Source organism: Tinamus guttatus, unplaced genomic scaffold (genome assembly GCF_059628265.1).
Source record: "Tinamus guttatus ecotype Peru unplaced genomic scaffold, ASM5962826v1 Tinamus_guttatus_pri_ptg000474l, whole genome shotgun sequence".
Taxonomy (NCBI): domain Eukaryota; kingdom Metazoa; phylum Chordata; class Aves; order Tinamiformes; family Tinamidae; genus Tinamus; species Tinamus guttatus.
The window spans coordinates 996,031-1,065,524 of record NW_028289008.1 but is presented as its reverse complement, the minus strand read 5'-3'; the positions used below and the strand labels follow the sequence as shown (position 1 = coordinate 1,065,524).

The following is a 69,494-nucleotide window of genomic DNA, read 5'->3' as shown; positions in this document are numbered from 1 at the left end:
AGCTCTCCTGCTCAGACTTCTACCTCAGGGAAGCTGGTGTTATTGTGGTTAGCGTTTGTTTAGCCTTTGGGTGTTTCATTTTCATTGTGTTGTCCTACGTGCAGATCTTCAGAGCTGTATTGAAGATCCCCTCTGAGCAGGGCCGGCACAAAGCCTTTTCCATGTGCCTCCCACACCTGGCCGTGGTGTCTCTGTTTGTCATTACTGTATTGTTTGCCTACCTGAAGCCCCCCTCCATCTCCTCCCCAACTCTAGATCTGACACTGGCCGTTCTATATTCGATATTGCCTCCAACAATGAACCCTGTCATCTATAGCATGAGGAACAAGGAGCTCAAGGAGGCACTGCAGAAAATTGTTCAGTCTGTACAATATCCCAACCAGTAACTTTTCCATGTGTATCCACTTATCATTCCCATATACTTGGCATACAGGCTGGGTCCTTCCTTCCTTCCTTCCTTCCTTCCTTCCTTCCTTCCTTCCTTCCTTCCTTCCTTCCTTCCTTCCTTCCTTCCTTCCTTCCTTCCTTCCTTCCTTCCTTCCTTCCTTCCTTCCTTCCTTCCTTCCTTCCTTCCTTCCTTCCTTCCTTCCTTCCTTCCTTCCTTCCTTCCTTCCTTCCTTCCTTCCTTCCTTCCTTCCTTCCTTCCTTCCTCCCTCCCTCCCTCCCTCCCTCCCTCCCTCCCTCCCTCCCTCCCTCCCTCCCTCCTTCCCTCCCTCCCTCCCTCCCTCCCTCCCTTTTCTCTCTTACACTCTTGATAAAATAAATAATATCAAAAATTCAGTTCATGCCATTTCTCTTCAGGTATCTCTCTTCCGATTCTGATCCAGAGACCATGTTGATGCAGGAAGCCAGGTTTCCCCCTACATCAGCAGGGAGGGGAGATCCTCAGAGCCTGCCCACCTGAAGTTTCTCAGATGCCCCAAGTCCCATGAGGACAGTTTGTTTTTGGCATTCCCCTTGGCACTTTGGATTCCCCTTGGCACTACCACAGCAGGTGTTTAATCGCTACAGCCATCGCATGGGGGCTTCAGCCCTCCTGGGGACATGTCCAGCCGCAGCAGCAGCACATTCTATTTCCAGAGATGCTCTCCATCCTTCCAAACTGTCTTGCTGTGCTTGGATGCATGTAGAGGGCTGAAGTGCTCTCCCAACACGGTGCTGGTAGGGTTGTGCTTCATGTGCATTCCCGGAGCACAGGCAGAAGCAGGCATGGGGCACCCTTATGCCAGACCTGGCCTCCAGAATGGCATTTCTCTCATAAAAGGAGATCCCCTCTGTTTTGTGCCTGAAGTCTGGTCTTTCTTCAAAGGTTGAGTCAAGAATGTGCCCAAGGGATTGCAGCACAAAAGGGACTGCTGCTCCCTGCCAAGCATGAAACCCTGCCATTCCTAGCATAGAGCTGGCATCAAAGCAGTACCTGGAGCCTGGCTGGCTGCAGAGGCATTGCCTGGCCCGTGGTCTGACTGTGCAGCTGAGGGAAGGGCTCTTCACTGCTACTGCCATGCACCTTGCCCTGCCCCTGATCCCAGCACTGCTGCTGCTGTGCCCATGTCAAATCCAAATGGAAAAAGCACAAAGCTTTTTTTCCATTTGCCTGCCAAACATGGCCAGTTGTCTCCTTGTTTATCAGCACTGCAATATTTGCCTACCTGACGCCCCCAGATCTCTTCCCCAGTTCTGGATCTGGTGCTGGCTGGTGCTCCCTATTCAGTGAACCCCCTCACCTGCAGCATGAAGAACAAGGCTCTCAAGGAGACACTGACAAAACTTCTGCACAGGTTAAATAGCAATGAGCTGCCCATCTCTCTTCGCAAATGATTTCTAATGTTTCTCAGGCAACCCTTTTGTTTCATGTGTTTTGCGAACATGATTGCGAACAAACATTTGTATTTATCCCCCTTCTCCAAAGGCACAAGCTCAGTCTGTCTGATCTAGAGGCCAACTGTCAATCTGCCCTCACTGTGTCACAGCTGGTCTCCTGAGTCACATCTTTGTAATAAAAGGGTTTTTCTCTGCACTGTGCCTGAAGGCTGAGCTCTTCTTCCCAAGTTGGAGCCAAGAAGGTGCTCAGGGAACTGCACCCATAAAGGCCCACTGCCCGTGCCTGGGTTGTACCTGGGCCAAGGGGCATCAGCTTGTACAGTGATGGGAATGAGGGCTGGATTCAGCTGCCACTTGTGGGTGCCCAGTGCCCTGGAGAGGACGAGTGCTCAGGAATTATCTCCCAGAGACTGTCCCAAATAAATAGTAACAGACTGGTGACAGAGGTCCATTCTTCCAGAAGGAATATGGAGCCACCTGGAGAGCAAAAGAGGTCTCCAGGGATAGCACATGCCTGGAACAGAGTTTGTGTTGAAATTCAAAATTACATGGAGTTATCTGCATTGAAGGGCCAAACCGAGCACTACCCCAAATCAGGGCTTTCAAGAGTGGCAGCGGGCTGGGTCTAATGACACCTTCAAACACATCCTGAGCAATGTGAAATGCCCTGGGATTGCTCCAGGCACCCTCCACAGCAACAGATGCTGGGGAGAGTGTGGTCAGCTGTAGTGATGCTGGTCCAGCAGGTCTGTCCTGACCATCATGGCCAGTGCGAAGTCACCCTTCGTCCCCACAGCCGCTCACCCTGCAGAGCAGCACTGCCAGCCCAGTGCCCTTTGGGGTACCCAGAGGAGGGGTGCAGGGATGGCCAGGCTAGCAAGGACACAGTGACCTGAGGAAAGATTCTCTGGGGAGCTGGGATATCTGCAGAGAAGAGCAAAGGAGCAGTGGTGTGCCTGAGGGGGCAAAAAATGCAAAACTCTGTTCCTATGGGTTTCAGTTTCGGGCAGATTGCTTTGTCACTGGAGACGCCTGAGGAGCCCCAGGACTAGGACTCGTGTGTCGTCCTAGGGAGAGGGGCTGCCCAGAGGGGCTGCAGGCAGCCAGGGTTAGGGACCCCCTGGTCATGGGATGAGTTGTCTCCATTTCCTTGTGCCATTGCTGCCCCCAGCCCACAGGCTGTGATGGGGAGACTGACACCCCTCTCTGCCCCGAGCGGCTGCTCAGCCTACAGACGGGCTGGGGCTGCAGGGTGAGTGCCCCAAGTGCCCTTTGCAGCACTGGCTGCTCCCCCAGCTCTGCAGTGTTGCATGGCCAGTTCCATCTTCCTGCAGGTCTCTGTATCCCAATGGAGAGGAGAAGATGACAGCAGTCCTCTCCCACCCACTGTGGCAGTGCCAGCCCCACCTCAGACTGATCCTCAATGGCAGAATGGAAGAGGAAGATGGAGCTTTTCAGTGTGCAGGATGGAGGTTTCCAAACCGAGGGATGATGCAAGGAGAGACCTTTGAACCTTGCCCCTTTGCTCTCCCAGCTGGGCTCATTCTGCCCTGCCCTAGGTGCTCTCATCCCTGTGCCAGCTCTACTGCAGCAGAATCTGAGGGGAAGAATTCATTGAATTGCAGAAGAGCTTTGATGCAAAGGAACCTCAGGAGGTCTCCAGTCCAACCTCCCACATAAAGCAGGGCTGGCTGGAGGCTTCCAGTCCCCTCCGGTCTTGTCCAGAGGACCAGACGACACCTCTTTTTGGGGGAGATCCTTGCCCTGCCAGTCTGGCCAGCACCATTGGTTCCTGGCTCCACTTCCTGCTCTTGCTGATCCCAACAGCCTACTCGTTGCAACAGGAACCCCATCACACATGGTGCATAAACACGCCAATGCTTTTGTGGTAGAGATAAAACTGTTGTTACAATTCTGCATCATAAAATCAGACGCAGGTGCCTGGCTCACTTTTTCCTCCAGCTCAGACTTTCTCTGCAGTGTTACCTGGGTTGGGGTCACAAATCTGAGGCTCTCCTCACACTTTTAAATTGTCTGGCATGCAAGGATTGCTGCAACAGACATGTGGTCACTTTTACAATGACGTGGTATCCATATGCGTGTTCTCAGTTGTACTTCCCACACTCTCCATGCCATAGCATGGAGGCGGGTACAAAGTAGAGATGGGGAGTCAGATCAGCAGGATGGGGACAAGGTCATGTCAGGACTCAAGAGGTGCAAGACCCGGCACAGCCGTGTCCACAGCATCACTCAGGACAGGCCCCGGGACAAGGGCAAGAGCTCCCAGGCACAGGAATGAGACCCTGAGATGAGGCTGGTCACTCTTGGTCTCCCTTGCTCTGGTGCCCAGCAGATCTCCTCCTATCTGCCTGCAGCCCCTCCATGCCCACGCTACTGCCCAGCACAACACAAGAGTCCCAGCCCTACAGTCCTCCAGCAGCCCCTACTGTACTGGGGACAGATCCGCCTGCTCCAAGCTGGGGCACAGAGAAATCTGGTTTTCCTTCATATTTTCTCTCTCTCTGGAGGCTCCCTTGCTCCTTCCCTGGGACCTCCCTGCTCCCCAGAGAGCTCTTCCCCAAGTCAGTGTGTCCGTGCTGGCCTGACCATTCCTGCACCCTGCGCTGAGGTCCCCATAGGGTCGCAGGCTGCTGTGCTGCTCTGCAGAGTGAGTGGATGTGAGACATGGTCCATGTTGGTCAGAGAGAGAGGCAGACCCAACTGGACTGGGATCACCACCACTAAAACTGCTGGCACATGTCTGTGCTCATGGACGGTGCTCAGAGTGACCACAGGGTGTTTGCAATGGCAGGAGACATGTTTGGGGGGGGCAGGGACACTACCCCCTGCCTGTGGTGGTTCACTGAGGATGCAGGAATGACTCTCCAGTGCCCGTTCCCTGGGCTTCCTGGGTCCCCACAGCCTCTCCGGGGATTGCAGAGGCATGATTTCCCCATGTGCACCTGGATTTGGTGCTCTGCCTTCTAGTCACTGCACTGTGCATCGTTCCTCATTCTGTGAAGCTCCACTCCCTGCCCACCCCCAGGCACACACTGTCCATGCAGATCCCCTGAAGTGTCTCCTCCCCATTCCCCTCCAGAAGCATCTGTCATCAGCACTGTCCCCTGTGGGAACAGCCCTAGGCAGGAAATGCAGAGATTAATCCCCATCTTCACTGGTCACTGAAAGATGAACCCTGAATCCACGCTAACAGATCACCTAGGAATGCTGAGCTCATCCCCTGGATCCCGTGGAGTTTGCAATCAGAAGAGCAGGCCCTTCTGTGGTTGCACCCCCTTGGGCATATGTTTGACTCCAGCTTCTGAAGACAGGGCAGATACAGGCACATCGCAGGGCAGATCCCCTTTTATTGTGGAAATGTTATTCTGAAGGCCAGCTCTGGCATAAGGCTGCCCAATGACTGGTCCCACTCATACTAACAGGACACTTGCACATAGGAATACAGCCCTGTGAGCACCAGGCTATGGGAGCTCCTGGGACATACCCACAGAACAGAGCATGGAAGGACAGCGTGGAAGAGAAGAGAAAAGCTTTAAAAAGAGAAGCCCTGCTGCTCTGTTGGGACATGTCTCCAGGAAAACTGCAACCCCTGCGGGAAGGCTGCAGTGAGTAAATGTCTGCTGCGGCACTATGGGGGTGATATATTGACAAGCAGCGGGTCTGTGCCCACAAGGTGCCTCAGCCTCCTCCCCTCCACAGCCCCTCCATTACAGTGCTGGAGCTCTGTGGAGGGAAGGCATGAGGCCATGGTGACGCCTGGCTGTCACCCTCCTAGGAGAGGGCTGTGAGATGATACCCTGGCTTTGACCAGGGAAGCTGAGCTCTTCTAATGGACACTGGACCCATGGTGTCACACACCTGCTATCATCTGAGCCTGACTGTGCCCCTGAGCTGCCTTCGTGTCAGGGCAGGAAGAGACTGCAAAGGGAAACTCTGCATTGCACTGGGTACATCTGATGGAGCTCAGAGCAGTGGGCTTTGAGGTTCCTCCTTTGTTGGTGAAGGGGAAGGCCTGGCTTGAAGAGAACTTCAACATGGCCTCCAATCTTTGGTCCAAATGAGAGATCCCTGAGGATAAAAGGCACAAGACAAGAAATATTCTTTGCACAAAGATGCACCATAGAAAAATAAGTAAGAAGGAAAAACCCTGAATATGAAGATTAGATGGTGCTGGCATTGCATCCACTTCCTCAGATTCTTCAGAGCATCTTTGAGATCCTTGCTCCATATGCTAGAGATAAGAGGGTTCGCTTCTGGAGGCACCGAAGAGTGTAGAACAGCCACCAACAGATCCAGAGCTGGGGAGGAGATGGAAGGGACGTCAGATAGACAAATGCCCCAGTGCTAGGAAAAAGGAGACCACAGCCAGTTGCAGGAGGCACATGGAAAAGGCTTTGTGCCGACCCTGCTCAGAGGAGATCCTCAACACAGCTGTGAAGATCTGCGCATAGGACACCACAATGAAAAGGAAACAGCCAAAGGCTACAGAAAGAGTAGCTGCAAATAAATCAACTTCCCTGATGTAGGAATCAGAGCAGGAGAACTTGAGGAGCTGGGGAACTTCACAGTTCATGACATTGCCTTGGCAGAGTCGTGGGGAAAATGTGTTCCCAGTGTTCAGGACAGAATAGAGAAAGCCAGTGGCCCAGGCAGCTGCTGCCATTTTGACACAAGCTCTGCTGTCCATGAGGGTCCCATAGTGCAGGGGTGTGCAGATGACTACAAAGTGTTTGTAGGCCATGACTGTGAGGAAGGAATACTCTGCTGAATATAAGAAAAAAAGACCTGCGCAGCATCTCCAAAGAAGGAAACTGCTCTTGCATTCCAGAGGGAATTGGCAGAAGGGAACACAGCATCACAGAATCACAGATTGGTTGAGGTTGGAAGGGACCTTTAGAGATCATCTAGTCCAATCCCTCCCCTTTCAAGCAGGGACACTTACAGAACATGACACAGGATTGCATTCATGTGGATTTGGAAGATCTTCTTAGAAGGAGACTCCACAACCTCTTGAGGCAGCCTCTTCCAATGCCCTGTGATCCTAACAGTAAAGAAGTTCTTCCTGATATGCGGATGAAACTTCCTGTGTTTCAGGTTTCAGTTTGTTACCATTACCCCTTGTCCTTTCTCTGGCTACCACCGAGAAGAGTTTGGCCCCATCCTCTTTACATCCTCCTCACATCCTCCTCTCAGGTTTTCGTATATGTTGATAAGATCCCCTTTCAGTCTTCTCTTCTCCAGACTAAACAGGTCCAGCTCCCTTAGTCTTTCCTTATAAGATAGATACTCTAGTCCCTTAATCATCTTTGTCACTCTGTGCTGGTCCTTCTCTATGCGTTCCACTTCCCTCTTGTCCTGGGGAGCCCAGAACTGCACACAATACTCCAGGTGTGGTCTCACCAGAGCTGAATAGAGGGGAAGGATAACAAACAGAGTGGGAGGATCACATGGCTCTTCCATGGATCCTCCATCAAGTGGATGGAGGAAATGGCCTCAAGTTAAGCCAGGGGAGGTTCAGGTTAAGACATGAGGAAAAATTTCTACATGGAAAGAGAGTGGTGAAGTGTTGGAACAGGCTGCCAATGAAGTGGGGGAGTCATCATGTCTGTCAGTGTTCAAGAAATGTGTGGATGAGGCATTTAGGGACTGTCTAGTAGGCCGGATGGTGATGGGCTTACAGATAGACTCGGATCCTGAAGGTCTTTTCCAACCATAATGATTCTGTGATTCTATGTCTCTGTAATTTCAAGGAGATCATGGCCTGTGACCACACACAAATCTCCTATTTCTCCTCTTTATTTTCCATGCTGTATGCATTAATGTTCAGGCATTTTTAGGAGATTCAAAATATTAGTAATAAAAAATCCTTTACTTCAACCACTGCAATGTGTGCATTGCCACTATTATGTTTACCTCTTATCCCCATCCAAAGCCCTGTCCATTTCTTTATTTATTTATTTTTTCATTTTCATACTTCTTCTGCTTATAATTTTTACATTTTCTGCAGTTTCTATGTGCTGCCCTTTTCACCCAGGAGCTCCTGGCCTGGCAGCAGCACTGGGAGCAGCCGCCTTCGCGGCCCTAGGGGCTCTGCACGCTCCCGCTGTGGAGCTCGTGGTGCCATTCAGGGAGCTCGTGGGGCTTCAGTGCCCTGGACGCTGGCTCCAGGCTGCCGTTTCTGCGGCCGCGGGGCAGCTCCTCCTGCCTCCCCTCCAGGACGCCCGGCTGCAGCTGCCTCCAGCCCTGGGCCTGGCCGTGCCGAGTGCCAGCCCGGGGCAGGCGCTGCCAGCAGTGACTGTGTGACCCGTGACACCAAGGCCAACCAGTGCCAGCAGGGCCAGGACACACAGTCAGGTCACCTTTATCACCACACAGGTGACACGTCAGCACTCAGCCAGGACTTGTTGCCATGGACCCTCCTGGCCCCAACTCTCCAGCTTGTGAGATTTCACTTCTGGTCTTGGGATCCTGGTTATTACCATACAACTCCACCCAAAAAATGGTCCACACTAGTTGGAGGATATAGTTTAATTCAAGAGATTAAAACTTGCTGTTTGTGGTCATCATGAACAATTTTCTTCTTCTTCTTGGCTGCCTTGCCAGGGCTGAGGAGAGAGAAAGGAAGAGGCTGTGTGATGCACAGGGACAAAGGCAGAGAAATAGCGCACAGTAGCTCAGGACATGTATGCTTGGATGTGCTTCTGATGGCATCTCCCTGCTCATCGTCATGTAACACAGGCCCCTGTGTCCAAACAAGGTCCCCTTGCAGCACATCAGCCTGTGGCTGAGCCTGCTGGGGGGTGATCCTGGCTCTGGGATCCCCCTTTGGGGAGCAGTTGGAAAAGGTGCAGGCAAACCCTGGAGGGGCCCCTTTGTGCTCAGCTGTTCCAGACTTGTCAGTCCCAAAGCTGCAGCCTGTGCTGAGTGATGAAAGGGAAGTCTCATCCTAGGCCAGCATGACTTGTTCAAGGTGAAAACAGGATGCAGCAGCACTGACAACTCTCATTCTGAGACCCCTCCTGCTTCTGTCCTTTCCCAGCTCCTCCACCCTGGTCCCATTTGCACTCTCCAGCAGAGCACTTGGCATTTGCTTGGGGCTGGAAAGAGGTGCTTAGTGTCTGCGTGGAACGCAGATCCATCCCATGTTGTGAGAACTCTCAGGGTGCTCTGTCCAACCCAGTGCCTTTGGGATTGGGAGTCTGACCCCTTGTAGGACCTCTGCTACTCAGCGGTCTCAGGCTTTTCCTGGCGCTGGCACATACGTACCCTTTCGGTTCAGTCCCCTGTTGCTGGGCCTCAGTTTTCACCTCCTGCATTATGCCAGACAAGGAATATGTCACAGAAAAACCCTCATCTTCTCCCAGGTAGCATTCAAACACTTTCTGAAGAACAGGCGGTTCTTTAGGCAGCTTCTCAACTGTTGTCTGCATCTGCAAGACAATTCCCAAAGGATTAGTGCTCTGCTTCCAAGTCCACTCAGCTTCTCTCAGCATGCACTAGTAACAGATGCATTAAAAAAGTAGAAGACAAGTGGTGTCTTTGAAAACAAGCCGCTGGCAAAGAGAGTGAGGGCTCAAAGGAACACATTGGAGGGGTCTTGTACAGCCACTGCCCACTGGCTGATGCTTTTGTGTAATTCAGACTGGCACAAGAAGCACCTCATACATCAGGAGCACCTACCTCTTCTGCCTCCTGAGGCCCTTCCTTGTCCGGCTTCGCAGCTGGTGGTCGGGTGGCAATCGTTCTTCTCCAACCTTGTGCTGCCACCCGAGTGCAGGGCCTCGGGATACGCGGGAGCACACTGCAAATACACAACGTGAGGAGTTGCATGAGCACAGGGGGAGCTGGAAAACCAGCCCTTGCTCACACGCTGGGCATCTGCTTCTGCAGCAGAAGGCAGTTCTGCAGAAGCTCGAGGTTTGCCTGGATGAGGTGGAATCAATGGACAGAGAAATCCACCAACACCAAAATACCCAGGGGTGCACCACATGCCCAGAGGAAAGCTCCAGGTGCCCACTTTGAGGCTTCCTCTCCATGCAGCATGGAGAGCAGCAGGGTCATTTACAAGCACACGTTCCAAGACACACCGTTAGGCTCTGTCCTGCCAAGTGCTTTAGCCACTGCTAAGGCAAAGAAAGAGCTCCTCAGTGTTTAATCCCATCTCACTACAGTCTCTCTGGTCTCTGGGAAGAGCCCCCATGGTGGGGCAAGCCCAATACACACCTCTCCTCCTTCAGAGGCCTTGCAAGAACACAGAATGTTTCTCAGCCTCACTACATAGCCTTAGTCCCCCAGCCCTATGAACACTCCCCCACATCCACTGACCCAAACCACTCACCTGCCAGCAGGCTTCTTCTCCACTTTCTCCTCCTTTCCTTCTCCCGCATTTTGAGGCACTATTTGGAGGGGTGGCTGGGGCTCCCGTGAGACGCGGTGCAGGGCAGGAAGCTTTTCTGCAAGCAGGAGACAGGAAAACACTTCAGAGCAGAATCACAGTCACCACTGGGACAGGAGTGTCATGCAGATCTGCTCTGGTCTGGAACGGAATTGCAAGACCTCAATGGGAGACCTTTAAAGCCAGGTCTCCTAGGCTGTCTGCGACCTGTCCTTCACATTGGCTGCTGTCCAATTCTTTGCCTTTTCTCTCTGCAACATCATTTCCTGACATGAGGCATTGCTTCTGCTCTATCAAGTCCCCGCTATGATAAGGAGACTTTTCATAGCTCACAGTGTTGTGTTAGTGTCTTAAGAGAGCCTCTTTAGGGCAATAACTTCTTCACAAAAGGGAAATGCTTGCCGGGATCCCTCTACAGGTCTCACAGGCCTGCGTTGCCTCTGGTCACACAGTCAACCGAAAGGCAGTGCTTAGGGAACGTGTAGCAGAAACTCACAAGGAAAGGGCAGAGCTACTTGTTTTGGAAATCCAGTAAAGTCTTGGCACCCATTACCACCCTCCTGACCTTCCTGAGCAGTTTACTTGGGTTCCATGAGATAGGTCAGGATATAGGGCACTCTTCCCATTACCATTCTGTTCCAGGCAGAATGGGTGATTGACAATAATTGTCCTCAACTCTGTCTCTCTCCTTCCCAATCTCCTCAAATGGAAGAGCGGTTTGACTGCTGGTACACTGGTCATGGACTCCAGTGGGAAAGCTTAACTCAGAGGGACCAACTGCATGCGGGAGTGCTGGGCTGGCTTGAGCTCTTTCTCCCTCAGGCCCTCACTTGACATTTGCCATCAGGGATGAGAAGCAGCACATCTCATGTCTCAAGGCATCCAACATATCACAGTGGAGCCTTGGCTCCAACACCCAACACCAAGGAGGAGAGGAGGATAAGACACAACTCCCAACCAGGATTTAAATGCTCCATTACCTTTCTCAACTGAAGTTCCCCTTTCCTTTTCCAAAGCTGGCTTTGCCACATCCACGATGAGAACTCTCACCCTTCGATGTCGAAGAGGTGGACCTCTGCCAGTGGGAGGTCTCCCAGGTGGAGGTCTCACCAGTGGGTGGTTGTTGGAAGCCTCCAGACCCAGCCTGCAAACAGCAAAAGGACAGTGTTCTGAAGGAAGGACTCCACATTTCCTCTGTAGCATATGCTTACTCTGGGGACCAGGACACACATTGGAGCCACTCTAAAGGTCATTCTTTTCCAGAGCAGAATATGCAGAATAGGACCGATCCTGCAGGACTGTCTTAGGAAGTGGAGTGACACAGCACAGAACTCCAGCATGTGAGTTTCCTCCCTAGGCTGCTCCATGGCTTCCAATCCCCACCCTAGGAGAAAACTTTTCCAAAGCTTTCCCAGCCATATGACCCAGGCTGCCTCTGGAGATCAGCTCCCAGCAGCTCTCCATGCTGCTGTCCAGGCAGGACAGACTGGCCTCCTTTCCTTTCTTCCCACTTTCTACCACCATTTCAAATTCCAGTCTTGCCCTGCATGTCCCTGGCTGTTGCTCCTACACATGCATCGCTGCACATGGAAAAAACAGCCTCCAGCCTCCAGGTCGCTAAGGGAACAAACCCTCCACAAGCCGGGAGCCAGCACAGAGCTCTCCAGAAGCCCCTGCACGGAGCTCTGCAGAGCCTGAACAAAGCCAGAAAAGCCTGGAGTTTGCTGGTTTCCAACCACTGGAAGGAGTTACTCCCAAATCACCTCCGGAGCGCCTTCACAAGCCCTGGCAATGCAACACTACCAAACACGTGCTGAGAGGATGCTCACAAGGTCAACCAGCAAGCAAACATACTCACTTTGGAAAGTGCATGTCAGAGCCAGCTCTTTGAGTGCCTGACAGCACTGAGTCTTTTCTCGCTGACATCTGCAAAGGAGAGGGACACATGTGAGATGCTGCCAAGAAAAGCCTCTTGTTCCCCACAAGGGCCACCAACGCTTCCACTCTTCATACAAGCTACTGCCTTTCAGAAGTTCTGAAACAGTCTTTGCTGTTCTGCACAGCAGCTCCTCCTTTTCACAGAAGAGGAGCTGCAGGGGAACACAGGAGAATGGGTAGTAACACTGCCAGGCTTCAGCAAGGGCAAGGATCAAGAGCCTCCCTGGGCAGGACGGCAATTCTTTCCTAAGGGACAAGCCCCTGCAGGAGAGCACAAGTGAAGGCATTCCCCCAAAACGTAAGGAATGGGCAAGGCAGTCCTGCTAGGGAGGGAGAAGAAGGACAGGGACAGAAGGTTTGTTATTCCCTGAAGTGAACACCATTCCCCACATTCTCCTCTGACCGCGCTCTTGACACTGCCTGTCAGCAGTGCTGCCTGTCAGTTGTGCCCCTCAGTGAATCCTGGCAAGACTGAACCTCCCTTTTCTGTTATGATCAGTCATGTAAATGATCACAGAGATGAATGGAAAATCTCTGTCTTTAGACAAGGAAGAAGCAGCAGTGATATTTCCACCAGAATCAGGCCCCAAGAGATACTTTAGATGCTTAGATGAAGAATGCGGCAGCAGCAGATGCAATGCAAAAGTAGAGCACAAGGGCTGTCTTTGAAAGCCAGCTCGTGGCAGAGGCAGTGAGAGCTCAAGGGAACACATTGGAGGGGTCTTGAACAGCCGCTACCCATTGGCTGATGCTGTTGCATAATTCAGGCTGGCACAAGAAGCACCTCATACATCAGGAGCACCTACCTCTTCTGCCTCCTGAGGCCCTTCATTCCCCGGCTCTGCAGCTGGTGGTCGGGTTTCAAATGTTGATCTTTTTCCCCCTTGCGATGACACCTGTGTGCAGGGCCTCGGGATATGTGGGAGCACACTGCAAATACACAACACAAGGAGTTGCATGAGCACAGGGGGAGCTGGATCTCCAGACCTTTCTCACATGCTGGGCACCTGCTTCTGCAGCAGAAGGCAGCTCTGCAAGAGAGGCTCCAGGCTTGCCTGGTTGTGGTAGAATTAATGGAGAGAGCAATCCCCCCTCACTAAAATGCCCAAGGGTGCACCACATGCCCAGAGGAAAGACTCACGTGCCCACTTTGAGGCTTCCTCTCCATGCAGCATGGAGAGCAGCAGGGTCATTTACAAGGACACGCTCCCATATACACCATTAGCCTCTGTCCTGCCAAGTGCTTTAGCCACTGCTAAGGCAAAGAAAGAGCTCCTCAGTGTTTAATCCTGCCTCACTACAGACTCACTGGCCTCTGGGAAGAGCCCCCATGGTGGAGCAAGCCCAATACACACCTCTCCCCTGTCTTGAAGAACACAGATTTTACCTCAACTTCACAAAAGGGTCTTAGGCCCCAGCCCTATGGACACTCCATCACTTCCATTCACCCCAGACACTCACCTTCCAGGATGCTTCTTCCCCTCCTCTTTCTCCTCCTTTCCTTCTCCCACATTCCCAGGCTCTACTTTGAGGGCTGCTTGGGGCTCTCGTAAGAGGCAGCGCATGGCAGGAAGTTTTTCTGTAAGCAGGAGGAAAAAAAAAAAAAACACTTCAGAACTGAACCACAGCCACTATTGGGACAGAAGTGACATATAGATCTGCTCCCTGCTTGCTCTGAAAATCCAGTGAAGTCTTGGCACCCATTACCACCCTCCTGACCAATCTGAGCAGATTCCATGAGATACGTTAGGAGATAGGGCACTCTTCCCATTACCATTCTGCTCCAGGCAAAATGGATGATTCCCAGTAATTGTCCTCAACTCTGTCTCTCTCCTTCCTGACCTCCTCAAATGGAAGAGCAGTTTGACTGCTGATACAGTGGTACATGCTGTCCAGTGGGAAAGCTTAATTCAGAGGGACCAGCTGCATCTGGATGTGCTGGGCTGCCCTGAGCTCTTCCTCCCTCTGGAGTCGTTTGACATTTCCCATCAGGGCTGAGAGGCAGCACATCTAGTGCCTCATGGCATCTCATACATCCCATTGGAACTTTGGCTCCAACACCCAAAAACAAGGAGAAGGAGAAGGCACAGCCCTGCACCAAGTTTCAACTGCTCCATTACCTTTCTCAACAGTCTTTCCCCTTTCCTCTTCCAAAGCAGGATTTGCTTCCTCCACGGTGAGAGCTCTCACCCTTCGATGTTTCAGGACGGGACCTCTCCCAGTGGGAGGTCTCCCAGGCGGAGGTCTCACCAGCGGCTGGCTGGGAAAAGTCTCCAGCTCCTGCCTGCAAACAGCAAAAGGACAGTGTTCTGAAGCAAGGACTCCACATTTGCTTTGCAGCACATGCTAACTATGGGGGCAGACACACACGTCAGAGCCATTCTCAAGACCATCCTTTTACAGAGCAGAATATGCAGAACTGGCCAAATCCTGCAGGACACTCTGCAGACCATCACTCACTTTGGAAAGACCATCACAGAGCCTGAATGGGTCAGTGAAACAGCTCTTGTATTTTCCGAGATGACTGTACCCTTCATCTTCGGCATCTGCAAAGGAGAGGGACGCATGTGAGATGCTGCCAAGAAAAGGGTCTTGTTGCTCACAAGGGCAGTCAATGTGCTTCCACTGGTGACAGCAGACCCTGCATTCAACAGAATTGTAGCTGAGGGCCCGGGATTGAGACCCACTGCAAAATAAAAAAATAAATAAGCAAGAAAACAAACGAAAAAAAACACAAAGAAAGGGCAGAAGAAAGCTCACTGGTCTAGAGAATGGCCTGATAGGGCACCAAGGACTAGGGCAGAAAAAAAAGACAAAATGAGGAGCTGGTCTGGGCTACAGGCTGCTTACAGTGGGGTAAGCCCTGCCAGCTGCTCTGGCCCTAGCACCACTGAAGAGGATGTGCTCAGGCAACCTCAGGAATGCTGGCAGCTCATCCACAAGCTGCAGTTTCCTGGTGTCACAGCAGAAGGACAGGGAATTACAGCAAACCGCTCCTTCCAACAGCACCAAGGGCAATCAAAGGTACCATGACCCCCTGACACACAGGAGGGATGGAAAACACTGACATCTTCTATCCTCAGAGAGAGAGGGCTGAGATCACCAGAGAGTTGGCAGAGATGTCTGATACCCCCAGCAGTGCAGGGAAGGGCAGGAGGGGTCACTGTGCAGGAACCTGCCATTCCTCTAGTTCAGGAGTGACCCCAGGCCCAGACACGTTGTGGCAGCCCAGGAGAAATCCATTCACTTGGGTTTGGTTAGGGATGCCAAAAAGCAAGAGGTAGCACTGCAGAAAAGCAGAACTTACCCCAAGAAGAGCTGTTATCACCTTGTCAGACTCATTCATCCTTTCAAGAAGGCTTCTGTAAAACTTCATTTTCACAACTTTGTCTTCAATGACTAGGATGCCAATGTCCCTCAGAACAAGGGCAATATTAGTCCCAGTCTGAAGACAGGAAGAGAGCTGGTTCATGGTCTCTCGTATGCACCTCAGCACTACGTTGGAAGGAAAGCTGGTGTAATATGCTATGCGATCGTACTGCAGGCGCACACATCCGGTACGACCTAGGGAGCAACAAAAGAGCAAGAGTAACACAGTCACCAGTGGAGCTCTTCAGCAGGCAAAAAAGAAAAAAAAAAAAAAAAAAAAGAGTGAGTGTGTCTGCAGCTGGAAGGTCTTCCAGCAAGACAGTACTACAGAACTGTCAACTTTAACCCTCTGGAAATCCATAAAGAAGGCTGACGCATCCCTCCTGCGAGAGAAATTCCTAGTAAACCACAGCCTCATGGGCCAAGAGTTCAGCAACGTTTCCTTCCTTCACAAACTACAGAAAGGTTTCTGGCTAACTCGCATGACCGTGAGGCAGGACGGCAGCACAAGGAGAGGAAAAAGGGAGTCAGTTCCCAGGAGAAGGCACTGCTGAACCTTCATTCATGTTCCCTAGTAAAGAATATTAAGTGATCATCATTTTTACCTCACTCCTTCTGGCCACCCCCAGGCCCTCAGAATTGCTGAATAGGCAGCCCTGCTTTGGGTGCCCGAGGTCCATCCCCAAGGGATGCCAGACTGATGTTATAGCACTATAGCCCCAACAAGGTAGAGTCACTGGAAAGGAAAGGCCCACTGGAAACACAGCCCAGAGCTCCTGCTGCCCACGGCCATCACCCCCGTCACACTGCAGCTGCACTGCTGCCAGCACTGCCCAGCAATCACCGCACAGCTGGCCTCCGAGGGGTTTTCCTGCACAATAGTGATCCCATCACTGTTTCACTCTGCCAGAGAACACTATGAGTGTCTTCAATCCACTTTGAAGCAGAAGTGGCTTGGAAGAGCCAGCAGCAGTGCTGATCTTTGCCCTTGCAAGGCCTGCTGAGGCAGCAATAAGGAACAGGAGTTTTAACTACATTGGATTAGAAGCAGCAGCTCCAAAATACTTGATTGGAGACAGCTGTAAAAGCAAGTCCAAGATGGAGACAGAGAGGACCCTGCAGTTCTGCATTATAATGTCATAACAATACAAATGAAAATAAATAAATAAATAAATAAGACCTGAAGCTCTTCTTAGCACCCAATGGAGGAACTACAGATTTCAAACAGCCTATACAGAACAGCAGTTATCCACATCCCACTGATGTTGCAAGGCAGAGCAAAAGTTTCAACCTGTCTGCTTACCAGCATCATCATCCTCCTCTTGGTCGAGACCATGACGCTCTGCAAGCTCCTCAGCCATGCAAAACACAGGTCTGTAGGCTGTCACACGAGCAGTCTTGCCACGTTTTCCAATGACAGAGACTTTTTCTCTGACAGCCCTGAAGACCCCAAGTGGACAAATTTTCACATCCTGCAAACAGAAGAGAAGAGAAGAATTCTAAGCAGGTGAAGGGAACAAAGAGACCCAGGTCTTGTGAGAACATGTCCATGGTGTGATGGGCTCTGCTCACTCCTGGCATACAAAGGAACAAGATGGAGCCCTCTGGAAAGCTTTGGAGAGGTCCTTTGGAAGAACATTCCAGAAGGTCTCCTCTCCATCCTCCCCCCACTCTCAAAAGTATATGTAGAACCTCCAACCACTCCCAAGAACAAAATTGGACTGGAGATTTGCCGTCTCTCTTTAGGGAGACATTATCCATGGCACTGTTGCTGTTTAGAGCATCGTTCTCCACAGGATTTTCTTTTGGTTTCGATGAGAGGCAGAACGATTGCATCCAATGGCACAGAGATGCCAGGACTGCTGGAACCATCAGAGCTGGAGGGGAGGGACAGACGGGCAGACCCACCGTGTTCTGCACCAGCTTCTCCACGACATATTCAGCAGCACCGTCCCAGATGAGCACAGCCGCTGGAAAAGCAAGGGAAAGGGCTGCCTGTCAGGCTCCAGGTTGGGCAGCTCACAGCCATCCAGCACACACCTCAGCAAGGAGATGTCAGGAGCAGGCACCAACAAACAGCATCCCCTCCCCAAAATGACCCTCCTGCTGCGAGGGGCCGCAGCGCTGAGGTGGGCACTGCCTTCAGGCTGGAACCTGTGCCCTGAGCCCGGCAGCGCTCGGCACCTGGCACAGGCGTGAGGACGCGGCGATGCTGCCCGGGACAGCCACGCTGTCTCCAGCTCACAGCCTGCACTGCCAGCCTGGAGGCACGGGCAGCGCGGAGGGAAGGAGCAGAGGCAGCGCCCGGGGTGCCGCACAGAGATCCCTGTGGAGCTGCGGAGCAGCGCGAGGATTCTTCTGCAGCGCATGCGGGGCCAGCAGCCTCTGCAGAGCCCAGCAGGAGCTGCGGGAGCCCTCGGCCTTCCTCACCCAGCTCTCCTTGCCTGGCACAAGCAGTTCTTGCAGGGGGAGCCTCTCCCTAGGGAGGTGGTGGTGGATTTTCACCCAGCGAGGGGATGGAGATGCCCATGGCAGTGTGGGGACTCAGGGCATTCGCGAGGGACTCCCCTGCATGGGCAGTTTCCCCAGACGGGATCCCTACACACACATGGCCACCGGAGCTGCTCCAGTTCCTTCCCCCACCAGGAGCTCGGGTGGATGATCCCCACTGTGAGGCCAGCAGGGACCCTTAGGAAAAGGACATCTGCCCAGGGGCCCTGGGACAGCAGGGGCAGCGTCAGGGCTGGATCCAGGAGTCCTGGCGGTCACACTGACACCACAGCTAGAGGGGACCATCAGCCTGGGCTCTGCCTGCTGCCCCCAGCCCCTCCAATCCCCCCGGCCCAGGGTTTCCACAGCCAAGGTCACAGTTCATCATCTCTGTGACAGCTCCTGGAAAAGATCTCCTGAAGGCCTCACCTTCTGGGGGTACTTTTGGCACCGCCTCGCCACGTTGTTTCCTGTGGCCACCCTTCCAGAGCGCCATCCTTCTCCTCCTCGCTCTGGGTCGCCCTGCAGAGGGAGGTGATGAGGACAGAGCTCCTCTCCTCCTCTTCCTCCGCACACGTCGCTCAGCACTAGGCTGCCCACGCTGCCCCTTGCCGGCTCCCGCTCGGAACCAGCAGCTCTTTGGAGCAGAGCAGAGCCAAGAGCAGCCCCAGCGCCTGCGCTCTCCCAGCTCCGCCGCGACGTGTGGGGAGAGGCCGGGCCGCGCGGGACAGGGCAGCTGTGGCTGTGACACGGGACGTCCCCTGTGACCGCAGCCCGTGTCACAGAGGGGACCGGGCCCCTCGCCCCCAGGGCCTGGCCAGGCCTGGCCCTGCAGCGGGCAGGGGCTGCGAGGGGCGCTGGGGCTGCCCCTGCCCCACGCAGGCTCTGTCGCAGGGATATCCCCCCGACGGGGTCCGGCCGGGCTGCACACTGAGCCCGTGCTCATCCGGCCACGGCCCCGCGTGGGGAACCTGCCTGCCAGGGAGGGCAGCGGCACCGCAGCGCGCTCGCCCCATGGCCACACAGCGCGGGCGGCTGCTGCCCCGGGGCAGGGAGCGCTGCCCACTGAGACCACAAAACCTCCAGCAGCTCCTGCAGCCACCCAAATGTTCTCCTGGTGCTCCAACCAGCCGGTCCTTCCCTTGCCAGCTCCTGCAGAGCTGCAGGCCCCAGATAGATCACTGAACACAGGAGCCTCACTGGCCTCGTCACACCACAAACACCACAACCAGCAGAACAAGTGGAGCACAGGGGCCCTGAAGCCACATGTGTGGTGACCCTCGCACAGGGAGGGAGCAGCTGCAGGGACTTAGCAGATCAACACAAGCTCTCAAACTTTTAAAAAGATCCGCAAGACCCATCTGTATGAAACAAGAGTCACTCAAAGGCGATCTGCAGACCTCTGCTTTGAACACACTCAGATCTAGGGTGGGGATGCCGAAGGTGGCAGGAAATGAAAGAGGGAAAAGCAGCTCATACCCACACTTAAATAACCTACTGCTGAAGCAGGGCTCAGGAATGAGGTTTTCAAAACTTCTCAGCTGCACATTTACCCACTAATTAACTAGTAAGGATCGAAGTATTACATCAGCTAAGGCAAAGAGGAATTCTTGTGAAAACGTCAACTTCGGGAACAGAGAGTAAACACGATTTTGTTGTTGTTTCATTTGTTTGCTTTCCTCTCTTTTCCTCTTTTCATTTCCAAGAGAACAGCAGACACTGCAAGGATCCTGTTGCCGTTTAAGCGGCGCGGCGACCTGGTTCAGGAACGGCACGGCGACCACCCCCAGGCCGCTCGGGCCATCAGCTCGCTGACACCAATGTGGTGGACGGCAAATGGCGTTTATTGATGGGTAGCAAGGTGGTATATAGCTAAGGTTTACAACGTCACATCCGTCTGCTTACATCATAAACTAACACTATTGGCTATTAGGGGCCCTATCTTTCCGTACAGCGCGATATCTTCCGGCCGCCGGACCCTAACTATCTGCAACATTTCCCCCCTCCCTATGCATAACAAAACTAGCTAAAATATGACTATCTTATTCTTACTTATTCTTATCTTATTCTAATTACTTATTCTCATTATTATCTTATTCTTATTACTATCTTATTCTTATCTTATTGTGATCACATTATTATTATCTTACTCTTACTTATTGTCATTATTACCTTATCCTTATTACTTACTCTTATTATTACTCTATTCTTATAGCTTATAACAATCTTAAAACTGTATATCATAACTTGACATAAAAACATAAGGCACAAAGAAGAAGGCACATAGAAGGTAGGGGATGACAGGTAATACCGAGGTGTAGGAACAGGGTGTACCTTGGGATAACTTGGGTATAATACTGAGTGGATATATTCTTAAAGCCATTGTCGGCGTTCCACTAACATGATGTTAACCTTCTCTAGGCGACTCTTGACAAACGGCATGAGCTTATTCAATATACAGGGTCCAAAGATTAGCGTCATCATGATCATTGCTATCAGCCCTATCAAGGTGGATATCAGGGTGGTTAACCACAGCGAACCGGTGAACAAATTTTCGTGCCAGCTGTGTCTGGAACAGGGTTCAATGGGTGCTGGTTGGCAAGGCATGGCACTGAAAATTGGTGACCCTGTAGTTATTTTTGTACTAATTACTTGAGAATGTTCCATCTGTTCAAGCCCATTTAAAGGGCTGGTGTGACTCTACTTGTCCTATAGTGACAAGCTCCAAAATTAAGATAACACGAAGGCATCGCGGCCCCCTCTTGCCGAGGCTGTTTTGTTGTTTTCTGGATTCGGTCAGCGTGGAACTCACAGGCTTCGGTGGGATGCCTGTCACCGGGGCGTCCGATGATCGGTCCTGTGAACAGAAACTCACAATTTTCATTAGTTTTCTTTTGAAGGTCTGGTTTAATAGACTTAAGCAGGGACCACTTGACTCTGCCATCTTTTCTGACAGCGGCATACCCTCGCCCTGTTAGAACTAGTTTCCACCCTTGTTCCCATTCACTCAGCTCATTTCTAATTATAACCAATGGACCTTCTTCTAGTGCTCGAGTGCTCGAGAGCTCTTTGCTTTATTGAGGACCATGGTGATGGTTTGGCAACAACTCTAGAGGCTGTGTGAACAGCTTCCCTGGCTGCACGCGTAGTTGTCACAACTTCATGGGCCCGCATGCCATGGGCCTGCGCCTGGGGGGTGATCATTGTTGAGCCTGTACCCATTAACCGCTGCAGGCTGGAGCCGTGTAATGGATGATCTGCCCCAGTTACTTGGGCTAAACACTTTGTACAGTTGTCTTCCCATTCTTGTTTGAAAACGATCATCCCTGTTCCATCAAAGATTAGCCTACAAGTTTGTTTTATATCGAACGGGAGCATATCGTCCCTCCCGAAGATACCATCTATGAGGGTTGAGACCATGGCAGAATTAATCCCTTTATCTGCAATTGCTTTAACAATCGCTTGCACATCCTTAGGATTTATCGGCGAGTGGACCCTCTGTCCCCTGTCCGTCACCCGGACCGGGAACGCTAGTGCGGCTGATAGGGCCCAGTCGGCGCATGTGATCTTTATTTTCCTCCAGTCCGTGGGAGGGGTTTCACCACTTCATGGTTTTTCTTTAATTCGAATGGGAATATTTTGGCTCTTAGTTCTGTTTACCTTCTTTTTCTCCTTCCTTAAGTTTGAATCAGTTGTGAGCCGCTCGTGCTGACTAGTGCCTGATCCGGAACCGGAACTCGACTGACTGGTCACTTCCGGGCTCCGGCCCCTTTTCGTTGGGCTCCGGCCCCGCCTACTTCCGTCCCACCTACTTCCGTTGTGGGCGGGCTGTTCCCCCCTCTTGTCTCGCCCCGCCTTCCCCCCGCGGAGGCGCCTTTTGTGAAATGGCCGCTCTGATCGGTCCTGAGCGCCTCGCTCGGGCCTCCCTCACCTGTCCGGTCACCCCCATTGGTTCTCGGCCCCTCGCTCGGGCCTCCCTCACCTGTCCGGTCACCCCCATTGGTTCTGGGCCCCTCGCTCGGGCCTCCCTCACCTGTCCGGTCACCCCCATTGGTTCTCGGCCCCTCGCTCGGGCCTCCCTCACCTGTCCGGTCACCCCCATTGGTTCTGGGCCCCTCGCTCGGGCCTCCCTCACCTGTCCGGTCACCCCCATTGGTTCTCGGCCCCTCACTCGTGTGTCCCTCACCTGTCCGGTCACCCCCATTGGTTCTCGGCCCCTCGCTCGGGCTTCCCTTACCTGTCCGGTCACCCCCATTGGTTCTCAGCCCCTCACTCGCGCCGGGGGCACCCTCGCCCGGCCCTTCCCCTTGCGGCTCGGCGCCATGTTGAGGGGCATAGGGTGGTGGCCTGGCCCAGACGTCCCCAAGCTCTGACTTCTTTTCAATGTTCCTAGCTTCCTCGGCTAGCTCGCCCCAAACAGATTTCGGCTGTTTCTGCTCCTCTGTAAGCGGGACGGGGTTCGGGGATGGAGGGGATGTGTCGCTCTCTTGCAGATCTTTAGGGTCAGCAGAATCACCATCATCTGGGGGGTGCAAAGTCTGTGCGATTGCCCCGACTCCCATTTTCGGGGTGGCCAGCAAACAGTCCCTTACCGCTACCCAGGTCTCCTGCTCTTTTATAGCTTTCTGCAAGGCTTGTACAGCTTTTCCCCAACCCTTAAGGTTTTTCCCACAACCCGAAGGCATCGTCTCCTCGGCTAACGCCTTAGTACATTTGTCCCACACTTTAGGGACACACTTCAGGGACTTCAGAATATCCACCGGCTGGTCTATAACCTTAATTTTCAAAAGCCTCGCAACAGCGAGAGTAAAATCTTTTGGCTTACAATCAATCCCGGACTATTTATGTAATTGCAATACGACCTTGACGAGGGCTTCCATCCTCCTTGTTCGTCCGGGAGCGTCCTCCCCACCGGGCTGGTCCACTCGCTCCGGCCGCCGTTCACCCGTCCAGCCGATGATTCCCGGGTTTCGGCACCACTTGTTGCCGTTCAAGCGGCGCGGCGACCTGGGTCAGGAACGGCACGGCGACCACCCCCAAGCCACTCGGGCCATTAGCTCGCTGACACCAATGTGGTGGATGGCAAATAGCGTTTATTGATGGCTAACAAGGTGTTATATAGCTAAGGTTTACAACGTCACATCCATCTGCTTACATCATAAACTAAACGCTATTGGCTATTAGGGGCCCTATCTTTCCGTACAGCACGATATCTTCCGGCTGCCGGACCCTAACTATCTGCAACAGCCTCCCTTGCCCCTAGGGGCTGGAATCTTAGGGCTACACACACACCTCTGCAATGGGGATGAGTTCTGTGCTTGACCTCACTTGGAAACACGACACAAAACTTAAACAATGATACAGGAATATATATTTAAACAATAACAATAAAAAAATTATAATAAACACTAACAACAACAACAATAAAAACAATATCAATAACACTAACAACAATATCAACAATAAGAAATATTACTATAAAAGTCTCCAAAGAAAAATCCAAATAAGATGTTATGGCTGGAGTCCTCGTTCCCAGCGCTTCCCGGCAGCAGCCCGGGTGAAGGGGAGCTTGGCCTGCAAGGGAAAAGGAGGCGTGAGCAGGGCCGAGGAGCGGCTCGGGGGCTCCCGTGGAGCACAGGCTCTTTGGCGGCTGCGCGGGCTCTTTGGCAGCAGCGCTGCCGTCATTGGTGCCCTGGCAGAGGCTTGGCGTGGCCAGCGCAGCCCAGAGGCCGGCAGAGGGGCTGAGGCAGCAGGTGCCCAGGCCTTGGGCGCTCCTGCGCCCTGTGCAGCTCTGCCCCGGCGCCGCGGCCCGCCAGAGCGCCCGCACACCTGGGCCAGGCTCCCGCGCGGCTGCTCCCCAAAGGCAGCGCGGAGCAGCGCCAAGGGGCCGGGCACAGCCCCAGCTCTGCCCGTGCAGCCGGCAGCAGGGGCCATACCTGGGGGCTGCAGCCAGAGCTGTCCCACTCCATGGGCTCCTCCTGGCTGCAGCCGACCAGGCCGCTGCTCCCCACAACCTGGAAGAGAGCAGGAGACCTTAGTGGGGATGGTGCGTGGGGAAGAGCAAGGAGAAGTGTGTCCAGTTACTGTCGGGGCTGTACCTGGCTGCTGCCATAACTTTGCCACTCCATTGGCTCAGGATGGTCCCCTGAAGGCCCCCCATTCACACGTGGAGCCTGCAATACAGAGAGAGGGCAGGTCACGGAGCAGGAGGTCCCTGGCCCCAGCACCCCTCTTCCTGCAGCAGGAAGCAGGAAAGTGGGAAGGGGCTGGGACCTGCCCCAGCTCTGCCTGTGCAGACAGCAGCAAGGGCAATACCTGAAGACCACAGAAGGAGCCTTCCCACTCCATGGGCTCCTCATTGTTGCAGCCATCGAGGCCTTGGATGTCGGGAGTCTGGAAGAGAGCAGGAGAGCTTGTGGGGACGGTCATGGTGGCAGCGCTGGCTCTGTGTGCAGACCCTCGTGTCCCCTGCGTGCGTGGGGCAGGCAGTGCACAGAGCCAGGGCGCCAGGCTCAGGCAGCAGCCCCCGAGGCCTTGGCCGCTCCTGGCCCTGGCGCAGCTCTGCCCCAGCACCCAGGCCTGCCAGAGCTCCCTGCCACCTCTGCCACCAGCCCTGCGGCTGCTCTCGCAGAGCCAAGCGCCAGCCGTCCCCGCGCAGCCTCTCCCTGTGCGCACAGTACCTGCACTGAGCTCTCCCACTCCATGTCCTCAACTTCAGCATTAGCCATTTTTTTCACTCTCCTGACTCTGCAACAGAATGGAATTGTTTACATTTGCAGCCATGAGCACCAAGTGTCGCACAGTGGCTTTGGGGCCTCCCCTGGGAGGCATCGCGCAGGCTGCCCTGCAGCCCCGCAGCTCCCCTGCATCTCATGGGCACCACGGGTGGCCCCTGGTGCTGCGCGGCCCTGCTGCTCACCTGGCCTTGCTGCTGCGTGGCCAGCACTGGGGCCACTGTGAGACGCAGCCCTGGGAAGCATCCGTGTTCCCGTGGTGATAACTGCCCCTCTGGGATGTTCCACTGCTCCGTGGGGGGAGGAGGGCAGCGGCAGGGCCAGGGGGGTCGCCATGAGGAAGGGTCTGCATGTGCTGGACTCCCCCTGGCACTGCTGATCCTGGTGGCAGAGAGCAGTGCGTGGCCTTGGGCTTGCTGGGTGCCAAGGAGGGCTCCTCACGCAGCCCCATGGTGCTGCTGGCGGCTGCCTGCCCAGAGGCCGGGCTGCACTTGGGGCTCTGCCTCCACCCCCGCAAGGAGCCTTGAACACCTTGATCTTTCTTCCCTGCTCCCCTGCTGCCCTTACAGCCTGATGGAGTCAAGAAAGTTTTGTTTTCCATGGTAGAGACATGTTCCTTGGTAGCGCAATGAGCGCAAAGGGCAGTTGTGCCCTGGGGCCAGGTGTGCATGTCCTCAGCAGAGCCCTTGTGAGTTGGTGGTGTCCTGGGAGCCCCTGGTGCTGCTGGGCTCCTTCTCTTGTCCTGCCGTGCACCTTGCAGGCGCCATGTGCTGTGGCTGAGAGCAGCCTTGGTGCGGCTCCTGCACTGCTGCCCCTGCCACGGCTTCCTAGGGCTGCAGAGGGCAGAGCAGGCACAAATGTGCCCTCAGCAGCAGCAGGGACCTGCAGGTGATGCAGCTCTGCCCAGCACTGGGCTACAATGCTCACTTGCTAAGGGAAAGAATTCCCAACTTTCAGGGTAGGACATGAAAGCCGAGGGCTGGTGGCATGAGGAATTGCCGGCAGGCATTTGTCTGCTGCCCTGGGAATGCTGGAGGGGAAGTGCGAAGCAGAGCAGTGTTCCCTGCAGGGAGGCACGAGCAGAGGGCTGGGCAGCGAGCTCAGCCCCGTGGCTGTGAGGGCAAGTGCTGGGAGCCCCCTTGCCTGTGCGCGTGACGCCTGCAGAACCCAGGTGTGCGCAGTGCCCCCGGTGGCAGGGAAGGAGCTGGGAAGCCCTTGCCCCACGCAGGCTGCTTGCAGAGAAGCTGCGGCTCGTCTGCCTCGCACCTGGACCACCAGGGCTGTCTTGGACAGTCCCCTCTCGGGGAAGGTGCTTTGCAGCTGCTTGAAGGGAGAGGCTGCCTGGAATCCTGCAGACCCCTGGAGGGGAAGGGGTCTCACCTGCTCCATGGCCTCCATTTGGAGTGATTTTTTTAACACTGCAGTACAAGGTCTGGTTGCGGGTGGTTGGGGTGAATGGAGGGGCTCCTGCATGCCTTTGGGTGTGCTCCGCGCATCCTGCTCAGAGCTTTGTCGCATGGCTAGGAACAGGTGAGCTGAATGTTCCCCTACTGTTTCTTCAAATTCTCTGCATGCTCTGAAAGTCTGGACGTTCCTGGCAGGATGATAGGTGGGAGCTTTGTTCTTGATTTACTCAGCTTGGATTCTCCCAGAGGACTTTTCCTTCCTTGTGACCTTTCATGGTCCTGCCTCACATTGCTCCCCTCCCTGGGGCTCGGTTCTTTTGCCACCCGCCTTGCACAATTCTCTGCTGAAGCTGCTGCAGTCAGAGGCCGGCCAGGCTGCTCTCCTGGCTGCTGCACTAGCCCCCTTTGTGCAGTGCTTTCTGCTGACCTGTTTTGAAACGCTCTTGCCTTGGAAGAGTGGATGTCGCTGTTCCAAATCCTTCTGCAGGATTTCCAGAGCATCACTGACAAAGGTCTCAGGATGCATGTTTAGATGTGAGTTGAGCTTGCTAAAGGAGCTGAGTTGCCAGCCCTCAGGTAAAGGCAAGGTGGACGGAGCAGGAGATATCCCCAGTGCTGGAGGAGCTGCTGATGTCTGAGCAGGCAGGGATACAGGCATGGAAAAGCAGGGCTTTAAAGGAAGCTGCTCATTCCCATGGTTGCCCATAACCCTCCTAGGAAAGATCAGCAAGTGTCCTTCAGATGAGTGGACAGTATGTGGCTGGAGAACTGTGTGGATTGCAGAGCTCAGAGGGTTGTGCTAATGGGTCTTGAGTCTAGTTGGAGGCCTGTGGCTAGTGGTGTCCCCCAAGGGGTCAGTGCTGGGTTTGGTGCTATTCACCTATTTGCTCAGTGCCTTGCAGGAGGCCCCCTCAGCAAGTTTGCACATGAGACAAAGCTGGGCGCAGTGAGCGACACTCCAGAGAGCTGCGCTGCCTTTGAGAGGGAGCTGCAGAGGCAGGAGAGTTGGGCAGAGAGGAACATCCCGAGACTGAAGAAAGGCAAGTGCAGGGTCCTGCAGTGGGGGAGGAATAACCTTGAGGCTCCAGTTCAGATGAGGGGTGGAGCTACTGGAAAGCAGTTCTGTGCAGAGGGGTTTGGGAGGTCTGCTTGAAAACAGCTCAAGCAGGAGGCAGCAATGTGCCCTTGTGTCAAGGATGGCCAGAGGGATGCTGGCCTGCAAGAAGAGGAGTGTTGGCAGCAGGTGGAGGGGGCTGATCGTGCCCCTCTCCTCAGCTCTGCTCAGGCCACACCTGGACTCTTGTGTGCAGAAGTATTGTGGGCTGCCCAGGACAAGAGGGATGTGGAACTTGCAGAGAGCGACCAGCTTAGTGCCACAAAGATGATGAAGGAACTGGAGCATCTATCTTATGAGGAAAGAGTAAGCGAGCTGGGCCTGTTTATCCTGGGGAAGACAAGAGTGAGAGGGGAACTTATCAACAGGTACAAACAGCTGAGGGGCGGATGTAAAAGGACAGGGCCAAACTCTTCCCGATGGGGCCTAGCAATAGCCCAAGGGCTAAAGGGTGCAAATTGCAACACACTTTCAATGGGTACAAATTGCAACACACTTTCAATGGGTACAAATTGCAACACAGTTTCAGTGTACATATGAGGAAGAGCTTTTTGACAGTTAGGGTGACAGAGCACTGTAAGCGGGTGTCCAGCGAGGTTGTGCAGGCTCCTTCTTTGGAGCTCTTCCAAACCCTCCTGGGTGTGATGGTGTGCAACGCACTGTAGGGGTCCCTGCTTGTGCAGGGGGGGTTGGACTGATGATCTCAAGAGGTCCCTTCCAAAGTCAAGCCCTGTGTGACTGTGTGAGCCGGGAGGGCTCCGCAGGCAGCCAGGACAGCAGATATGTTGGAAGGGCACAGGTGGGGTTTTTGTCAGGCTGTAAGGCTTCTTCTCCCGTGGCACCGAATTGTTGCCATCAGCAGCTGGCAGATGGCCCTGCAGACGGCAGAGGCACAGAGCAGCCTCCCTCGTGGTCCCCAGCACGGGGCCTTTCCTGGCAGCAGCCCATTTCTGCACCAGCTGCCTCCAGGGACACTGCCTCCTGTGACGCAGTCCCTGAGTGTGTCCAGCCCTGCAGGGCCCTGTGTCCCCCAGGGGCTCACGGAGTTCGGCTCTGCATCTCCAGGCCCCGTGTCCCTGGGGCGGGACATCTTCCCTTTGCCTGTGGCTTGGGCACTGCGGGGACACGTTGTGTGCGGCACCACGAGAGTTGAGAGCTGCCCCGCGGTGGGGCTGGGGCTTCTTCCCCTTTGCGCATCCCCAGGGCCACGTGTGAATGGAAGTCCCAGAGGGACCTTTTTGCTGTTGCTACCCTGCCTCTGGTGTGTGAAATCCTGGGGCTTCACACACGCCTGCAGTGGGGATGATTTTTGTGCCCGAGCTTGCTTGGAAACAACATGCAACACTTAAACAATGATACAGGAATGTATATTTAAACAACAGCAACATTAATAAAATATCATAACAAAAACAACAAAAATAATAACAGTAAAGATATCAATAGCAATAAGCATAATAATGTCGACAGAAATATCAACACTATCAAAAATGATAAATACTACTATTACCATCTGTTAAGAAATATCCACCTAAGAGGTTAGGGCCGGAGTCCTCGGGCCTGATGCTTCTCCCCTCATCTACCCAGTCAGTCACTGCAGCTCCCCATGGCACCATGACAGGTTGCTTAAGCATTATTTTCGCTGGGGAATCGCTGCTGCCTACTCTTGCTGTCCTTGGTGTCCTGCACACTCAGAGCTGCCATGCAGGATGAACAAGTTGTGCCGTGGCCTCTGCAGGGGTGGAGGTGAGGCTGAGTGGGCTGTGGCTGCCGCCTCCTCCTTGTTGCCCCTGTGGAGGCAGCTTAGGCCCTGCTGCCAGAAGTCCCACGCTGGCCTCAGCAGCTGCCAGGTCTCAGGCATGGGTGGGCTGTGGAAGGGCTGGGGTGAGGATGGCAGGGCCAAGCACAGGCCTCTTGCTGGGCACACAGACACTGTGCTCTGCGAGCAGAGCAGCTGCAGACTGGGCTTGCACACATTGGTTTTCACAGCAGCAGTAGAACTGTGCTGGGGTGAGTGAGTGCGAGGAAGAGAGGAGCAAGGCTCCTGCTGCTGCTCCGAGTTTCTTGAGCATGGACACCCTGCGGGCATCTTGACTGATCTTATGCTGTCAATCTGCATGAGCTGTGTGTGAGCAGCTTGCTGCTGAAAAGGTGGGAGGTCTGTGGGGTTATTCAGGCTGTTAGTGGTTGAGAGGTCGCTGTGTGCAGCAGCTTGTCTTGTGTGGAGAGCCCGAGAGCTCCACTTGCTTTGGGGGTGCGCAGGTGCAGCTGGCAGTTGCTGCAAAGGCATGGGCCCCCTTTGGAAGGAATGGGCAGAGGAATGGCTCAGCATGGGCTCTTTTCCTTGTGGCAGGTGGTGTGAGGAGCCAGGTGCAAATGCTTGCTGAGCGGGAGGTGTGTGAGCGTTTTCCTGTGCTTGGGGTGCCTGAAGAGAGGGCAGTTTGTACCAAAGCTGCTCTCCTGCTTTCCCCTGCCCATGGTGGTCCTGCAGGGCAGGTGCTTCTGGTGCTTTGCTTCCAAGGCCCAGTTTATCCATTCGTTCCATGCTGCTGGAAGGAGTGAATATCATGCCCCACTCAGGGTTCCTTCAGGATCTGAGGCTGCCATCTTGGGCTGCCTCTCAAAACAAGAGCCATGCAGTGATGCACCAAATGCAGGGCATCTTCTTTGGGGGAAACTGAAGAAAGGGCTAAAGCAGTGAAGCAGGACTGGGGTGAGCGTGTGCGTGAGGGCTGGTCCCGGCAGGTGGTCATTGGCCGCAATGAGCCAGGCTGTTGGGCACTCAGCTGCTCCCCGTGTGCCGCGCGACTCCCGCTGGGCCTGGCACTGCTGCCTTCCAGCTCATCTGCCAACAACCTCCTTGTCTTCTTCCTTGCTTGTCCTGCTTTGCCAGGCACCATCCACTCATTCGCAACTCCATGATGGAGCAAGAAATCCCACAGCCTGGCTTTGAATGGATACACATTGCTGGAAAAGAACCATTGTTCCTTTGCGGGCCTGGCGTTGGAGGCTCCCTTCCTTTCCAGAGATCAATGCCTGCTCTCCTGAGGATGAGCTTGTCCTCTCCTGGCACTGCTTGAGTGCAGGCATTTAGAAGGGGAGTGCCTGAGTGTGGAGCAGAGCTGCGGTCCCTGCTGCCTGTGGGGAATGCTCTTTGGCTCTGTGATGTCCTACACTCCTTTTCTCTGCCACAGTTTTCTCCCAGAAAACAACCCTTGGAGGAAATAAAAGAAGAAAAAGGGTAGGAAAACACAGAATGCAAACAAATAAAAAGATAAATAATTGGAATGAAAACAAAGAGTAAAAAATGATAAAAATAAAGAAGAGGAAAAGAAAAAAAAGGAAAGGTAAAGAAGAAACAAAGGTAAAGAAAAGAAAAAAGAAGCAGAGTAGAAAAAGAGAAAAAGAAGAAGTGAAAAAGAATGAAAAAAGAAAAAGGGTGGAAAATGGTCTGTGGCATCCCAAGGGCCATGTGTGAAGGGAAATCCTAGAGGGAAACTTTGCTGGCCCCCACTTGCCCCTAAGGTCTGAAATCTTAGGGCAACACACACACACATCTGCAATGGGGATGATTTTTGTGCCTGACCTCACTTGGAAACAACACAACACAAAAAAAGAATGATACAGGAATATATATTAAAACAACAACAATAATAACAATATTATAAACAATAACAAGAAAAATAACAACAATATAATAAACAATAACAACAATAAAACCAACAACAATATTAACAACAATAAAAGCTAATATAAAAGTGTATACAAAAAAATCCAAATTAGAAGTTACTGCTGGCGTCCGTTCGCCCAGTGCTTCCAGGCAGCAGCCAGGGTGAAGGGGAGCTTGGCCTGCAAGGGAAAAGGAGGCGTGAGCAGGGCCGAGGAGCGGCTCGGGGGCTCCCGTGGAGCAGAGGCTCTTTGGCGGCTGCGCGGGCTCTTTGGCAGCAGCGCTGCCGTCATTGGTGCCCTGGCAGAGGCTTGGCGTGGCCAGCGCAGCCCAGAGGCCGGCAGAGGGGCTGAGGCAGCAGGTGCCCAGGCCTTGGGCGCTCCTGCGCCCTGTGCAGCTCTGCCCCGGCGCCACGGCCCGCCAGAGCGCCCGCACACCTGGGCCAGGCTCCCGCGCGGCTGCTCCCCAAAGGCAGCGCGGAGCAGCGCCAAGGGGCCGGGCACAGCCCCAGCTCTGCCCGTGCAGCCGGCAGCAGGGGCCAGACCTGGGGGCTGCAGCCGGAGCTCTCCCACTCCATGGGCTCCTCTTGGCTGCAGCCGACCAGGCTGCTGCTCCCCATCATCTGGAAGAGAGGAAGAGACCTTGGTGGGGACGGTGCGTGGGGAAGAGAAAGGACAAGCACATTCAGGGGTTGTGGGGAGCTGCACCTGGCTGCTACCAGAAGTTTGCCACTCCATGGGCTCAGGATGGTCCCCTGAAGGCCCCCCATTCATGCATGGAGCCTGCAATAGACAGGGAGGGCAGGTCACAGAGAGGGAGGTCCCTGGCCCCAGTGCCCCTCTTCCTGCAGCAGGAAGCAGGAAAATGGGAAGGGGCTGGGACCAGCCCCAGCTCTGCCTGTGAAAACAGCTGCAAGGGCAATACCTGAAGGCCACAGAAGGAGCTTTGCCACTCCATGGGCTCCTCATTGTTGCAGCCATCCAGGCCTTGGATGTAGGGAGTCTGGAAGAGAGCAGGAGAGCTTATGGGGACAGTCATGGTGGCAGCGCTGGCTCTGTGTGCAGACCCTCATGTCCCCTGCATGTGCGAGGCAGGCAGTGCACAGAGCCAGGGCACCAGGCAGCAGCCCCCGAGGCCTTGGCCGCTCCTGGCCCTGGCGCAGCTCTGCCCCAGCACCCAGGCCTGCCAGAGCTCCCTGCCACCTCTGCCACCAGCCCTGCGGCTGCTCTCGCAGAACCAAGCGCCAGCCGTCCCCGTGCAGCCTCTGCCTGCACGCACAGTACCTGTCCGCTGCAGCCATAGCTCTCCCAATCCATTTCCTCCACTCCAAAATTATCCATTTTTCTTTAGTCTCCAGTGACTGCAAGAGAAAAGGAGTCATTGGCATTTGCAGCGCTGAGAGCAGGGGTCTCTGTGTGAGCAGGTGTGAGCGCCAAGTGTCGCACGGTGGCTTTGGGGCCTCCCCTGGGAGGCATCGCACAGGCTGCCCTGCAGCCCCGCAGCTCCCCTGCATCTCATGGGCACCACGGGTGGCCCCTGGTGCTGCGCGGCCCTGCTGCTCACCTGGCCTTGCTGCTGCGTGGCCAGCACTGGGGCCACTGTGAGGCGCAGCCCTGGGAAGCTTCCGTGTTCCCGTGGCGATAACTGCCCCTCTGGGATGTTCCACTGCTGCGTGGGGGGAGGAGGGCAGCGGCAGGGCCAGGGGGGCCGCCGTGAGGAAGGGTCTGCGTGTGCTGGACTCCCCCTGGCACTGCTGAGCCTGGCGAAAGAGAGCAGTGCGTGGCCTTGGGCTTGCTGGGTGCCAAGGAGGGCTCCTCACGCAGCCCCATGGCGCTGCTGGCGACTGCCTGCCCAGAGGCCGGGCTGCACTTGGGGCTCTGCTTCCACCCCTGCAAGCAGCCTTGAACGCCTTGCTCTTTCTTCCCTGCTCCCCTCCTGCCCTTGCAGCCTGATGGACTCAAGAAAGTTTTATTTTCCATAGTCAAAACGTGTTCCTCGGTAGCGCAATGAGCGGGAAGGGCAGTTGTGCCTCAGGGCCAGATGTGCGTGTCCTCAGCAGAGCCCTTGTGAGTTGGTGGAGGCCTGGGAGCCCCTGGTGCGCTGCTGGGCTCCTTCTCTTGTCCTGCCACGCACCTTGCAGGCGCCATGTGCTGTGGCTGAGAGCAGCCTTGGTGCGGCTCCTGCACTGCTGCCCCTGCCACGGCTTCCTAGGGCTGCAGAGGGCAGAGCAGGCACAAATGTGCCCTCAGCAGCAGCAGCAGGGACCTGCAGCTGCTGCAGCTCTGCCCAGCACTGGGCTACAATGCTCACTTGCTAAGGGAAAGAATTGCCGACTTTCAGGGTAGGACATGAAAGCCGAGGGCTGGTGGCGTGAGGAATTGCCGGCAGGCATTTGTCTGCTGCCCTGGGAATGCTGGAGGGGAAGTGTGAAGCAGAGCAGTGTTCCCTGCAGTGAGGTGCGAGCAGAGGGCTGGGCAGCGAGCTCAGCCCCGTGGCTGTGAGGGCCAGTGCTGGGAGCCCCCTTGCCTGCGCGCATGACGCCTGCAGAGCCCAGGCGTGCGCAGTGCCCCCGGCGGCAGGAAAGGCTCTGGGAAGCCCTTGCCCCACACAGGCCCCTTGCAGAGAAGCTGCGGCTCATTCGCCTCCCGATCTGGGCACAAGGGCCCTTGCGAGCAACGTCTATATCCTCTGTGTAGGTGCTGCCCTCGCTCCGCACTGGCATTGCTCTGACTTGTCCATCAGCAGCTTTACACATGGGGGTTTCTGTTACATCTCTCGCTGGGAAAGGGGCTGTGGAGGTGCCGTGCAGAGGAGCTGGAGGAGGTGAAGTGATTGGAGCAATTCGCTTTACACAGCTTTTGGCTGCCTCACCTTTTTCCTGCTCTGCTCGCATGACACCTCTGCCTGTTTTGGTGGTCTTGTTGGCTCCTTCTCCAATGCTCATTTGGAGAGGAGGAACAAAAAGTCCTTGTTCCTGGAGCTCCCTGCATTGTCATGCTTTGTGAGAGACCACTGCCCAGAATGGGGATTTGGAATAGCATAAGAGAAAATCTTCCCTCAGCATTCCCAGAGGGTGCTTGGGGATGACTTTGCCCCCATTCCCAAATCCCGCACCCTGCATCAGCTCAGCATGGACCCAAACACTCGTTTCCAGGCCACAAGGGCTGTCCGGCCAGCGCAGCCTTTCCCGATCCTGCAGCTCCTGCCTTGCTGGGAGAAAACAAGGGAAGCCCCAGCCCTCTGCAGCGCCAAGTGTCCCTGTGAACCCTGAGCTTTAGCTCCTTGTTGTGGCCCACGTGTCTTGTCGAGCTCTCTCCTGAGCACGGCCAGGTGCTGCCTGTCCTGGCTGCAGTGGCGCAGGTTGCAGACGCCCCATGGCGAGATGAGGGCAGCAAGGAGGTGGCGCTCGTGGCGCTCCCGCACAGGCTGCCTTGCCAGGAGGAGCGCTGGCCCCGCGGGAGCTGCTCCCCTGCGCGCGCGGCCCTGCCCAGCGCCGGGGGCCTTGGCTCCCAGCAGAGCATCGCTGGCCCTGCTGGAAGGAGCCCGTCCCCTGGCCGCCTTGCTGCCTGCTGCACGCAGGGCTCCGCTGCACACTTCTCCAGGGCCGCACGCCAGGCTGCCCTTGGCTCTGCAAGCTCCTGCCCGGGCACAGAGCTGCGCTGGGACCTGCTCTCCCACCTCCTGGACACCACCTTGCTGTCTGATCCTGCTGGAGCGGGAGGATGAACACGGTCTCTGAAGGTCCTTTCCAGTCTGAGCCATCCTGGAATGTGTAAAGCTAGAAAATACCCCTCATGCAGGCAACATGGAGGTTCAGTGTTTCAGACCCAAACCGACACCTGAGCTCCTGTGTTGGTATTTGTCCAGTGTAAGATGGTTATTGCAATCTATCTTATGACCTTGGAGTTTGCAATTGCTTTGTTCTTTTATTTATTTATTTACTTATTTTTCTTGGCAACATCTGGCTATGTTGTATGCTCTACCCCTTTGAAAACTCCTTATAGTCCTTGAAAATGGAAACATTAATTTCTAGGGGTTCTCTGTAACATGACAAGTTCTACATATTTTTTTTCCTTGCACTGACCAAGAAAGCCTGAAGTGTTTTGACTCTTTCCTTTAGGAGGCCAAGGCAGGATGCCCCACACTGTCTCCTGAGGAGCTCTCAAATCTACCTGAACTCTCTCCTTATGTCCACTGTGCAGCCCTTGAGTAGCCAGTGCCCAGGAAGCAGCTTGATATTCCTGACAGAACAGGACATGTCTGCATGTCCCGGATGGAACCTGCCTCAGCGGGTGGGTTCACATGCCACGCTTGCCACCACGTGCTCTGCTGGTCACTCACTCCTCAGGCGATGTTCTGCAGGTGTCCTTACTACTCCTCTAACTGCATCAGAGGGGAAAGGAAACAACCAAATCCTACCAAGCAATTAACCTGAGCAAACTGTGTCTCCTGGAAGTCAGGACGTTGAACAGCATCAGCTCAGCAATAATGCAGCAGTGCAATGATGGGAGGGTATGGTGAGAGAGGACACTCTGGCACTTAGCAAAGGCCGGGAATGTTGTTCTGTTCTACAATGAAGCACATGTTCGTGTGCAGTGTCCAGGGGATCTCGCTCCACAGATGCCCTGCAGACACGCGCCGTGCTCAGTAGCACAGAGGAGAGGGGAAGCGCTGCGAGTGCCCTCTCCTTCCCTGATGAGCTCTGGAAAGGAGCGTCCCCAGCCCATGCCTGAAAACAGGTTGTGGTTGAACCTCTGCATCCTCTGCTTTGCTGACTAGGCATAAGGTCTTCTGCTGTGCTGGAGAAGCAGATGATGCCTGCAGTGATGATGTGGAAAGTCACAAGAGCACCAGGATCTGCCGTGGTGTCTGGTCTTTGTCCCTCGAGGTGCTGAGGGACAGAGCAGCCTCCATCGTGGTCCCCAGCACGGGGCCCTTCCTGGCAGCAGCCCATTTCTGCACCAGCTGCGTCCAGGGACACTGCCCCCTGTGACGTGGTCCCTGAGTGTGTTCCAGCCCTGCAGGGCCCTGTGTCCCCCAGGGGCTCGGGGAGTTCGGCCCTGCATCTCCAGGCCCCATGTCCCTGCGGTGCGACAGCTTCCCTTTGCCTGTGGTTTGGGCACTATGGGGACACGTTGTGTGCGGCACCCGGGGAGTTGAGAGCTGCCCCGTGGTGGGGCTGGGGCTCCTTCCCCTTTGGGCATCCCGTGGGACATGTGTGCAGGTCAGGTGAAGGAAGGTTCTGCACTTAGGGATTACTATCAGGTTGATTTTTAATTGTCCTTTGTATAAGTATTTATTCTGACACATTTTCATGATGCCCTGAGGCCTTCCCACATCTCGTACACAGAATTACTAACATCAGACGACAGGGAAGCACTGCTTGTACATGGTAAATGCTAGGACATTTCTTCCTGAGTTTGCAGGGGTGTCTCATCCTTGCAAGGAGTTTCCTTAGCACAGGGTGCCACGTTAAGGGGAAGTGAGGGGTTCTCACGGTCCATCCTCAGGAGTTGTTCAGGTGTCATTCGCAATTCCTGCTCAAATGATCAGTGCCAGGCCCTGTCATTTATAGCATTAGGAGGAAGAAGACATGGCTGTGATATGGTCATCCTCATAAGGTGATTCTTCCAGAATCTTCAAGCAATTTGCGTAATATTCTCCGCTCCTTGAACCGCGAGTGAGTTGAGTTGTGCACTGTCAGTGGGTGCCTCTGCATCGCTTCCCAGTTGCCTATTTGAGCAGTCCTTGAAAAGTACATACAATTTCCAACACATGTTTTTGTGACATCAGCATCTGTTTGTGCTTTTTACACCTCCATTCCATACATATTGTTGGAGGGAGGAAGTGGAGTAGGGCAAGTGAATTACCCTAGGCCTGAGGAAACAAGTATGTTGTTGACAGAGATTTTGTGTGCAATGTGTGGGTGTTGGGGGTAGCTTTTTAGTAGGGTGATGCTGGTAGGGGAAATGTGTGAGTATCTGTGGTGCCTGTGCTGGGAAGGGATGATAGGAAGCAGGGGCAATGTTTGTGTCTTCACTAAGCATGCAATGGTTAGTGGTTTTAGCTGTGAGGCCTGTGTTTTGTGGGAGGTGAATGAGCAGAGTGACGCGGCTAGTAGCAAGGTGTGAGGAGGCCGGTATAATTGTTGGGAGAGAATGAAGCAGAGCAAGCTGGTGCTGTGAGGCTGCCCTCCTCATAGAGAGGGAAGGTTTTGCTCTGAAGCCATGCTGAACGGGACACGGTTGTGCAGAATGACACTGTAGGTAGCAAGGAATAAGCAGATATGGAATAAGAGTCAGAAGAAGAAAGAGAAGACAAAGAAAGAAGAAAAGAAAGAAGGAAAGAAAAATGGAAAGAATGAAAGCAGAAAGAAAGAAAAAAGGAAAGAAGGAAAGAGAGAGAAAGAGAAAGAGAAAGAGAAAGAGAAAGAGAAAGAGAAAGAGAAAGAGAGAAAGAAAGGGCGAGAGAGAAAAAAGGAGAAAGAATGAGAGTGAGAGACCGAGAAAGAGAGCGAGAAAGAAAAAAGAAAGAATAAAAAAGAAAAGGAAAAAAGCAAATAGAGAAAGGCAAAGAAAAAAGAAAAAGGGAAAAAATGAAGAAAAAGGTGAAGAGGAGGAAGAAGAGAAAGAGAAAAATACTTAAAAAAGAAAAGGAAAAGGAAAAGAGAAAAAGTAGAATAAGGAAAAAGAAAAAGAAAATAGATGGCAAAGGGACTGGGGCATCCCCAGGGCCACATGTGAGGGGAAGTCCTAGAGGGACCATTTCCTGGCCCTCGCTTGCCCCTAGGGTCTGAAATCTGAGTGCCACAAACATACATCTTCAGTGGGGATGATTTTAGTGCTGGAGATCGCTTGGAAACAACACGCAACACTTAAGGAATGATACAGGAATATATATTTAAACAACAACAAAAATAACAATATAATAAACACTAACAAGAAAAATTACAGCAATATAATCAACAATAACAACAATAAAAACAACAACAATATTAACAACAATAGGTGCTACTATAAAAGTATATAAAGAAAAATCCAAAGCAGAAGTCATTGCTGGCATCCATGAACCCAGCGCTTCCCAGCAGCAGTCAGGGTGAAGGGGAGCTTGGCCTGCAAGGGAAAAGGAGGCGTGAGCAGGGCCGAGGAGCGGCTCGGGGGCTCCCGTGGAGCAGAGGCTCTTTGGCGGCTGCGCGGGCTCTTTGGCAGCAGCGCTGCCGTCATTGGTGCCCTGGCAGAGGCTTGGCGTGGCCAGCGCAGCCCAGAGGCCGGCAGAGGGGCTGAGGCAGCAGGTGCCCAGGCCTTGGGCGCTCCTGCGCCCTGTGCAGCTCTGCCCCGGCGCCGCGGCCCGCCAGAGCGCCCGCACACCTGGGCCAGGCTCCCGCGCGGCTGCTCCCCAAAGGCAGCGCGGAGCAGCGCCAAGGGGCCGGGCACAGCCCCAGCTCTGCCCGTGCAGCCGGCAGCAGGGGCCATACCTGGGGGCTGCAGCCGGAGCTCTCCCAGTCCATGGGCTCCTCCGTGCTGCAGCCAACCAGGCCACTGCTCCCCATGGTCTGGAAGAGAGCAGGAGACCTTGGTGGGGATGTTGTGTGGAGAAGATGAAGGATAAGGGCATCCAGCAGCTGCAGGGTCTGTACCTGGCTGCTGCCATAGCTCAGCCATTCCATTGGCTCAGGTTCATTTCCTGCAGTCCGATCAGTGCACGGAATCTGCAAGATTGAAGTAGGTGTTTGCAGGGGAGGTGCCACAGGCAGGAAGTCCTAGTCCCAGGGTCCCTCCTCCAGCCATGGGAAGCAGGAAATAGGGAAGCGGCCAGATCCAGCCCCAGCTCTCCTCATGAGGCTGGCAGCAGCAATACCTGGAGAATACAGTCGGAGCTCTCCCATTCCATGGGCTCTTCCTCCTGGCTGCAGCCATGCAGGCTGTGGGTGCTGGGAGCCTGGAATAGAGCAGGAGAGTGTGGGAGAACGGTCACGGTGGCAGCGCTGGCTCTGAGCACGGTGCCTCGTGTCCCCTGCGTGCGCGGGGCAGGCGGTGCACAGAGCCAGGGCGCCAGGCTCAGGCAGCAGCCCCCGAGGCCTTGGCCGCTCCTGGCCCTGGCGCAGCTCTGCCCCAGCACCCAGGCCTGCCAGAGCTCCCTGCCACCTCTGCCACCAGCCCTGCGGCTGCTCTCGCAGAGCCAAACGCCAGCCGTCCCCGCACAGCCTCTGCCTGCGCACACACTACCTGCACTGAGCTCTCCCACTCCATATCTTCAACTTCACTTTTTTCCATCTTTCTCACTGTTCTGAGTCTGCAACGGAATGGAATTGTTTACATTTGCAGCCATGAGCACCGAGTCGCGCGGTGGCTTTGGGGCCTCCCCTGGGAGGCATCGTGCAGGCTGCCCTGCAGCCCCGCAGCTCCCCTGCATCTCATGGGCACCACGGGTGGCCCCTGGTGCTGCGCGGCCCTGCTGCTCACCTGGCCTTGCTGCTGCATGGCCAGCACTGGGGCTACTGTGAGGCGCAGCCCTGGGAAGCATCCGTGTTCCCATGGCGATAACTGCCCCTCTGGGATGTTCCACTGCTCCGTGGGGGAGGAGGGCAGCGGCAGGGCCAGGGGGGCTGCCATGAGGAAGGGTCTGCGTGTGCTGGACTCCCCCTGGCACTGCTGAGCCTGGCGACAGAGAGCAGTGCGTGGCCTTGGGCTTGCTGGGTGCCAAGGAGGGCTCCTCATGCAGCCCCATGGTGCTGCTGGCCGCTGCCTGCCCAGAGGTCGGGCTCCACTTGGGGCTCTGCTTCCACCCCCACCAGGAGCCCTGAACACCTTGATCTTTCTTCCCTGCTCCACTCCTGCCCATACAGCGCGGTGGACTGGAGGAAGTTCTGTTTTCCATGGTGGAGACGTGTTCCTTGCTAGTGCAATGAGCGCGAAGGGCGGTTGTGCCCTGGGTCCAGGCGTGCGTGTCCTCAGCAGAGCCCTTGTGAGTTGTTGGTGGCCTGGGAGCCCCTGGTGCTGCTGGGCTCCTTCTCTTGTCCTGCCGCGCACCTTGCAGGCGCCATGTGCTGTGGCTGAGAGCAGCCTTGGTGCGGCTCCTGCACTGCTGCCCCTGCCACGGCTTCCTAGGGCTGCAGAGGACAGAGCAGGCACATATGTGCCCTCAGCAGCAGCAGCAAGCATCTGTAGCTGCTCTGCCCATCACTGCAATGGCACTTGCTAAACGAGGTGAGTTCCTGACACTCGGGTAGGAACGGTAAAGCCAGGAGCAGATGGAGCAGGAGATCCCCCTCGCGCAGGGGAAAACCCTCCAAAAGCAAGCAGCACAATGACTGCACCAAAGTGCACACACAGACCCTTCCTCACGGCGGCCCCCCTGGCCCCTGCCGCTGCCCTCCTCCCCCCACGCAGCAGTAGAACATCCCAGAGGGGCAGTTATCACCACGGGAACACGGATGCTTCCAAGGGCTGCGCCTCACAGTGGCCCCAGTGCTGGCCACGCAGCAGCAAGGCCAGGTGAGCAGCAGGGCCGCGCAGCACCAGGGGCCACCTGTGGTGCCCATGAGATGCAGGGGAGCTGTGGGGCTGCAGGGCAGCCTGCGTGATGCCTCCCAGGGGAGGCCCCAAAGCCACTGCGCGACACTTTCTTTCAGGAGACTGAAAGAAAATGAATAAATATGAAGTTGAGGACATGGAGTGGGAGAGCTCAGTGCAGGTACTGTGCGCGCAGGCAGAGGCTGCGCGGGGACGGCTGGCGTTTGGCTCTGCGAGAGCAGCAGCAGGGCTGGTGGCAGAGGTGACAGGGAGCTCTGGCAGGCCTGGGTGCTGGGGCAGAGCTGCGCCAAGGCCAGGAGCAGCCAAGGCCTCGGGGGCTGCTGCCTGAGCCTGGCGCCCTGGCTCTGTGCACCGCCTGCCCCGCGCACGCAGGGGACACGAGGCACCGTGCTCAGAGCCAGCGCTGCCACCATGACCGTCCCCACAAGCTTTCTGCTCTCTTCCAGACTGCAAGCACCCAAAGCCTGGGCAGCTGCATAGATGAGGAGCCTATGGAGTGGGAAAGCTCCAGCTCTGCCCTTCAGGTATTGAACCCTGCAGCCGGATGCAACGGGAGATTTGGGGCTGAGCCTGGACACTTCCCCCTTCCTGCTTGTCACTGCATAAGGAGGGATCCTGGGTCCAGACACTTCCAGCTCTGGGACTTGCCCTGCAAAAGCCTCCTTCTCTCTTACAGCCTCCGCATATGGATGGAGGGCCTGCAGGGAATGAACCTGAGCCCATGGAATGGCTCAGCTATGGCAGCAGGCAGGTACAGACCCTGCAGCCCCTGGATGTGCTTGTCCTCCCTCTTCCCCACACAACATCGCCACCAAGCTCTCCTGCTCTCTTCCAGATGATGGGGAGCAGCGGCCTGGTCGGCTGCAGCACGGAGGAGCCCATGGACTGGGAGAGCTCCGGCTGCAGCCCCCAGGTATGGCCCCTGCTGCCGGCTGCACGGGCAGAGCTGGGGCTGTGCCCGGCCCCTTGGCGCTGCTCCGCGCTGCCTTTGGGGAGCAGCCGCGCGGGAGCCTGGCCCAGGTGTGCGGGCGCTCTGGCGGGCCGCGGCGCCGGGGCAGAGCTGCACAGGGCGCAGGAGCGCCCAAGGCCTGGGCACCTGCTGCCTCAGCCCCTCTGCCGGCCTCTGGGCTGCGCTGGCCACGCCAAGCCTCTGCCAGGGCACCAATGACGGCAGCGCTGCTGCCAAAGAGCCCGCGCAGCCGCCAAAGAGCCTCTGCTCCACGGGAGCCCCCGAGCCGCTCCTCGGCCCTGCTCACGCCTCCTTTTCCCTTGCAGGACAAGCTCCCCTTCACCCTGCCTGCTGCCAGGAGGCGCTGGGCACGAGACCTCCAGCCATAACATCTTATTTGGATTTTTCTTTGGAGACTTTTATAGTAATATTTGATATTGTTGATATTATTGTTGTTAGTGTTATTGATATTGTTTTTATTGTTGTTGTTGTTAGTGTTTATTATAATTTTTTATTGTTATTGTTTAAATATATATTCCTGTATCATTGTTTAAGTTTTGTGTCGTGTTTACAAGTGAGGTCAAGCACAGAAATCATCCCTATTGCAGAGGTGTGTGTGTAGCCCTAAGATTCCAGCCCCTAGGGGCAAGGGAGGGTGTTGCAGATAGTTAGGGTCCGGCAGCCGGAAGATATCGTGCTGTACGGAAAGATAGGGCCCCTAATAGCCAATAGCGTTTAGTTTATGATGTAAGCAGACGGATGTGACATTGTAAACCTTAGCTATATAACACCTTGTTACCCATCAATAAACGCCATTTGCCGTCCACCACATTGGTGTCAGCGAGCTGATGGCCCGAGCGGCCTGGGGGTGGTCGCCGTGCCGTTCCTGAACCAGGTCGCCGCGCCGCTTGAACGGCAACAAGTGGTGCCGAAACCCGGGAATCATCGCCTGGACGGTGAACGGCGGCCGGAGCGGCAGGACCAGCCCGGCGGGGAGGACGCTCCCGGACGAACAAGGAGGATGGAAGCCCTTGTGAAGGTCGTATCGCAATTACATAAGCATTGGGGGATTGATTGCAAGCCAAAAGATTTTACTCTCGCTGTTGCGAGGCTTTTAAAAATTAAGGTTATAGACCAGCCGGTGGATATTCTGAAGTCCCTGAAGTGTGTCCCTAAAGTGTGGGACAAATGTACTAAGGCGTTAGCCGAGGAGACGATGTCTTCGGGTTGTGGGAAAAACCTTAAGGCTTGGGGAAAAGCCTTGCAGAAAGCTATAAAAGAGCAGGAGACCTGGGTAGCGGTAAGGGACTGTTTGTTGGCCACCCTGAAAATGGGAGTCGGGGCAATCGCACAGACTTTGCACCCCCCAGATGATGGTGATTCTGCTGACCCTAAAGATCTGCAAGAGAGCGGCACATCCCCTCCATCCCCGAACCCCGTCCCGCTTACAGAGGAGCAGAAACAGCCGAAATCTGTTTGGAGCGAGCTAGCCGGGGAAGCTAGGAACATTGAAAAGAAGTCAGAGCCTGGGGACGTCTGGGCCAGGCCACCACCCTATGCCCCTCAACATGGTGCCGAGCCGCAAGGGGAAGGGCCGGGCGAGGGTGCCACCGGCACGAGTGAGGGGCCGAGAACCAATGGGAGTGACCGGACAGGTGAGGGAGGCCCGAGCGAGGGGCCGAAAACCAATGGGGGTGACCGGACAGGGGAGGGAAGCCCGAGCGAGGGGCCGAAAACCAATGGGGGTGACCGGACAGGTGAGGGAAGCCCGAGTGAGGGGCCGAGAACCAATGAGGGTGACCGGACAGGTGAGGGAGGCCCGAGTGAGGGGCCGAGAACCAATGGGAGTGACCAGACAGGTGAGTGACACACGAGTGAGGGGCCGAGAACCAATGGGGGCGACCGGACAGGTGAGGGAGGCCCGAGCGAGGGGCCCAGAACCAATGGGGGTGACCGGACAGGTGAGAGAGGCCCGAGCGAGGGGCCCAGAACCAATGGGGGTGACCGGACAGGTGAGAGAGGCCCGAGCGAGGGGCCGAGAACCAATGGGGGTGACCGGACAGGTGAGGGAGGCCCGAGCGAGGCGCTGAGGACCGATCAGAGCGGCCATTTCACAAAAGGCGCCTCCGCGGGTGGAAGGCGGGGCGAGCCAAGAGGGGGGAACAGCCCGCCCGGAACGGAAGTAGGCGGGACGGAAGTGGGCGGGGCCGGAAACCAACAAAAAGGTACCGGAGCCCGGAAGTGACCGGTCAGTCGAGTTCCGGCTCCGGATCAGACACTAGTCAGGACGAGCGGCTCACAACTGATTCAAACTTAAGGAAGGAGAAAAAGAAGGTAAACATCCGAATTAAGGAAAAACCGGCCGGGGCAGACATGATTAAACATGTTGCAAAGGAAGAGCATCTGACCCCAATTCAGGTGGCTGTTACCTTCAAAATAAAACTAATGAAAATTGTGAGTTTCTGTTCACAGGACCGGATCATCGGATACCCCCGTAACCCGTACGCCCCGGTGACAAGCGTCCCGCCCGAGCCCGTGAGTTCCACGCTGACCGAATCCAGAAAACAACAAAACAGCCTCCGCAAGAGGGGGACGCGATGCCTTTGCGTTATCTTAATTTTGCAGCTTGTCACTATAGGACAGGTAGCCCTTTAAATGGGGTACTTGAACAGATCGAACAATCTCGAGCAATTAGTACAAAAATAACTACAGGGTCACCAATTTTCAGTGCCACGCCTTGCCAACCAGCACCCATTGAACCCTGTTCCAAACGCAGCTGGTACAAAAATTTGTTCACCGGTTCGCTGTGGTTAACCACCCTAATATCCACCTTGATAGGGCCGATCACAATGATCATGATGACGCTAATCTTTGGACCCTGTATATTGAATAAGCTCATGCCGTTTGTCAAGAGTCGGCTAGAGAAGGTTAACATCATGTTAGTGGAACGCCGACAACGGCTTTAAGAATATATCCACTCAGTATTATCCCCAAGTTATCCCAAGATACACCCTATTTCTATACCGCGGTATTACCTGTCATCCCCTACCTTCTACACTTTGTGCCTTATGTTAAGTTTATGATATATAATTTTAAGATTGTTATAAGCTATAAGAATAGAGTAATATAACAATAAGAGTAAGTAATAAGATAAGGTAATAATGACAATAAGTAAGAGTAAGATAATAATAAGAATAAGTGATCACAATAAGATAATAATAAGATAGTAATAAGAATAAGATAATAATGAGAATAAGTAAGGAAAAAGGAAAAGGAAAGGAAACTTAAGGAAAAATTTCTTAACAGTGAGGGTGACAGAGCACTGGAACAGGCTGCCCAGAGAGGTTGTGGAGTCTCCTTCTCTGGAGATCTTCAAACCCGCTTGGACGCAGTCCTGTGCCACGTGCTCTAGGTGTCCCTGCGTATGCAGGGGGGTTGGACTAGATGATCTCTAGAGGTCCCTTCCAACCCTAAGCATTCTATGATTCTATGATTCTAAGTAATTAGAAGAAGATAAGAATAAGTAAGAATAAGATAATCATATTTTAGCTAGTTTTGTTATGCATAGGGAGGGGGGAAATGTTGCAGATAGTTAGGGTCTGGCGGCCGGAAGATATCGCGCTGTACAGAAAGATAGGGCCCCTAATAGCCAGTAGTGTTAGTTTATGATGTAAGCAGACGGATGTGACGTTGTAAACCTTATCTATATAACACCTTGTTACCCATCAATAAACGCCATTTGCCGTCCACCACATTGGTGTCAGTGAGCTGATGGCCCGAGCGGCTTGGGGGTGGTCGCCGTGCCGTCCCTGAACCAGGTCGCCGCGCCGCTTGAACGGCAACAGCAGATTCAGGACCATCATAGGGCAGATCCCTTTTTATTATGGAAATGTTATTCTGGAATCCAGCTGTGGCTTATGGGAGCCCAAGGACTGGTCCTGCCTGTTCTTCCAGGGTACGAGGCAAAACAAGCCTCTCTCTTCCAGGTTATGAGAGTTCCTGGGCCATATCTGCAGAATAAAGCATGGAAGGACAGCACGGAAATGAGGAGGCCAACTCTAAATAGAGAAAGTCCTGCTGCCCTCCTGGAATGTGTCTTCAGGAAAGATGAACTGCCATGGGAAGGCTGCCTCTAGACTTTCCTTCAATTCACTCATGTTTAGTTTTGTGTGTTGGAGCTTTGCATGGAACCATGGAAACCTGTGGTGACACTTGTTTGCCATTTCTGTCATATTAGAGAGATTTGAGATCACACTCTAATCATAGGCACGAGAGCTGAGATCTCCTAAACAACACTGGACCCCTGGTCTCAGCCCACCTGCCCTTGTCCCGCCGTGACTCTGTATCCCAGAGGTCCCTTGGTGTCAGTGCTGGAAAAGACGCTGCAGAGGGAAACTCTCCTCCCTGCACTGGACACATCCAAGGGAGCTCAAAGAAGCGGCTCAGAGAACCCCCCTCTCTGCTAGTGAAGGGGGAAGCCTGGCTTCCTGCTTTATCATGGTCTATGTTTAAGTGCTAAATGAGCGATTCCTGTGCAGACATGACAAAAACTAGGTATCCTTATTTTATTATTTATTATTTTAAGATGAATGTAAAAGAGAGAATTAAAAAAGGAAATGGATAAAATACGGCCTTGATGCCAGATATCCTGGTGAGTGAATGGAACAGTTGTTACCACTGACCTTGTACCCACTGGATGAGTTTCCTCAGTGCCTCCTTGAGCTCCTTGTTCCTCATGCTGTAGATGAGGGGGTTCAGGGCTGGAGGCACCACAGAGTACAGAATGGACACAACCATATCTAGAAGTGGGGAGGAGATGGAGGGGGGCTTCAGGTAGGCAAACAATGCAGTAATGACAAACAAGGAGACCACAGCCAGGTGTGGGAGGCACATGGAAAAGGCTTTGTGCTGGCCCTGCTCTGAGGGGATCCTCAGCACAGCTCTGAAGATCCACACGTAGGACACCACAATGAAAATGAAACATCCAAAGAATAAACAAATACTAAACACAAGAAGCCCAACTTCTCTGAGGTAGGAGTGTGAGCAGGAGAGCTTGAGGATCTGGGGGATCTCACAGAAGAACTGCTCCACCACATTGCCTTGGCAGAGCGGAATGGAAAATGTGTTCCCAGTGTGCATGAGAGCATGGAGAAAACCACTGACCCAGGCAGCTGCAGCCATTCTGACACAGGCTCTGCTGTCCATGATGGTCCCGTAGTGCAAGGGTTTGGAAATGGCAATGTAGCGGTCATAGGCCATCACAGTGAGGAGATAATACTCTGCTGAGATAAAGAAGACAAAGAAAAATATCTGGGTAGCACAACCCAAGTAGGAAATGTCCCTGCTGTCCCAGAGGGAATTGGCCATGGATTTGGGGACGGTGGTAGAAATGGATCCAAGGTCGAGGAGGGAGAGGTTGAGGAGGAAGAAGTACATGGGGGTGTGGAGGCGGCGGTCGCAGGCTACGGCCGTGATGATGAGGCCGTTGGCCCGGAGGGCAGCCAGGTAGATGGCCAGGAAGAGCGAGAAGTGCAAGAGCTGCAGCTCCCGCGTGTCTGCGAATGGCAGGAGCAGGAACTCATTGAGGGAGCTGCTGTTGGACATCTGTTCTATTGGGCTCAGGAAAACTGTGTAGGGAATAAAAGACAATAATAGCTTAGAAGAATTTTCTCTGAAATAAAACTTCCATTTTTCATAGAAATGCTTCTCAACCTCGTCCCAACTCTCAGTAATTTCTTCTTCTCACTATCACCTTCAGTCATCTCCTCAGTCTCTGCTCCACCTGAGTGTTCTGGGAGGAGCCGGAGCCTGAGTTACTCTACGCCAATGTGTATAAAGGACTGGTTCTTGATATCTCTCCTTTTCGGAGTTGATGTCACAGGGCATCCAACTTTAAGATAGAGGGTCTTTTCATTTTCCCACACACACTTTCAAGGAGTTTGGGGTGCTGCAAGGGGTTTTAGAATTTTGTTTTAGAATTTCTTATTTTGGAAATTTTTAGATTCTGTCACCATATCTCGTCAGGTTCTTTGTATGTCTTTATTGACATGCAAATAAAGACAGATGTCTCTATTTCTGAAAATGTGAATGTTAAGCAGACTGGAGATGGAATGGGGTCTCTACTGCTTAGGGAACAGTGTGGAGTGCTGTTGAGTCCATCTGCCTTGTTCCTGCAGAAAAACCTGAACTCTGTTGAGATCATAGAAGACTGTTTCAAAGCACTCATTTAACTCTGCACTCCCTCTAAGGTTAAGGTGGATACGTGATGGAGAGAACAGGACACTGCTACTGACATGGCAAAGACTCTTTGCAATGAATCCCCTTCTGGAGGGCACCTCACAACCCCAGCAGGAGAACAGAGACAGTCATGTGTCCTGACAGTAACAGCGTCTCCTAAAGGGAGAGTCAACCCCTTTGCAGCCCCTCCAATGACGCTGCCCAGCACCCTGGGCACATTGCTCCTCTTCAGACACCTCCATGGCAGGACCTCAGGGTGAGTATCTGAATTTGTAGCTGAAGCCCCAGCTGACTGCCAGGACAAGAGCAGAAAGGAGAGGCAGGGAAACGAGGAGAAACACTGTGACTGCTGCCAAGGGAGGACAGAGAGACAGAGCAGCACCGTCCCCAGGTTGCACCTCCTAGACAGTGTGTCCTCCCAGGACAGTGGTTCTCAGACCCTGTGCCTTGCAATGGGAAATGGGCACATGACAGGAGAGAGGCAGCTCTGCTGTTCTGGAAATCTGAGTGCAGAGGAGGTCAGAAATGCCCTGGAGCCCTTCCCCTTGAGAGCAGAGTGAGACTAGGCACACTGAGAATGAGGAGAGCTGCAAAGGGGATATTGCTGCTGCCCACAGGTGAAAAGGCAGTTGAAGGAATATTCTGGGGTCCTCGCAGACCTATTGATCTCTCAGAGCAGCACTGCAGAACTCTCCTTCAGGCATCTAAACCTAAAATGTCCCGTTCATTTGCTGCCTTGTCAAAGATACCAAACAAAATCCTAGCCTCTGGATATTCCCTTCCCTTTCATAGAAGCTTCCCAAGAGTGTCCTCTTGAAAAGCCCCTTCCAGATATGTGGTGTGGGTGAGGCTGAGCTGTGAGCAGCCCTGACCCCACACAGCAGCCTCTCAGCAGGAGAATGAACCTGCCCGAGGGGATCTCTCCTCCCACCCAGAGCTTCTCCCTGCAGCGCCCTGGCAGGCTGAGTGCTGATCCTCACAGAATCACTGCACCGGGCACACAGCACCCTGGGGCGCATGGACACTGCTCTGAAGAACAGTGCTCTGAAGAACCTGTGTGCCCACATTGCCTTCACTGTCCTGCACCAGCTCCAGAAGAATCAGCCATGATGCCCTGACCTTGTGATGCTGGAACAGGGAATTTCTGTTCTGAAGCATCTCCTCGTATGCAACGTAGAAACAGGGAGAACAATCCTCAAAAAAAAAAAAAAAAAAGTCATCAGCTGGGAGGGATGCTGCAGACCCCTCCAGAAACCTCAGCAGCATTACCCTGCAGCCGGCGACTTACCGTGTCACAGATTGCTCCCACTATGAGCTCTCCTCTGTCCTCCCACTCCACGCTGCCTTTCACCTCTCTGTCCTCTCTCCTCTGCTGTCCGCAGCAGCAGGCAGTGCCCGCAGCCCTGCTGCTCTTGGCACAGGAGCTGCTCCTGCACTCGGCTGTCTCTGGGCAGTGCTGACAGGTTGCCACGAGCTGCGGCCCAGCTCAATTCAGGAATTACTCTGTCCCTTAGGATTCCTCCCTTTGGGATATGTTCCATCACGTAGAGTAACCTGTTTTCCTTCTCTAAAGAGTACAGGGATACAGATTCCAATGTTGCAATTTATTTCATCAGATAATGATTATCTACCAAAGTTAGAAATGTCCCACGGGAAGTCCTGATTCACATCTCTTAACTAAGCAGGACACCCAGACAAGGATAAGAAGGGAGCTTGTTGATACATAGTGCATATATGATTCAGATGACTTATTCAGATGGCTTATTGAGGCTCCACACGTCTGTTCAGAAGCGCCAGGTTTGGAGAAGGATTCAGCTAACTCACAAACTCCACAAATACATGGCAGGTGGGATTCCCCCTTACCAGGCTAAGCATGCACATGGTCTACTTGCAAGCTCCTGGCCTAAAGGTCCTAATGGAATTACTGGAGATAGAGCTTCAGTGGGAGTCCAGGTCAGGAATTTCCTTGGTCATCTCTAATGACCCTGGATGCCTTCTATCCTACTAGAGCAGCACTCACAATAAAGCTGAGGGACAGGCAGATCCCTACAGTTCAAAAAGCTGATCTATTCCAGTGGAGACCATTTATAGAATCACAGGATGGTTGAGGTTGGAAGGAGCTTTGCAGATGATCTAGTTCAAACCCCTTGATAAAGCAGTTTCACCTACAGCACGATGTTCAGGATCCTGTCTAGGGAGGTCTGTAATATCTGCAGAGAAGGTGACTCCACAACCTTTCCTGGCAATCCATGCCAGTGCTCTGTCACCTTCACAGTCAAGATGCTTTTCCTCAAATTCAGGCAGAACGTCCTGTGCTTCAATTTGTGTCTGTTGCCTCTTGTGCCATCACTAGTCACCACTGAAAAGAGTCTGGGCCATCCTCTTCTGCTCTTGGCATCCTCCCTTCAAGTATTTGCACACCCTGATAAGATCCCCTCTCAGCCTTCTCTTCTCCAGGCTAAAACAGGCTCAGTTCTCTCACCTTCTTTTTCCAGGAGAGATGTTCCAGCTCCCTGATCAACTTTGTAGAACTGTGCTGGGCCCTCTGCAGTAGCTCCTTGTTCCTCCTGGACTGGGGAGCCCAGCACTGGACACAGGACTCAAGGGAGGAAGTAATAGAGAGGCAGGATCCCCTCCCTTTACCTCCTGGCAACAGTCTTCCTATTGCACCCCAAGAGACCATTGGCTTTCTTGGTGGCAAGGGCTCATTGCTGTCTCATAGCCAGGCTGTAGTCCAACTGGACCCCCAGGTCTTGCTCTACAGAACTGCTTTGCACCCTTGTGATCTTCAGGGCATGTTCTGCCTAGCAGCAAACTTTGGCCTCAGGGGGTGCTCTGCCGCAGTCTGCAGGTGGGTAGGAAGGTTTCAAGGGGGCTTGAGTGAGAGAAGGCACCTTTCTCTGGTTGCAAGGGACGTTTGGAGATCATCTAGTCAGATGATGGTCAAGTCAATGTTTGCAAGCACCTGGGAGGCCAGCAGCAGGCACATGGCACTGCTCCTGCTTGGGAGGGGGGTCACATTGTCTGTCCTCCTGGCTGGACAGCACCAGGCATTAGCAGGTCCATACATGTCTGTGAGGGTGACCATGAACTCTGCTCTTTGCTGAGTCCCAGGCAGGCCAGCAAGAGGCGCCTGGCTGGGCAGTTCCTTGGGAGGTCCCTGCTGGCAGAGCAGCTGCGAGGCCAGCGCTGGCCCATGGCTGGGGACGGGCTCTGAGGCCGCTCCTGTCCCAGCAGCAGCGCGGCCGGCAGCGGGGTCTGGTGCAGACACGCGGGGAGGTCCCTTGTGTGCGCGGAGCTGCCGGGGCAGCAGCAGGCGCTGCCTGTGAGGCCAGGGGTGTCTCAGCAGCAGGCAGGGACACGGAGGCCATTGCGGGGACGCTGCTGGGAGGCCCCTGCTCTCTGCAGGGCTGGCTCTGTGCTGATGCGTGGGCGTCGGCTGGTGACGTCACTGCTGCCGCAGCCCCTGATAGGCCAGGCCGCGCAGCTGGTTGTGACGTCAGCAGCCCCTTCCTGGCCGGGGCGGCTCTGCCGAGGAACCTGGTGTCCCTGCAGCCCGCGGCGGCAGCAGCCCACGCTGGGCTGTGCGCGAGCGAGGTCCCCCTGCCCGAGGAGCTGCTGGGCCAGCAGGAGGCTCACGGCGGGTGCTGGCGCTGAGGTCGCTGCTGAGGGGCCAGCAGCAGCAGCAGGGATGGTCCTGAACAGCAAAGGGGTCCAGGAAAGCTGGACTTTTCTCAAAAAGGAAGTGTAAAAGATGCAGGAACAGGCCATCCCTGTGAGCTGTAAGATGAGTCGGAGGGGAAGAAGACCAGCTTGGCTGAATAGCTGAGGACTACAAAGGACAGTAGCTAGTGACAGAGTTATGACTGGACGATTCTTAGCTTGGTCAGTTTCTGCTCAGTGGCCAAAACCTCCTTACACTTGTTAATAACATTCTGCTGTCTCCATGTGAACTCCCTATCTCATAGATACACTCTAATCTTTTCAAGGTTAACGTTCTCTGCTAAGGGAGCCAGGGATTTCACAGACCCGCTACAAACCCTGACAATTGCATGAAAAAAGGGATGAGGATGGGGATCACAAAGGATGAGGCTAAGTCTGAGGAACTTAACGCCTAGTTTATCTCAGTCTTTAACAACAAGATCAGTTCTCCTCAAGGTGCTTGCCCCTTGAGCTAGAAGACACCTGTGCAGAGCAGAACAACTCCCCCATAAATCAGGAGGAAACAGTCAGTTTCCACAGTACTCCACTTGGACACTCACACGTCCATCTATGGGTCCAGGTGGCATCCACCCAAAGGTTCTGAGGGAGCTGGTGGAAGTGGTCGTCAAGCCACTCTCCATCATCTATCAGCAGTCCTGGTCAACAGGGGAGGTCCCAGATGGCTAGAGACTTGCCAATGTTGGCAAGATGAAGGATCCAGGGAAACTACAGGCCTGTCAGCATGATCTCGGTATTGGGAAAATTTATGGAGCAGATCATATTGAGGGCGATCATACAGCATGTGCTTGATAAGCAGGGAATCAGGCTGGAACAATACGGGTTCATGAAAAGCAGGTCCTGCCTGACCAGCTTGATCTCCTCAGACCAGGTGACCTGCCTAATGGATGAGGGAAAGGCTGTGGACATGGTCTCAGTAGACTTTGGGAAGGTTCTTGACACAGTCTTCCACTGCATTCTGCTGGAGAAGCTGGCAGCTCAGGGCTTAGACAGGTGTACTCTTTGCTAGGAGAAAAATGGAGAAGATGGCCAGGCCCAGAGAGTGGTGGTGAATGGTGTGAAATCCAGCTGGTGACTGGTCACGAGTGGTGTTCCCCCAGGGTCAGTGTTGGGTCGAGACATCTTTAATATCTTTGTCAATGATCTGAATAAGGGATAAGGGGATTGAGTGCACCTTCAGCAAGTTTGCAGACAACATCAAGCTCAAAGGAACATTTGATCAGCTTGAGGGCAGGAAGGCTCTAGGGGATGATCTGGACAGTCTGGATTAATAGACTGAGGCCAACTGTATGAGTTTCAACAAGGCCAAGTGCTGGATCCTGCACCTCACTCTCAAGAACCCCATGCAGCTACAGGCTTGAGGCTGAGTGGTTGGAGAGCTGCGTGGCAGTAAAGGATCTGCGGGTGTTGGTCGACAGCCATCTGACCACGAGCCAGCAGTGTGCCCAGATGGTCAAGAAGGCCAAAGGCATTCTGGCTTGTATCAGGAACAGTGTAGCTAGCAGGACCAGGGAAGCGATCATCCCCCTGTACTCAGCATTGGTGAGGCCGCAGCTCGAATCCTGTGTTCTGTTTGGGGCCCCTCAGTACAAGAAAGACATGGAGGTGCTGGAGTGAGTCCAAAGAAGAGGAACAAAGCTGGCAAAGGGACTGGAGCACAGACCTTATGAGGAGCGGTTGAGGGAGTTGGAGCTATTTAGTGTGGAGAAGAGGAAGTTCAGGGGTGACCTTATCACTCTTTACATCTGCCTTAAAGGAGGTTGTAGTGAGGCAGGGTTGATCTCCAATATATGAAAATAGGACAGGAGGAGAAGGCCTCAAGTTGTGCCAGGGGAAGTTCAGGATACGTTTTAGGAGAAAATTCTACACAGAAAGAGTAATCAAGCATTGGAACAGGCTGCCTGAAGAAGTGGTGGGGCAGTATTTAAGAAATGTGTAGATGAGGCACTTAGGGACATGGTTTAACAGGTATGGTGTTGAAGGTTTTACGATTGGACTCAATGATCTTGAAGGTGTTTTCCAACTCTAATGATTCTATGATTTCTCTTTATTGTTCAGATACCTCTCAACTCTCCAGTTGCTCCTTCGAGCAAGTGGAGAATTTGAATCTTGCCTTCCCTTTCAGGAGTGTAGTTAGTTCTTCAGCTAGCTGTTTTAGAGTGTTTCTATGCAGGCTGTTCTATCTATCTGTCAAAACCATCTCAAGGAAGGTTATTCCTTGTAGACTGGGAACCTCCCTGGAGGCAATTTGGACTCAACATAGTGATCAGGATTGCATTCTGTTTCTTAGGACAGAGGATGAAGCTTATGCTTGTCATACCGGTGATTAGGTTTTTTATCTCATAGGACACTGGATGAACTGCAACAGCTGGAACATTCAGGTCCAGCCTGGAGTAGAAAAAGGTTAGATTTGAACCAGAGCTATCCAAGTCCCCAGTGGCTGAGGAGAGAAATGTCAGGGCTGGGGATGTGAACAGGAAGGTTGTCCATGCAGGTCTCCTCTCAAAAACACTGCTTTTCGCACATGAGCAGACTTCATTGGGAGACACTGTAGGAACTGGAGAATGTGGTCGGATTTCTTCTGAAAACAGAATGAAAAAAGAAAGCTGAAAAGCAGCCATCCTTCTTTTTCAGGTGCTCATTGAAATCTGCCTCATTTCAATACATTGCTTTCCAATTAGCCACACAAGAATTGAAGATTGAAGAAAAATATGACATATCCATAGATATTTTTTTTCCTTTTAGTGAGCCCTGGGAGTATTTGATGCTGAGTCTATGAACCTCCAGGAGGTTGAGAACCTCCAGGAGGAGATTGAGGAAATCTCTCCAGCAGTTACAGTCAGAAGCAAATGCCCAACTTTCTTGGAGAGTTAATTGGTCCTCTTGAGGACCATTAGCAGCAAAGTCTCCCCAGGGGCTGTGTAGAGCAGAAAGTTGGAAGCCCTGATTGCAGATAAGCAAAGACAAAGTGCAGGTTGCTCTGATGCCAGGTTAACACTTCATGTGTTTTTCAAGTACCTTGGCCAAGCACAGGTGTCCAGACTCTGAGTAGGGGGGTCCTTTCCACCATGCTTTGCCCAGGTGTCCTGGTGGGTCAGTGTGTGGGTGGGGGTGTTCAAGGCCAAGGGCAGCACACCTTGTGTCCCTGGGGGAAAGCAGGCAAGGAGACCCTGTGGCCATGAGCAAGAAGTTTCCTCTCCCAATCCTCAATATCAGAGACACCAGCCATAGCAAAGGTGACATAGACCTAGTTCTTTTGGAGGCTTTTGGCCATGGCAATGAACCTTGGCATTCTCCCCCTCCAGCTCTGCTACAATTTGCTATTTCTGTGCCTGTTTGCCTGCAGCCTGTAGACATCCAAACTGCTTCCCACCTTGCTCTCAGCCCAGGATCTCTCCATCTCAAATGATGTCTCTAGGTCTTGTTCACTGTTCTTTGAAACAGAGGCATGGGATGATCCTAGATACCTTCTGCATGATCTCTTACGCCACAGAACTACCCTTGAAGTGAAATTTCTTTTCCTGAAGTCCAGTCTGTACATTTCAAGCTGCTGTTGGTGGCTCTTCAACTTCTCATGCTCTTTCCCATTGCCAGAATAGGCTCCATCATCTCTGAAACCACACTTCTAGCAGTTACTGGCCAGTGTTATATTTGCCTTAGCTGTAACACCTCACCAGGCTGAAGAAACCCAGGTCCTTCAGCTTCTCCACACAGGCCATGTGCTTTAGGTCTCCAACCCCATCTCTGCAGACCCCCTCTGGAGCCTCTTCTGTTCCTCCTCATTGCTGCAGCACTGGGTGTACCACAGTGGGACACACAATTCCACATGTGGCCACAACAGGGCTGAGTCATGGGGGCTTAGAACTGCTCTCAGCTGAGTGTCCAGGCACTTCCTATCGCAGCCCTGTGTGCAGCAGGCCCACTTGTGGTGAGCATGCACCACAGGCTTGTATATCATAAAAGGTAATGCAAAAGAAAAATCAAGGCTATATGGGAGTCCCTGCCTAGCAGTCCTGAACTGAGTACCTTAAAGTGAAGGGGGACAAGGAATCATAGAATCATAAAATCGTAGAATGCTTAAGGTTGGAAGGGACCTCTAGAGGTCATCTAGTCCAACCCCCCTGCACATGCAGGGTCACCTAGAGCACGTGACACAGGACTGCATCCAAGCAGGTTTTGAAGATCTCCAGAGAAGGAGACTCCACAACCTCTCTGGGCAGCCTGTTCCAGTGCTCTGTCATCCTCACTGTTAAGAAATTTTTCCTTAAGTTCATGTGGAAATTTTGGTGCTTGTTTGTGGCCATTGCCTCTAGTTCTGTCGGTGGCCACCACTGAAAAGAGACCAGCACCATCCTCCTCACTGCCTCCCTTGAGGTACTTCTAGACACTGCTCAGGTCCCCTCTCAGCCTTCTCTTCTCCAGGCTGAACAGGCCCAGCTCCCTCAGCCTCTCCTCATAGGGCAGATGTTCCAGGCCCCTGATCATCCTTGTGGCCCTGCGCTGGACTCTCTCCAGCAGCTCCACATCCCTCTTGTACTGTGGAGCCCAGAACTGGACACAATACTCCAGACGTGGCCTCACCAGGGCTGAGTAGAAGGGCAGGATCACCTCCCTCGACCTGCTGGAGACGCTCTTCTTAATGCACCCCAGGATCCCATTGGCCTTCTTGACCACGAGGGCACACTGCTGCCTCATGGTCAACTTGTCGTCCACCATGACACTCAGGTACCTCTCTGCAGAAATGAATGTGGTCCTGCATATTTCTGACATTTGTCCATGGTCATCCACAACTGTGCCAGGGCACTGTCGATTTCCTTGGCCATCTCAGGTGACCCTGGATGCTTTTTCCTCTTACACAAGTACCAGTCACTACAAGGATGAGGCACAGGCAGATCCTTACAGTGCAGAATGCTGATATATTTCAGTGCAGGCATTTCAAATATTAGAGAAGGGTTGAAGTTGGAAGGGACTTGTGGAGATCATCTTGTCCAGAGCCCTGCACAAGCAGACTCACTTACTGCACATTGCACAGGATCATGTCCAGGCAGGCTTGGAATATCTCCAGAGAAGGAGACTCTTCCTTGATGTATTTGTACACAGTGATGGGATCCCCCCTCAGCCCTCTCCTATCCTGGCTGAACAGGTGCAGCTCTCTCAGCCTCTCCTCAGAGGAGAGGTGTTCCAATCCCCTAATCATCTCTGTAGTCCTCCACGGGACTCTCTCCAGTAGTTCCATGTCCCTCTTGTACTAAGGAACACAGAAGTGGACACAGGACTCCAGACTGGACCTCACCAAGGTCAAGTATATAGAGAGAGGATCTCCTCCCTTGACCTGCTGGCAACACTCTTCCTAATGCACCCCAGGAGGCCACCATCCTTCTTGGCCACAAGGAGCAATTGCTGGCAGTCCACCAGGATGCCCAGGTCCTTCTCTGCAGAGCTGCCCTCCAGCAGGTCAACCCCAGTCTGTACCAGTGCATTCAGTTATTCTTACCTAGGTGTAGGACCCTGAACTTCATGAGGCCCAACTCTCCAGCCTGTTCGTTTCCCTCGGAATGGCTGCACAGAGGTGTGGGGTATCAGACACTGCTCCCAGTTTGGGACTATAAGGACACTTGCTAAGTGTGCACTCATCCCCTTCATTCAGGTGATTAATCAAGTAGCTGGACAAGACTGAATCCAATATTGACATCTGGGGAAGACCAATAGCTACAGGCCTCCTCCATTTCCTTGAGCCTATTTTTAAAACCAGCTTCCTCTAAAGAGCAGCCTTCAGGCACTGTACTGGGTGGAACTTTCTGCTTTTAATGACAGAGTGAGGGAGTCAGCTCTGACCCAGATTTAGACACCAATTTATTTGGAAACCATATGAGACAAAGTAGTCTAATTCAAGGAGGAACAAATCCAACCATTTGTGTAGCAGCATGTTAACAAATGCTAGTAATAGTAAATCTAATAAACATAAAGAAATATTGCTCAGTCCTGGTACATGATACAGTGGGATTCACATGTGGAGAGCAATGCCAATATTACCATTTCTGAATAATGTCCATGAAATTACTTTCCTCAGGGCATCCTTGAGCTCCTTGTTCCTCAGGCTGTAGATGAGGGGGTTCACTGTTGGAGGCACCACTGCATACAGAACAGCCAGCACCAGATTCAGAGCTGGGGAGGAGATGGAGGGAGGTTTCAGGTAGGCAAACATGGCTGTGCTGATGAACAGGGAGACCACAATCAGGTGTGGGAGACACATGGAAAAAGCTTTGTGCTGGCCCTGCTCAGAGGGGATCCTCAGCACTGCTCTGAAGATCTGCACGTAGGACAACACAATGAAAATGAAACACCCAGAGTGTACACAAAAAGCAAACACAAGGACTCCAACTTCCCTGAGATAGGAATTAGAGCAGGAGAGCCTGAGGATCTGGGGGATTTCGCAGAAAAACTGCTCCACCACATTACCTTGGCAGAGTGGTAAGGAAAATGTGTTCCCAGTGTGCAGGACAGCATCGACAAAACTGCTACTCCAGGCAGCTGCTGCCATTTGGACACAAGCTCTGCTGTCCATGTGGATCTCATAATACAGGGGTCTGCAGATGGCAACATAACGGTCATAGGCCATGACTGTGAGAAGGAAATACTCTCCTGCTACCAAGAAAAGAAACATAAAGAACTGCGCAGCACATCCTGAGTAGGAAATGGCCCTGGTGTCCCACAGGGAATTGACCATGGATTTGGGGACAGTGGTGGAGATGGAGCCAAGGTCGAGGAGGGAGAGGTTGAGGAGGAAGAAGTACATGGGGGTGTGGAGGCGGTGGTCGCAGGCTACGGCTGTGATGATGAGGCCGTTGGCCAGGAGGGCAGCCAGGTAGATGGCCAGGAAGAGCGAGAAGTGCAAGAGCTGCAGCTCCCGCCTGTCTGAGAATGGCAGGAGGAGGAACTCACTGAAGGAGCTGCTGTTGGACATTTGCTATCTCAGGGCATAGTGCACTGTACTGGGAGAAAAAAAAAAAAAGATGTGGCATTTTAGGAAAAGACATTTGAAGGAAGAAAAACCAGTAAATTTAAAAATATTCAATTTCTCATTAAAAACACACCACACTGAGTCTCTCTTTACTAGGGGGAGGGGACAGGGAAGTGGCATCTGCGCACTTACCTGGCTTGAATCCTGTTTTGTGCTGAGTGGGTGTGTTGTAAGGATTTGGGACCTCTGCCCATGGAATGTGGAGGGAATTGGAGTGAGTAATTCTGACACTCACAATAAAATCACGTTTCATGTAACAGGGCTGTTCAGCATCTTCACACCCATTTCTAAAGGATGTGGCTTGTAGAAGAAAGTTTTTTTTTTTTAACATTATTTATTTTCTTTGAGATGCCCCTCTCCCACCTGGGCAGCGCTCCTTGAAGATAGCAATCATTGTCCTTTCTGCTGCAAGTGCTGAGAGGAAAGGCTTCCCTATCACTTGGGGCGGAGTGACGAGAGCTTCTCTATTACCACAGGTTCCAGCTGTCTTGCACTCACACTGCTTTGAGCTGGAGGATGATCGCATTTACATGTTACCCTAAAAACCACATTCCCTTGCAGACCCCTGTTTCACATAACTTGCAGCATTGATATCTGAACTGCAGCTGAAATCCTCTCCACCCAAGCGAGCCTAAGAGAAGACCAGGAGCAGCATGGACAGGAGGGAAGCAAGGAGCAACCCTGGGGCACAGGGACACTGCTCTGGATTAGAGCCCATGCAGACCTGGGTGCACACCCAGCTTCACAGCCCTGCAGCATCCCTGGGAGAAGGAAGCAGGATGCCCTGTCCCTGTGACGCTGAGGCAGGGAATCCTGCTCTGAAGCATCCTCTGCATTGGAGATGGGGGGAGAGCGATTGCCCCAAACCCTATCAAGTGATGGCATTGCCTGGGTGCAGAAGAGCCCTCTGCAAACTCAGTAGCATTGCCCTGCAGCCAGAGACTTACCATGCAAGAGGCTGGGAGCTCACTTCCACAGTGAGCTCTGCTCTGTCCTCCCACTCCACACTGCCGTTCCCCTCTCGCCTCGCTGCCTTCTCTCCTCTGCTGTCCGCAGCAGCAGGCAGTGCCCGCAGCCCTGCTGCTCTTGGCACAGGAGCTGCTCCTGCACTCGGCTGTCTCTGGGCAGTGCTGCCAGGCTGCCACGAGCTGCCTCTGTCCCAGGAGCCTGGCCCCGCTCAGGAGCAGAGGAACAGCTGAACTCACCAATTTCTCTGTCCCTTGTGCTCCTTCCTCCTGGGAAATGTTCACTTTCATAAACTAAAATAATCATCTGTTGTCCTTTGCTAATGATTGGAGAGAGATTCCAACACGGCAGTTTATTTCATCAAAGGATGACTATCTATGAAAGTTGGAAATGTCTCACTCTGGAAGCCTTATCTCACATCCCTTAACTAGACAGGAGACTGAGGAATGGACAAGTGGGAGTTCACGGACACAAGGTTCAGGTGCTGATTCAGAAATATCCATCTGGCAGTACCTGCCTAGATCTGAGTGTGAAGTCGTATTCAGATCCCTCCTGTAAACTCCACAAACACACGAGTGGTGGCATTCCCCTTGCCAAACGGAAGTGAGCAGAGCACAGAGATCTGCACACAAGCTCCTTGTCAAAGCTCCACTACAATCCCTGGAGATGAAGGCTGAGAGTCAGTTGCTCCCACAGAAGCACCTGGTGACAGTGGAAGAGACTGAGGAGATGCAAGGCAGGTGCCAGTGCCTGCTTGCTCCGATGGGTGCATCATCCTAGAGCACGAGTTTGGGTCCAGGTGGGGAATTGCCTTGACTGTCTGAAATGACCCCAGATGACAACTACAATGACAGCCCCACTCACTAGAAGTTGAAACATGGGAAGATTGCAGGATTAACCAGCAGCTCTTGTAATTCAGTGCAGAGCCTTGATTTGATGGCACAGAAAAGTGCTGGCAGGACATTGTCAGATGCCAGGGGTGTCCAGCACAACCACATGTCTCTAGCAGATACAGCCGGGGACCTACAGGAAAACCGTGTCCCCTTGGAGTGATTGCTGGGCAAGTGTTGCAGAGCAACCTGCGTTTCTGTCCTGTACCCAAACACAGACATTCCAGCACTGGCTGTAGGGAAAGCCCATCCCGTCTACATCCAGGGTGATGCATAAATGGGAGGCAGCCCGGCCCCGCCACGTCTCTGCTCCAGGCCCTACCCTCTCAAACCCTTCTAGCTCTCCTCCCCTGAACTTCTCGTCATCTCACCACATGAAGTGAACAGGCAATGGGCTAATGAGGACCTCTGGGTGGCTGCAGCGAAGGCTGTCAAGGCCCATGAACATCTTCAGTGGCACCTTGTTCTTCCTGAACCAGCGCCAAGCACAGGAGAGAGTGCCCGTTGGGCTGCTTTGTGTGAGAGGAAATGCCCATGGCCAGGAACATGTGTCCCCTCGCTGGAGAAGCTCTTGCCAGGCTGTCTTGGCCCAGATCTCCTTCCCTACCATCCTCGTGTTCTCTGTGCAGGTCCCATCCCTGCCGCCTGCCTTTCCCTGCAATCCCACCGCTCACCTCCCTTGTGCGCTCCTGCACTCCAGGGATCCCATCCATGGATGAGGAACAGCCATTCGCCTGCTGCTCCTTCTCCATCTCCAGGACTCGCTCTGGGGACAGCCCTGCACAGCCAGCACGTTTCCTGCCGTTCCTGTGCACAGACAGACGCGTCCTCACAGTCCATGTCACAGCCCTGTCCTCTGATCAGCTGCTCACACTGAGGGGACCTCACAGGCCCTTGGCTGGGGCTGGTTCTGCTGCTGGCCAATCCCTCACGGGGCAGCAGTGACCTCACAATGTGCCCTGGAACCTTCAGCTGGCTCTGGCCTATCAGCAGCAGGGACAGAGGTGACGTCACAAGAAACCTCAGCAACCCAGAGCCTCCTGATGGCGTCAAGTCTACAGAGAAGGAAGTGACCTCACAGTCACCCTCAGAGCCATATCCCTGCTTTGGGGCTATCAAGGACTGGCCCAGCAGTGACCTCACTACCAATATCCAGGCCATATCCCTGCTTTTGGCCTAACAGGAACAGGCGCAAAAGTGACCTCACTAACAAACATCCAGGCCGTTTACCTGCTGCTGGCCTATCAGGTCCTGAGGCAGAAAGGCCAACACAACCAACATCCAAACCATGGACCTTTTCTGGCTTGTCACCACCGGACACTGAGGTAACATCACAATGGCCTGTGGGAGCTAAGAGCCCTCTCTGGCCTCATGCTGCTGGCCTCATTCTGCCTCTCCAGCATGTCAGCCACTCATCCCAATTTGGCTTCGTCCATGAGCTGGCTGAGAGTGCATTTTGTCCCCTCATCTACACCATTCATAATGACTAACAGCATTGACTCCAGTATCAGGACAGGAAAGAGGATCTGGGCAGTGGTGGGCTGCTCAGTGTCACCTCAGTCCATGGGAAGTAAATCATTTTGTTAGCTCGTTCCAGCCACAAGAAGGGCTTGAGAACAGTCAGCATGAATGCCTCAAGGGAAACGTGTGCCTCCCCAACATGACTGCTTCTGTGATGGGATGCCTGGTTGTGTGCACAAGGGGAGAGTACCATTTAGGAATGCCCTTGATGTGCTTTTCCATAACATCTTTGTAGATAGACTGGGGAGACGTGGGGTGGAGGCATCAGGAATGGAGCATGTGGGAAAGGAGCTCAACATCATTTAGCTCCAAGAGGGGAGAAGAGTGGGGCAAGTCCACCTGAGTCATGTTATCAGCAATGTTCTTCAGGGAGTTTATAAGGGCAGCATGCCCTTAGGGCTGCTAAGCAGAAGGAGAGCAACAGGTCGCAGCAGATATGGGCTGATGGAAACACAGGTTTCTGAAGCAAGTCCTGTAGCTGGGATGGAATAACCTCATGCAGGAGGGCAACCTGGGGGTCACTGGGTGGAAAGCAGCTTTGCAGGAAAAGATGTGGGGGGCCTGGTGGACAAGAACATGACAAGAAGTCAGCAGGATGCTGAGGTGTCCTGACAGCCTCAACCAAAGAGAAGCAAAATAACGAGAGGGCAGAACTGCAGACTAGCAGTCTGGGAGAGAGCAGTATGATCAATGACCCAAGTGCTGCAAACATTTTAAAACAGCCAATGCTGTCTATTTTTTTTTCCCTGCATAATAGATCAGAACTTTGGAGAAGGAAATGAGTTCACAAAAACAACCCGCTGATAATCTGGAAAGCCTGGGGAGCCCACTGAAGGAGTAAGTGTATGTGACCTAAACTCACAGCAGAGGCCTGGGGAAGCTGAGTAGCAGTCACCCTCCTGAGGTGAAAGGGTCCCAGTGCCCAGGCTGCACACGTTCTCCTCTGATTGCTCGTGATAAGGGCTCATGACACACACCACTGGGTCAAATGAATTTCTGTGGCAGAGTTGGAGGACAAAAGTAGGAATGAATCAAAAAAGGGGAATGCAGTCCAGGAGTCCTACCAGTACACATCCCCAAACACAGCTGGATCTCAGACCCTCTCGGGCAAGCCCCTTTCTGCAATGATCTGCAGCAGCTGGGAGGAGATGCCTCTGGTGGGGTGGAGGGCAGCTGTATTGTCCTCTGGGTAGACAAAGAGATCTCAGGCTCTTGTCGCACCAGTGCAGAGCAGCTGTCTGCTCAGAGGCCTGCGGGGGAAGAGGGACAGAGCTCAGGGCTCATGGGGTGAAGGTGGTGACGTGTGTCTGGGGCCAGGGCACTGCTCTCTGCTAGACCTTCACCTAGGAAAGCTGTGCAGGAGCAGGCATACCCTGGAGAAAAGCTTTTCCCATGTTCCTGGGACCAGTGACAGGGTCCCTTCTGTGTGAGAACGTGACATGCCAGCAGCAGGGCCATGGCTGCCATTCATACTCTGAGGTCATTTCTGCCTGAGTACCTGATAGCCCCAAATTCTGACTCTGAGGACACTTATTGCTCTGGATAGGCCAAAGAGGGCTCTTAGCTCCCACAGGCTGTTGTGGTGTTACCTCAGTGTCTGGTGGTGACCAGACAGAAAAGGCCCATGGTTTGGATGTTGGTTGTGTTGGCCTTTCTGCCTCAGGACCTGATAGGCCAGCAGCAGGTAAACAGCCTGGATGTTTGTTAGTGAGGTCACTTTTGCACCTGTTCCTGTTAGGCCAAAGGCAGGGATATGGCCTGGATATTGGTAGTGAGGTCACGGCTGGGCCAGTCCTTGATAGCCCAAAAGCAGGGAGATGGCTCTGAGGGTGACAGTGAGGTCACATCCTTCTTTGTAGACCTGACGCCATCAGGAGGCTCTGGGATGCTGAGGTTTCTTGTGACGTCATCTCTGTCCCTGCTGCTGATAGGTCAGAGCCAGCTGAAGGTTCCAGGGCACATTGTGAGGTCACTTCTGCCAGTGTGCGGGATTGGCCAGCAGCAGGACCAACACGAGCCAAGGGCCTGTGAGGTCCCGTCAGTGTGAGGAGCTGATCAGAGGACAGGGCTGTGACATGGACTGTGAGGACGTGTCTGTCTGTGTAGAGGACAGGCTGGAAAGGCGCTGGCTGTGCAGGGCTGTCCCCGGAGTGAGTCCTGGAGATGGAGATGGGGAAGGAGCAACAGGCGAATGGCTGCTCCTCATCCATGGACGGGATCACTGGAGCACAGGAGCGCACGAGGGAGGTGAGCGGTGGGATTGCAGGGAAAGGCAGGCGGCAGGATGGGACCTGCATGGAGAGCACGAGGATGGTGGGGAAGGAGATCTGGGCCAAGATAGCCAAGCTGGAGCTTCTCCAGTGAGGGAACACCTATTCCTGGCCATGGGCATTTCCTCTCACACAAAGCAGCCCAACGGGCACTCTCTCCTGTGCCTGACACTGGTTCAGGAAGAACAAGGAGCCACTGAAGATGTCCATGGGCCTTGACAGCCTTCAGTGCAGCCACCCAGAGGTCCTCATTAGCCCATTGCCTGTTCATCTCATGTGGTGGGATGAAGAGGAGTTCAGGGTAGGAGAGCTAGAAGGGTTTGAGATCGCAGAGCCTGGAGCAGAGACGTGGCGGGGCCGGGCTGCCTCCCATTTATGCAGCACCCTGGATGTAGACGGGATGGGCTTTCCTGGAGAGAGGAAGACTTGCCCTGGGTAGAGGAAGATTGGGTCAGAGAGCACCTAAGGAACCTCGATACCCACAAACTCATGGGCCCTGATGGGATGCACCCCAGAGTGCTGCGTGAGCAGGCAGAGGTCATAGCTAAGCCGCTCTCCATCATCTTTGAAAGATCCTGGAGAACGGGGGAGATGCTGGAGGACTGGAAGAAGGCCAATGTCATGCCAGTCTTCAAAAAAGGCAAGAAGGAGGACCCAGGCAACTACAGGCCAGTGAGCCTCACCTCCGTCCCCGGAAAAGTGATGGAATGGCTCATACTGGCTGTTGTCTCCAGGCACATGGAGGACAAGAAGGTGCTCAAGAGTAGTCAGCATGGATTCACCAAGGGGAAATCTTGCCTGACTAACCTGATAGCCTTCTATGATGAAATGACCGGCTGGATAGACGAGGGGAGAGCGGTGGATGTCGTCTATCTCGACTTCACCAAGGCTTTTGACACCGTCCCTCACAACATCCTCCTGGGCAAGCTCCGGAAGTGTGGGATAGATGAGTGGACAGTGAGGGATTAGGAACTGGCTGGATGGCAGGGCCCAGAGAGTGGTGATCAGCGGTGCAGAGTCTAGTTGGAGGCCTGTAGCTAGCGGGGTTCCCCAGGGGTCAGTCCTTGGTCCAGTCCTGTTCAATTTATTCATCAATGACCTGGATGAAGGCACAGAGTGCTCCCTCAGCAAGTTTGCTGATGATACCAAACTGGGAGGAGTAGCCGATACGCCAGAGGGCTGCGCTGCCATCCAGAGGGACCTGGACAGACTGGACAACTGGGCGGTGAAAAACATGCAATTCAACAAGGCCAAGTGCAAGGTCCTGCACCTGGGGAGGAATAACCCCAGACACCAGTACAGGCTGGGGACCGAGCTTGTGGAGAGCAGCTCTGCGGAGAAAGACCTGGGTGTCATGGTGGACGACAAGTTGACCATGAGGCAGCAGTGTGCCCTCGTGGCCAAAAAGGCCAATGGGATCCTGGGCTGCATTAAGAAGAGCGTCTCCAGCAGGTCGAGGGAGGTGATCCTGCCCCTCTACTCAGCCCTGGTGAGGCCGCATCTGGAGTACTGTGTCCAGTTCTGGGCTCCACAGTACAAGAGGGATGTGGAGCTGCTGGAGAGAGTCCAGCGCAGGGCTACAAGGATGATCAGGGGCCTGGAACATCTGCCCTATGAGGAGAGGCTGAGGGAGCTGGGCCTGTTCAGCCTGAAGAAGAGAAGGCTGAGAGGGGATCTAATCAGTGTATATAAATACCTCAAGGGAGGGAGTGCAGAGGACGGTCATGGTCTCTTTTCAGTGGTGGCCACTGATAGGACTAGAGGAAATGGCCGGAAACTGAAACATCAAAAATTCCATAGGAACTTAAGGAAAAATTTCTTAACAGTGAGGGTGACAGAGCACTGGAACAGGCTGCCCAGAGAGGTTGTGGAGTCTCCTTCTCTGGAGATCTTCAAAACCCGCTTGGATGCAGTCCTGTGCCACGTGCTCTAGGTGTCCCTGCGTATGCAGGGGGGTTGGACTAGATGATCTCTAGAGGTCCCTTCCAACCCTAAGCATTCTATGATTCTATGATTCTATGATTCTAAAGCTTTGCAAGTGAGAGCTGGCAACCAGGCATCCATGAGGAAGAGTTTGTTCCACATCCCATTGGCGTTACCACTATCTGTGGCTTCAGGTGATGGGTCCTGAGACAGATGCTTGCCCAAGGATTTCCCATTGACTTCACGCTCTGCGCCAAGGGCAAGAAGAGCTTGCCCTTTCTGGAGCTGAAAGGCCATTTTTTTTCTCCAGCAAGAGATGCTCCTACAAGAGGGAAGAAGAGCAGTGAGGAAAAGATTACCACAAGGTTTCCTTTTCCCACAGATGCTCTCTCCAGCATCCTGCACACAGCTCACATGCACTCTTTTCTCTCTATGAGAGAAAGGGCTGCTCCAAGCTTCAACACATTTCCTAGCATGGCGCCTTCCGTTTGTTTTGGGACCAATCCTTGTGGAGCAGGGGTGCAATGAAGAACAAACAGGCAAAGAACAGAACTGCTGGGCAGCAAGACACACAGTCGAAGTCCCCCTTGTAAGCGCATTACTCCTCTGTTGCTTGGCAGAGGACTTGTTATTGAAGGCTGGAGAGGTTTCTTCTTGTCTGCATGAGATTGCTGTATGACACTATCTCCTGGCCAAGCAAGGAAACGCTGTATTTTCTGCTTTACTGCTTTGCACGTGTCCATCAAGCTCATGTGTCCTCCATGCAGAGGCCCCTTCACCTCTCCTCTCTTTATGCTTGCCCTGCTCAAGCTGCAGTCCCGTCCACAGCAAGAACAGACCAAGCGGCGCGTGAAAGGAGGCAACCTGCTCCTTTGGAGAGCACCTAGGAAATGCCCTGCTCCACCCCAAACACAAGAGACACAACACTCTTTCTTTTCTCCTTTTCTTTCTTTTATTCTTTTGAAGAAAAGCCAGCAGCATTAGTGCTGCAATGCTCTTTTTCCATGCACCTGCACTCGATAAATACAGGTGTAGTCCGGATTTCCCCAGTTGCTCTCCACCTGGATTTTTATGTACTGAAATGCTTTGTGATGATGACTCTGCAACAAGAAAGTAAGCAAAAGAAACAGCATTACTGGGACATAAGGAGCACCAAGAGCAAGCAGCATAGATCCTTTTTAAGCCACAGTTGTGCTCAGGAAATGAGGCCAACGTTCTCAAGAGAGGGAGCTTCCTACTCCCTCTTGGCCCTCCTTTCCTCGGGCTCGCAAAGACTCCCCTGCAGCTCAAAAGCAAATTCCTGCTCTCAGGAAGGTGGCAAGAGCACCTGTGGAAACCTGAGGCTCAGTGATGCTGCGCACTGAGTTTTCCTGTCAGACACCCACGTTTCTGGACAGAGCACAGGCTCCCTGCGGGTGAAGCACCACGGGCACCACTAGCTCTGCCAAAAGCGATGGGTGCAGCTGGGGAGCTCCGGGGATGTGGGTGCCCATGCCTTGGCCCTGTTTGCCATCTGCTTTCACTTTCCTTAACACAGCTGGCCTCTGCTCAGCCTCTGCAGTGGCACGTGTCCCTCTCATCCAGGACTCAGCATGCTCTGCCCCTACAGCCACCCATTGTGGGCCCTCGTTCTGCCACAGACTTGCCCACACAGCCGCCTTCCTCCCCGGTGTTGTCTGCACACCCTTGCCGTACCATCAGTGGGAAGAGCTGCAGGACCTCTCTTTCAATGTCGTAGACGAAGGTGCCGAGCAGAGTGGCGTGTCCTTCGTCGTCCAGTCCCTGCGAGACAAGCACAAGGGCAGCACGTGAGGCGCGACGCCAGCAAGGGCAAAGGCGCAGCGCTCTCAGGGCCTGGGATGCCCCGTCCCTGCCCTCACCCTCGCTTGCAGCAGCAGCCTGCCCATGGGCTGCAATGCAGCTGCCCCTCCCGAGGGCCTTTTCGCCTGCAGCCCTCCCTTCAGAGGCTTGTCCACAAAGCGCTGCACCCATCCTGAGAGCCCAAAGGCAGCCCAGGGCTTGAAAGGTGCACTTAGGACAGGGCTGGGCTCAGCAGGGTGCAGTGCATAGCCTCTCCTAGCAGGGGGGCAGGGACAAGACAGCCCCTGCTCAGCCCTTTCCCCACAGCCAGCTGGCAGGCGGCTCTGCACGACAGGCGCTTACCGAGACAGCGATGTCTTTGGGGGCACTGCTGACACTGCCAGAGGGTGAATGCGCTTTTGCAATGTGCTGCACAGCGAGAGCAGTGGGCCAGACTGGTGCAGGCAGCCTAATGACCACGTGGCCCTGAGCGCCTTGGAAGGGCCAGCACTGTCCTGGAGCGAGGTCCGTCTGAAAGCAGAAGGCAACAGCAATGAATGGTGAAGGAGTGCCAGCAACAGCACCTGCTCCTGCTCCTGCAGGCAGGAAGACGGCAACCCTTTGTCACTGGCTCGTATTGCTGCCCCGTGGGTGGGAGGCAAGGGGCAGAAGCAGCAGGCCTTTTTCCCCACCTGCTTAAGTGCACTCTCAGTGTTGCTTACAAAAGGAAGCCGGGTAGGGCATGGAAGAGGGGCTAGTATGCAGCTGACTCTGGGCCCGGGCACAGAAACATCCTCCAAGGCACTGTCAGAGAGCAGGTAGGCAAGCGGGCAATGTAGGGAGAAACGGCTTCCCCCAGCTGTGAGCCAGGGCCACAAGGCTTGTGGGCATGCTGCGGCCACACAGATGAGTTCATGTGAGTCCTGCCGCCGAGGGGAGCGCTGCTTTCCAGCAAGTCAGCCTTGAGGTGCCAGGAGCATGAGCAATGGCAGGGAGTCGAGCAAGAGTGCTGCAAGGAGGGCCAATGCCCTGGGCCTTGCTCTTCCGTCACTTCAGAGGAAGCAACTCGGGCAGCAAGGATGTGGTTTTTCTGCTACAGTACCTTTAGAATAGTCTCGGGAGGGTTGGTGGTGCAGAGCAGCCAAAATACGCTGCAGAGCCAATTCTCTGTCAGTGCGGCATTGCTGGAGGTTCTCTGCACATCAATCGTGGCACCTGAAAGGAGACCCATGTGCTCACCGTGGGGCAGCGCACGCCTGGTGCTGAAGGGGTCTTTGTGAGCCTGCGTGCCAGCTGTGCCTGTCACTGTTGCACGCAGTTACATCCCTTGTGAGGGGCTCTGCTGCCTAGGAGAAGGGAGATTCCTTGAGAGCAGCCTCAGCTTGTCTCCCACAGAGCCAGGAAAAGAGAGCTCTGCAGGTGGGGGCAGACAGCAAGGGCTCATCCCAGTGAGAAGGAGAGCAGAGCAAAGCGCGGGGCCTGCTGTGTGGGCAGCAGAGGACAGGGCAGCCCTTCCCGCTTGATCCCCAGGGCAATGCTGTACAAAGCAGGAGAACCTATGTCAACACAGAAACGTGGCAGGGCGGTGCCAGAGGCAGCAGCAAAGGACGCGAAGGCGGCACAGGGCGGCAGTCGTGACCGCCTGTCTCTTGAGCCCCTTCCCATGGCTCACGGCATCGGAGTGGGCACTGCTGAGCAGAGCCTGCAGCACA

At 53.8% G+C, this 69,494-nt stretch overlaps 3 protein-coding genes across 3 annotated transcripts in view; 1 reads left to right on the top strand and 2 right to left on the bottom strand.

The window, feature by feature from the left end:
* Positions 1 to 386, top strand: part of LOC148592972 (olfactory receptor 14C36-like) — a 936-nt gene extending 550 nt beyond the window's left edge. The window contains exon 1 of the mRNA XM_088533021.1: positions 1 to 386. This exon is cut by the window's left edge and continues 550 nt beyond it. Coding sequence (XP_088389147.1) covers positions 1 to 386 — 386 coding nt within the window.
* Positions 387 to 13,036: 12,650 nt separating this feature from the next.
* LOC148592971 (olfactory receptor 14A16-like) lies at positions 13,037 to 47,038 on the bottom strand. The gene is made up of 7 exons (XM_088533014.1): positions 46,117 to 47,038; positions 17,453 to 17,514; positions 16,848 to 17,016; positions 15,483 to 15,739; positions 14,636 to 14,721; positions 14,426 to 14,459; positions 13,037 to 13,105 (listed from the first exon to the last, which is right to left on the bottom strand). The coding sequence occupies exons 1-7, from the start codon at positions 47,036 to 47,038 to the stop codon at positions 13,037 to 13,039; spliced, it is 1,599 nt and encodes a 532-aa protein (XP_088389140.1).
* Positions 47,039 to 66,962: 19,924 nt separating this feature from the next.
* LOC148592970 (SUN domain-containing protein 2-like) overlaps positions 66,963 to 69,494 on the bottom strand; it is a 5,407-nt gene continuing 2,875 nt past the window's right edge. The window contains exons 6-9 of the mRNA XM_088533013.1: positions 68,885 to 68,997; positions 68,146 to 68,313; positions 67,665 to 67,764; positions 66,963 to 67,066 (exon numbers count right to left, since the gene is read on the bottom strand). Coding sequence (XP_088389139.1) covers positions 66,963 to 67,066; positions 67,665 to 67,764; positions 68,146 to 68,313; positions 68,885 to 68,997 — 485 coding nt within the window. The remainder of the gene's footprint in view (positions 67,067 to 67,664; positions 67,765 to 68,145; positions 68,314 to 68,884; positions 68,998 to 69,494) is intronic.

Bases quoted from the DNA above. Each gene is read 5' to 3' on its own strand.
- LOC148592971 (XM_088533014.1), bottom strand. From the start codon at position 47,038: ATGTCCAACAGCAGCTCCCTCAATGAGTTCCTGCTCCTGCCATTCGCA. The intron at 14,722-15,482 runs GTAAGTTCTGCT...TCTCCTTTGCAG, and splicing joins TGATAACAGCTCTTCTTGGG to ATGCCGAAGATGAAGGGTAC. The intron at 14,460-14,635 runs GTGAGTGATGGT...TGCTGTTTGCAG, and splicing joins TCTGTGATGGTCTTTCCAAA to GCAGGAGCTGGAGACTTTTC.